Below are 66,867 nucleotides of genomic sequence, written 5' to 3'. Positions count from 1 at the left end.
ATCTTGCACCTTCATTTCTGCAATCTTCTTGTTTGGCCAATTGAGGCCTAGAGCACATGCCTTCCATCAGTAAATCACTTTTGCTGGCCAGAGCTGTCCAGAGCTGTCCAGCACTGGACAGATTCTCTAGGACTACCAGCTCACAAAGTGGTCTACTGATGCTCTCACACTCTCTCCTGACCTATATCCATACTAGCCTTCAAAACAGCACATTGACTTATCGGTCATGCTACTCCAAGAACTCTTCTCAGGCCAGTGAACTGCAAGGTACTGGTGACTCTGCCAACCATCAGCCCAATGAAAATGATAGCAAGTCAGCAGGTGACTCACTTGAGTTGCATCATTCAAAGCTAGTCCTCCCATCAGTAAATCACTTTTGCTGGCCAGAGCTGTCCAGAGCTGTCCAGCACTGGACAGATTCCCTAGGACTGCCAGCACACAAAGTGGTTTACTGATGCCAGGTGCAAAATCCAGATGGCAAGTTGTTGGCACACACTGTTATGATGGACTCATGTGCCATTGTGGTGACATCTGGTTTGCATTGGTACCCACGAACAGTGAAGCACAGGGAGAACTTGAAACAATGTCAGAATGAGTATGTACATTCCCATAAACAGCTAATTGTGGCCATCTAGCCTGCAATTTTGTTCTGGTGTTATATGCTAACAAGGATTACTGGCCTGGCTCTAAAAAACTAGCTGATCCGACGGAGAGTTCTGCAGGTGACACTGATGTAATGGAATTTGGATAGACAGAGGCAATACATACTGTATGCTCGTGTGACAGTACCATGCTGGGGAATGGACCCCGATGGCCGTCGACGGGCTGCGGGGTTGGGAAAATGCGGAGAGACACCCCATGGTGTTTCACCGAGGAACGATGGTAGCTGACAAGACAAAGCAAAGTCCATGGGGGATTCACCTCGAGAGGACTCTGTGAACGGCTTGTCCGGTGGGTGTCTGTGCGTTGAATACCAGGTAAATTCTTTCCTAAACTTACCGTTGAGACAAGGCGCTCAATGATGTAAAACCTGCAGTTGATGGGTGTCTCTGATGGCCGCGAGCCCCGAGAGCTACACCTGATCCTTGATGCTGACGTCCAAAAGAACGGAATTTCGCATCGACCGAAGAGCAGCGTTCCCCCGGCAATGACACTAATTCGAATATACTATAATGGTTCGAGATCTTCAGGCAAGAGATTCTGAAATACAACGTCCGAAAAGCAGTCCTGTGTCTTGCATGTAATCCCGAGAAGTACGTGGTGACCAACATTATGGACTGTCGGATGAAACATTGTAGACATGAATGTCAAGACCTGGCAAACCGAGAAGTCTACTGCTGACCTTTCTCGTGAGGGAGGGACGCGTGCGGCCGGCTGTAGGGATTGAGCCATTACTTTGTGCTGAACCAGGTAGCGGCGGTGGTTCTGAGCTGATGCATAACAGAAAGCCATGCCCTGGAACGTCAGGCATGATTATGCATTTTCGGTGTCCTACGTCTTTCCTGAACCCTCGGGACCGGTCAAGTTGTTGGAGTAGCCTGAAGACGTTCTTTCAGCTCGGCCCTGGCGGCCTGGCTGTAATGTGACCCTTACGGATGAGTAGATACTCGTAGATACTCGTAGATACTCCATGCAAATAATACTTACGGAGTTGTTGGGATGGTGCTCGAGGACGACGCGACACAAGCACGGGACTGGCTTTCTGATAAGCTGAGTTTCTAATAATCCCAGCTCAAAGCCTAAAGGTCAGACTCGCTCGCTCCTTCACCAAGATACTCCTCGGCCAACGATGTCCAGCGCCCCCCAAATCAACGATCCTGATGCACTCGTCCTCTCTCCCGATCCTTCACACGTAAGTACAAAGTAAACTCGGAGATAAGATACTTAGTACCGTGATTGTAATATCGACTAGCCTGCAAACCTCATCCCCGAGCTATGCGCTGCATTTTATAAACTAGGATGGGTCACTGGAACGGGTGGCGGAATCTGCATCCGCACGGGGTACCGTATATTACCTGCTGTCGAGCCCCATACTCATGGATTATCACAGCGACAAAGTCTACATTGCTCCCTCAGGCGTTCAAAAAGAACGCATCGAACCATCTCACATGTTCGTCCTTCCTTACCCGCAACCCACAACGGACCGCATCTTCCTCCGCCGTCCAACGCTCAATCTCAAAGAATCTGCCTGTACCCCCCTCTTTTGGAATGCTTTCGAGCAACGAAACGCAGGCAGTTGCATCCATACCCATTCCCAGAATGCGGTCATGGCGACGTTGCTGTGGCCTGGTGGTATGTTCGAGATTTCACACCAGGTGTGTATCTACACACATGTATCTGATTGCCAATTCTCGCTCACTGCGGAATGTATTGGGCGAATAGGAGGTACGTAAAAAATCACTAATAATATGACTGTGTGATATATATGCATCTCTACAGATGATCAAAGGCGTCCGCAGAGGTGGCAACGGACCTGCATTATCCTACCTCGATACTCTTAGAGTTCCCATCATCGAGAATACCCCAAACGAGGAGGATCTCAAGGACAGCATGGCAGAAGCGATGGAGAGACATCCTGAAGCGGCAGCCATCCTTGTGAGAAGGCACGGTATCTACGTATGGGGTACGTCCAGCTATCCCTCTGCCGCTCTGTGGATGCAATGCTGTGGATAAAAACGGTACTTATGAATACGCCCTTCAGGTGATGATTGGCAAAAGGCCAAAACTCAGACCGAGGTTCGGTGCCCTTTCTTGATGTGACTGTATCTGATATGCGTTTGACACGTTACTATAGTGCCTTGACTACCTATTCGAAATCGGTGTCAGAATGAAGTTGGCTGGTTTGCCCACCGTGTTGAATTAAACTGTCCACGCATTAGACCTTTTTTCACTTGCTGTACATCCAATCAAGACTTGATTTCCGGAGAATTCATGTCTTCAATGCTGTAAACATTGCAACCCACGTTGGTAAGCACAAGGCTGTACCAGTTTCTCCTGTGATCGGAAACAGGGAGATAAACGATCTTCCACTATGTGCGATCACAATACGTGTCGCTCGTATAATACTCTTCACGCAACCTTTCGCCAATCTGTGGCGGCCCTGTTCCGCCGATGCATACCTACGTGTGTACTATTTAACCGGTCCCCTGTGTGATCAAACCGGTGAGCGGACGGTAACAATCGTAGCTGCGGGCCGGGGTCACCGGCCACCCTTCGCTCTCTGCAGGGTTGCGGGGGCATCTCAGAAGTGCTAGTCCTGATAGAACCCTCATTGTCAGCGCAGCACATCCCCTCGCGCAGGTTTATTTCTTACCACCGATGCTCCAAATTCAGGCTCCCTCAGCACGCAACACTCATCATACTTCTGCCCAATCAACCGCCCTAGCCTCATCTCCAACAATACGCGCCCAAACCCGCACACCTACTATACATCTCCGTAGTTGGGAGAACCGACTCGACAAACTATATAGCAATTTCGAGACATCCAACTCGTCATTGCATGCACCGACGAAGGGAAACTTCGAAGCGACTAGACTTTTCGTCGGAGGAAAGTGATCTGAAAGCTGGATGTCTAATTCTTCGAGGAAGGGCGGAAGAACGATGTGCCCGAGGGCCATCCAGACCAGCACGGTCTAGAATGTTACCAAACCCACCCGTCATAACACAGGAGGTAAAACAAGAAGCGCCCATGGAGGTCAGGAATTAGCTAGTTAGACTAGAGTAAGGTGGGCAGGTGCTGACCTCCACTGGCGGATACTTCTCGGTTGGGAACCCCGTCAAACGGTCCACCGCTATACCGGCATGTTCTGCGACACGCAAAACGCCTTCTAGGTCAGAAGCCTATTCACAAAAGTTAGCATCGACAGACACGTGGAGATGATCGTAGATACGAACCGATATGGATGTAGCAGACTGGGAAGCTAATTCGGACGCCTCTTCAGGCTGCAAGTTTGTACCCCCGGCATCGCTGGTTAGACGTAGTTCCAACGTCCTGAGCTCTCGCACGTAGCTTGTAACGAGCCGCAACAAAGCAAGATCGGGGCACACTTCGCATAATCTGAGTGTCCGAACCTGTGATGCGGCCGGCAACGTCATTTCGAGTGCAGCGACAACAGATTTTGTCTCCATAGGTGTAAGACTACCACTTCGATCGTCGACGCATACAGCGTCGAGTCGTGCAGAGGTGACGTTTCGATCCGTAATGAACGCGTGTGCAAGGTGCAGAGGACCCTCGTATACTCTCAGGTTGGGGATCGTGGTCGGTGAGAAAGTGCCTTCGGGATAGTCGAGCGTCGAATCAGGGGCGAGGAAAAGTGAGTCCAGCCGTGGACACTGACGCAGGAAACCCAGGAACCGAACCGACTGATCACGTCTGACGCGTATTGTCAGGCGCGTGAGGAACGACATCAGCACGGTTCCCCATGCAGCAAATAGGGCAGACGTCCATCGGTCATCTGCAATGACTGCCCATTCCAAATGTTCGGGAGCAACCAAACATAGTGCGTCCCTAGTCACTTTCGCGTCTTGGTAATCCCAAGCACTTACTACCATGAAATTGCGCAGGGGCAACTGAACAGGGACGGTAGAGGTTATCTCGCAGTCGCTAAGTTCCAACGTACACAGGAAGGAAAGATTCTGTAGACACATAGCCATCCTACCGTCGATGGTGACTGCATTTAAATTAAGGGCGCAGAGGGCAGTGAACATACCAAGTGCTTGACGGAATAGCGCGAGGTAAGAGCTATACGTCGCACTGATGCGTGGACTGCGCAGACAAGTGCGATATCCGCGTTCGATGCCCCTAAAGTTGAGTCGACGCACAGTGCGGTGGACATCGGATGCAGAGTCGTCGGTGATGAAAGAGCGTAGGACCCTGAGTGCATCTTCTAATTCGACCGGAGGCCCCCACTGGAAATCTGGATTGGGGACCGACCAAGAGAGCGTCTCAAACAACGGGTTGAAGCAGATTCGAGCGAAGAATCTACAGACGAGGCGGAGCTGTTGTAGATCCCTTTTGGATACGTAAGACAGACATTCCCACCACGTCTCGAGAGGGGGGGAAAGGTATGCGACTGGCATTGAAATAGTGGATGAAACCAAAGTGCAAGTAGCGGGCGGGTCTCTGGAGGTGTGGGGCACGTGTTACCCTCAGATGTGACTGCGGGGTGAATCTGGGGATCGCAAAAAGACGGGCGTAAATGTCAGCCCTTTATCCAGCGGAACGAGGGAAAAGAAGATGGAGACAATAGGTAATATACAGGGGGGACAAGTGGGGTTGGCCGCCCATCCAGGGCATCACTGATATCAAAGAAGGGAAGACTCAAGCTCAAGGACCGGCCAATATTGATGTGACAAAGATCATGGGGTCTTCTGGGCCAGTACTTGGGACAACGGGGGTTATTGACTTAGTAATGTCACGATTACATAATAGACGATACTAGAGGATTAGAATTCTCCTGTGGCGCAAGGTTCCAATGCGTCGCAGCCCCTCCCTATTAGTTTCCTCGCATGGTGCGTCCTGTAGGCTCAGAAGAATCTGCGCGAACTCCCGAGTCCAGCATCCCGTATTTGTGACAATCGCCGCCAAGGGTACTGGTTGGCCGCGGCCCTCGTCGGCGTTGCATGTTACATACGTGGTTGGAACCTATCAAAGCCCTACTATTGCCACAAGAACCTGTGGTTGTTTGTACTTAGGACAGGGACGACTTGCTGGAGCACGGTGGTAGCGGATTTTCAGTGGCTGGCTGCTCAAGACAATTCAGAAGAGGTAGAACAGTATTTACATACTATCATATGCACCCCTGCAACATATCTGATGATTTGCATTGGGTGCGGTTAATCAGTTAAAGCTGTAATATGTCGAAAACGAGTGAGTGGATGCCACTTGTACGTAACAGAGAATGACGTGTGGTGGTGAGAAATGGGACAGCACATGAAACACTCAGCAGTTGTCTCAGTTGCGGCCGCCAGCTGGAGGGGAAATACATTCGTAATGGGGAATGCCTTGCGACCTGCATCTTGTAGATTGACATCAGTTTTAGTGGAGCCACCAATGCATCGTCGTGGCTGCTCGTAAGAGGACAAAAAATGACTTTGTTATTTTTCTCGGAAATATTGCTTCGTTCGCAACCACCACTAAGTCCCCAAGCTCGTTCGCTAGGAACCTGTTGTCATAGAATTCACCAGAAAGCCTTGCATAGTCGTAAGCTATTTCATTTTTCTGAGATACTGCGCATGCCGCACCGGAGTGAATCACCGCCCAGGGTAGCCACGGGCTCCAGTTGGTGTTAAATTTTGCCTAGCAGAAGTTGCCGTTTTGACGAAACGACTGATGTCGATCTACGAAAACTGCAAGCAGTCGCGCACGTTGGTACACAAAAGCGATCGATGTGCCATTTCAGTAGGGCTGCGCATGATCCTCGACCGGCGGATGTGTTGAACTCGCTCGTAAAGAATCACTGTGGCGGGGGGGCTGAACACAGGGGTCACTAAGCCCCATTTAGACATGCCAACAAAGAGTCGTACGATTACGGGACCAATATTAATGGTGGAAACGTTGGAAGCGTCACCGCGAACTCCACACCTCTTGTTCACCAACAACGGCAGACGACTAGCGACTACAAACAGGCTATTAAGGCTTGAGAATGCCCCAAGTACCATTGACATGCACACAGACGGGCCAACCCGTGCCAGACTGCCTCGTTCACACCCTCGACGGTAACTTCGTCGACGGCTCAGGCAGAACGCTCCTTCTTCGAGGTGTAAACCTGTCAGGATCGTCGAAAGCACCCGTCGGTCACCCTTCGTATGCACTGAAAGACTTTTGGGAGGCGGGCGAAGCTGGCAGCGAAAGTTTTGTCGGTCAACCCCTCAATCTCGACGACGGTTCAGCGGACGAGCACCTCAGACGACTCAGAGGATGGGGATTCAACATGCTCAGATACCCAATTACTTGGGAGGCACTCGAACACGAGGGACCGTGAGCAAACGTTTCTCTCTCTCTTCCTCGTGACGATGCCACTAACACCACCACCCACAGTGGAAAGTATGACTATGAATTTATGGACTATACCATTCGAGTACTGCGAAAGTGCAAGGAGTACGGGTTCAAAGTTTACGTGGACCCTCACCAAGACGCGGTACGTTTGTGATTTTCTCTCTCCTCTCCCACACGGCACCGACGTTCCCCCACTTAGTGGTCGCGCTTCTCAGGAGGGTCTGGTGCACCATATTGGACACTCCCAGCGTGTGGTATAAATCCTCGCGCATTTACAGCGACCCAAGCAGCCATCCTACATTGCGAATACCCATCACCTCTACCAGATTTGCGCGACCCTGCATCTCTCCCCCCCATGATCTGGTCGACAAACTACGGCAGGCTAGCTTCACAAACCCTCTTCGCTCTCTTCTTCGGCGGCCGGACCTTTGCACCCAAATGTATTATCGATGGCGTCAACATTCAGGACTACCTCCAGTCCCACTTTACACGCGCATTCGCTATCCTTGCTGAGCGCATACGCGACGCAGGTGGGCTGCTAGATGAGGTCGTCATCGGATGGGACGGCATGAACGAACCTGCCGAAGGTTTCATCGCCTACCCCGACCTAAACGTATACCCTACGGTCCAAGGCTCCACACTCAAGAAGGGAAGCGTACCTACTCCAGCTCAATCGTTCCGCCTTGGTATGGGTCAGGCGCAAACAGTTGACAATTATACATTTGGCGCGTTTGGCCCCAGACGTGATGGTACTGTCACCATCGACCCTAACGGTGTTAGTATATGGGCAGACCCCGCGGACGAACCGGGAGGCGTACACCCGCAGTGGAAGTGGCATCGGGACCCCCAGTGGAGGCTTGGTATTTGCGTGTGGGCGTTACACGGCGTATGGGATGTTGAGACCGGTTATATTCTCCAGCCCGATTACTTCCGCCATCTCCCCTGGTCTAGCTTGGCCACTTCCTGTTCTGCAGAGCCACAACCGCGTGTCGAAGTCGATTTCCTTCAAGATTTCTTCCTTCCACAAATCACTTCTTACTTCTCTGCCATCCGCGCTGCACACCCAAATGCAATCGCGTTTGTGCAAGCCCCCGTATTCGCTGTTCCACCGGAAGTCCCCGAAACGCTTCTCCAGGGACGTGCATGCGCTGCCCCTCATTACTACGACGGCCTGACCCTTCTCTCTCGTCACTGGAGTTGGTATAACGCCGACGCTCTGGGAATGATCCGTGGAAAATACTCTAATCCTCTCTTCGCAGTTCGAGTCGGCGAAAAGGCGATACGGGCTTGTATCAGGAACCAGCTTGGCGTGCTCAAAGAGGACGCCGTGCAGTTGGGCACGCCCCCTCTTTCGGCAGTTTCTTCGCCAGGCGCCGCGTTCGCCTTCGCCCGCGGTGCGAACGCGATATCCAACCATCATCGGCGAGATCGGCACGCCATTCGATATGGACGGTAGAGCATCGTATGAACCCTCAAATCCTAGATACGGCGACTACCGCTCTCAAGAACGCGCGCTGGACGCGAGCCTATCCGCTGCCGACGGTGTGAATGCGCTCAATTACACCGTGTGGACCTACTGCACGGATAGCACGCATCAGTGGGGTGACGGATGGAATATGGAAGATTTGAGTCTGTGGTCCAGTGATGACCTGAAACGTCGCACCGAGTCTACGACCAGCATGGGCATGACCATGAATGGAGGGGTGGGTCTGATGATCCCTGCTCACGTATCGAGCGCGACTCTTGCCACGCTACGTTTCCCCATTGCTGCCTTACACATCGGTTTCTGAACCGGCACACGTGCGTCTTGCGTTCTTGAGGGACGGTGCACGTGCAGTGAGGGCCTTCTGTAGGCCGTGGCCCATCAGCACTGTCGGGGTACCAGCCAATATCGAGTTTGATATTGGTAAAGCGACGGTAAAGATCGTGGTGAGTGTTAGAGCGGTGGATATGCCGCGTGTATATGAGCAGTTGGGTGATGGCGAGGAAGTCGAGGACATAGGAGGTGCCGAGGAGGATAGCAAGAAAATGAAGGGTAGCGGGACGACCTCCGTTTATTTCCTAGAGAGCGAAAAGACATTTGAAGAGAAGCCGAGTCCACTCCCGACTGAGATTTTCCTCCCACTCGTCCATTTCGCCTCGGAGACCTGCGTGTCACGCTCACTTGTGATCCGGGAACAGACCTTACCCGATGGAGATGTCGATCCCGATATGCATGGGATTGGATGTGTGACGACGGGGACAGCAACGCCCAACGCGTATACGGCATCCACGGCGACCCTCCCATTGTCCCCGTCGTCATCGGATCTGGTGTCTCCCTCCGAGATACGTATTGTGAACGAGGCGTATGATGTGACTGTGAAGATGTCCGAAGGCCGTGTCGAGCTGTGTGAACGCACGCAGATGCTACGCTGGTTCCACGCCGTTCCAACGACACCGGGGGCACAGAAAGAGGTGTGGATAGAAGTGAGGAGGACAGGATGGTGCGATCAAGTACCCTCATGGCGCAGGTGCATGTTCGAGGTTGGTTGGATGGATGGAGAAACTTTGTGGTGGTGATCTGAACCCGTGTCCCGAATCATGCATTGTCATGTAGGGATCCTACAGCTGATAACGCATGCGTGCATGGTCGATGAGGGGAGGCGTGCGCTATTGTATTATGCTAATGTCTTCGGGACGGACGGTTCACACAGATTCCCCTGTAGCATTAGAGCTGGGCTCATGGATATAATGGTGTACCGTCTAGATAGATGAATGATAACCATGGTATGGACCTACGATATTGGTATCACGAGGGACCCGCCCCTGGCGACGAGGCAGAGTTCACATCTGAAGAGGAAAACGGTGTTGACCCGACAGCGGGCACGTTCGTGCTTTCCGATCGGGCGGGCTGCGGAGTGAGGTTGACTCTCGGTACCTTGAATGGTGTGTCCTCAAACTCAACCCAACCACCCTCTCAGCCCAATCTCGACGACGCGTTCCATGATCCTCTGCAGCTCGTCGTTCCGTTCCCGTTCCCCCTCGAGCTCCTTCTGGGACTGCCTGAGCTGTTCCCACTGCATCGCGTAACGAAGAGACGGAGGTGGCGAGTTCGTCGAGCCGGATCGTCCACGTCGTCTCGTCGTCTGGATTGTGCTCGAGAAGTGCGAAATGATTCTCCAACGATGAGTGCTGCGGCTACGGCGAAGAGGAAACCTTCTGCAAGTGCATTTGCACCGGTTTCGATTGCACTGGACGTACAGAGTTGCACGAGCAATATGAGATGGTCATGTCCGTAAACAAGTCAAGGTAAAAACTAGTGAGACGAACCGGGCTTCGGATAGTGGACGAACATGTGCTCGTGCAGGTTCACCAAGGATGTTCGTACGGAGGGACACTTCAGCAGTATGCATTCCCTGTGCCAACGAAACACACAGGTTCCGAAATGCCGGATGTCTGGACACGTAGGTGATGACATGACGGTAGATGATTAGACTACGACTAGTAAGATAAACGAGTTTGTTACTCACTGTTTCGCCTGGTTTTTGAGCTGCGAGGATATAGGTTTCGCGATCGTCTGCGTGGGGGGACTGGTGTGTACTGGTTAACTCTTTGTCCAGTTCAAAACTTACCCGAATGGCCAGCGTTGCAAGCTTCACGGTCGCCATCGTAGTCACAGATGCTCTAGACTGTTCGGATTGGTGGGCCTCTGTCAAAACTCCGGGTTGTAAGTGGCAAAACTCGGACCGAAGCGTCAGCACTGTGTAAGGATTCGGCCCGGCACCGACGGGCCTCTGTCTCCAACCAGCCTCTGAGACTGTGACAGCTCCACTTACTTCTCTCATCGATTTTGATCCTGTTTATCCCGAATGCTGACGCTGTCATCCGACCCCGTCCTCTACAGTATAAAGGGCCTATGTATGGTAGGGCACGGCAATTCCTTTTCCTACCTCGAACAATACAGACCTCTTAGTCTGGAAACTGAGCAGCCCAGAAAAAGATCCTTTGGTGCGGTGCCGCCGTTACAAGTCGAGTGTCCTTGCATTGGCGTTCACTGCCAGCACTCTCGGGTCTACTTGAACTGGAAACGCGACTAAACGTTCATCAGCGACTCGTTGGCGCAATTCTGTAGCGGAGTCCAGATATCTTTCTTGCCCATCGAAGAGCTGCAAGTGACTTTTCCAGCACCCAAATATCCAGTGCACGACGCTGAATATGTATGTGCTATGAATATCCTTCCACAGCAATTCGAACGGCGTTGCAATGAGCGAACTCGCGGCAGCGCGAGCTGAACTGGTACGGTTAAACGAACGCGAGCAGGAGCTACTAGAAGAACTTGGCAGGGTGTGCGCCACTGACCAGGCGCAGGGGAATAAGGCTCAACGGTCCCTTCAAGCAGCAGAGGCTCCTACCACCCATTATCCGTCTTCCGTCCACGCCATTTTTTGATATCATATATCGCGTTATTTGCGATACCGGTCCCGAACCCAATCCGCGCATCGTTGTACCAAGAGGCAGTTAGCCAGCGTATTTCGTCGCTGGAGAGATACCATCCTGACCTTCGCCAATCTCTGGAACAACCGTCGTGGTACACCCTTTTTGGTCGACTTCTCTCGTCATGGCTTATGTTGGTAGAAGCAGAGATTTCCCTCTCGATATTATCAAAAGCATTTGGTCTTCTGTTGATAGCTTCAGTTTATTCAAAACTTCCTTGGCCTCGTTCTCACTTGTGGGTCTCAGTGGCGCAACCTCACTATTTGGGAGAATGATGAAAAATGCGACATTCGTGTTATCGATATCTTGTAGTCCATGAGGTTTCCTGCTCTGAAACGCGCGGAAATCTCTGGGAAAACAGTCTCTCAATATCCGCCATTTCTCACTTCCAAGTATACTCCTACTCTCGAACGTCTGGCACTCCTGGAAGGTAACAGAACAAACCAAGTTACGGTTGCCACCAACCTCAGAGCTTCTATTTTCACTTAACCGGGTGCATATGGGTGTCACAACTATTGTCATCCTTGCTTCTATTTCAGTGGTTGAGGGAACTCGTCCTCTCCGGATCCGGTCAGGAGTGGCCCAAACCCGAAAGTGTTGACTTTCCCATTCTTGCATCTCTGACACCCACACTCCTTGAGCCGGCACCAGCATTGGCGGCTATGGTAGTTCCCAACCTTGATCACCTCAAATGTTCCTTCCCAGACTCCCGTAGCTGGGCACACGTTGTGGACGCTTCCAGGCCGTTTACAAATGTTCGATGTCTTTGCCTTTAGGGTGTAAATGACAGGTCCCCCTCTCCAACGACACGAGTAGTCGACACTAAGGCTGTTTGCTTGGCTTTTCCTAGTGTTCGACATGTAGAACTGCCCGCCGGTGAACTCCTTGCGTTTTTTTAACAAGGATACTTCTGCTGACTATCGGCCACGTCTTGAAGTGCTGACTTTTAAAGGTCTGCAAGCAGGAACAATGCCTCAAGGCCTCGTACTTTGGCTTTGCAAACGAAAGCCTGGGCAGCGCCCTTCATTACATGTGACATTCTTTGAATTTCGTATGCCTAAAGGTGCATCTGACGGTCTTTGGCTGGCTTCTCTGTACAAATACGTTCGTGGTCGTTGTATGCTGGAACTGAAGGACGTTCCTCCGAACACTGCTCTGAAGGCACTTCTCACATCACAAAAAGATGGCTTTGCAGTCATTTCACGGGCAGAACGCATCGAACTCGTTTGGAAACCGTGGTGCTACGGGAGTCTTCCTTGATGAAGGGTTCGAAGGATGAGCGCTCGTTGTTCACCCACCGTTGGAAGTCCGCCGGGCACTGATAACAAGATGTCCACGACCATTACGGTCAAAAAATCGGAAGTATGAGCTGTGGGTGTGGTTCGGTGTAGCGCTCCAGGATGCTATCAAGGAACACTAAACACGTTTGGGTTGGCATGATCACCTTTCCTTCCGATGATAGTTTTACTCCAAAACCTGGTTCAGTACTCCCTACAATCAATGAGTTCAATATGTTATTTGACATGTATCTTCCAGGATAAGTAACTACCATGTATTGCTAGTCAAGCAGTGCTACAGGGCCTGGCATGTCGGAGTCAAATTTTATAGCAGCAACAGTCAGCCAGAGTGCGATTCCAGAGCACTTCCAAAGCCACCTTGAGCACCACTAATGTAGTGAAAGTACTCGCCCTCCAATATAGCAAACCAAAGCCGTCAGAACACGCTACCAATCAATAACCCATTGCAGCAGCACTGCATGAAGCCCAAAACGGCGTGATATTTCCAATGATATTAGTGGCTGCCATTCATCGATAATCACATCTGTACTGCTTACTTCGGCGACGTTTCCCCAGCGACGATGGAAAGCAGCACTGAAGTTCAGAGACATACGTGTTTCTACATGAGCTTCAATCACTTTCCTCGTGGGCTTTGCTAGCTATCTAACCAAGCACTGTTCTCATCGCGAGTTTGTAGGTGGAAAATTGTCTATTCAAAGTCCCTAAGGAACCATTTGAACGAGAGTCGACGGTCTTCTGTGACATGTTTGCTTTGCCTCAAGGCGACGGCAATAGCATCGAAGGGCTGAGCGATGAAATGCCCATCCGACTGTTTGGAGTCAGCAAGGAGGAATTCGAGGAGCTGTTGAAAGTGCTGTTCAACAGGTCAGTAAGCGACGTCCCGCGAATGATAAGTCTGAAGTGTAACAAGGCATCCTCTTTTGCAGACGACATGGCCGGCCGCCTTGCTTGCCAGACACCATCGAGCAGTGGACGTCTGTCCTCAAGTTGTCGACAGCATGGGGCTTCCAGGAAATACGCGCGGCAGCTATCGATGCCCTGATGGTTTTGGACGTCAGCGCCATCGACAAACTTGTGCTAGGCCGGAAATACGACATTGAATCGCGGGAATGGCTTTTGCCTGCTCTGAACGAACTAGCGCAGCGGGCTGAACCAATTGGGTTTGAAGAAGCAAACCAGATGGGCTTCGAAACTGCACTGAAGTTGGCTTCTGTACGGGAGAGACTCACACTGTCAAGGGTAACACAACACAACTACTATCGCAATCAGGACTTGCTAGTTGTCGGGGTCTCCAGAGATCACGCTGCCCAAAGTCTCGATTTCTCTGACCAGATAATCAGTACATTCGGTTTGTACACACCAGCGACGTGTGCAGTTGTTGAATGGGATGGCATAGAGGAAATCTTGAAGGGGCTGTAGGCAACTACAGGGTGTAAGTAAGTCTGTAGTAGACTAGGTAACAACTTGTGTGTACTCACCCACAGTGGCACCCTGGCAAGCTACTAACGAGGCCGGGTAAATTTTACTACTGAGTACTGCGCTCCACCTGAGCGAAGCGCTCACGATGTCCGTCGGCACTGCCACTCTTGTGTCGACTTCGAACGCGACTTTTCATCAATCATATAATTTGTCTGTAGCATAGGCAAAGCACAGGTCAGATGTCCTCCTCGCCCACCATCCCAGGGGAAAGCCGCAGGTGATTTTTCCGGCACTCAAACGTTCAGTGCACAACGCTGAGTATGTCGCAAATTTTCGAGGCACCTGCCACCGGCTGACAATGCTCGCGAGTTTCCTTATTAGGGTCATTAAAATGGTCTGGTAATGATATGTCAATGGCTTGGGGGCAGTGCCAAGGGAAGGAGTTTCATTGGACGGGAGTTACCCGAGTTACTGAGTGATAACAATCTGATAATGACTGATATTATGATATTATGGTGTTCCTGGATGCCATCAGGCCAGGTCTGCAAACTCTTTGTCCTCAATGATCATACTGGACTGTTAAGTCTGATCACATGTGATTTCCTTTCAGGGGGGGGACTGGTTGCATTGGGGTTCCTGCATTTTGTTGTACATGTCATGTCAGATAACATCATGCAGATGACAATGGACAGTAGTGTGTGCCACTTGTGTATTGATGTGGCTGGTGCCAGTGTTGTTGCTGCTATCAGCTACAAGTTTATTTGACAAGAATATATGCTAAACTGTGTTATGTCTTACATCAGCTGAACACAGCATATGCAGCATGTCTGACAACTATCAGTCAGCTATGAGACATCTTCTTATCAAAAAAGGGTGCTGTAGGCAACCTCAGTAGTGAACAATCTACTGAGGGAACAGTGTATTGACTGTGTAGTAAGTGCGCTCTAATGGCTTATGTAAGCAGCCAAACATCGCACCAAAAGAAGTGAGAAGACAGGGGAGAATATATCTCCAACACTTCTCTCATGGCTCCCTCCCATACCACCTGTTTGGCTTTGACCAATCAAAATGCTGAACAGAATCATGCCATTTTCCATCAATGCCCATGCTGCAACAGGAAATTTCAGAAAACTGGTTTCAAGCAGCACAAGGCAAGTTGCAGGAAGTGCAAAGAAGATGAGAGGGAGCATGTAGCTTTTGAATGTCAGTATGAAGAGAAACAACAAGGTATGTGAATTGGTGTGTAGTGCAGGCAGACTTAATCTAATGGTTTCTGGCTTTAATTATTAACTCAGCTGCCCACCATTGAGCTGTGAGAGCATCAGTACTCAAATTGCAGCCTCGAGTGCTCAAAGCTCACTGTACAGATACAGGATATTTTTTTGTTGATGAACCCAGTGAGTCTGACTTTCATTTATGTTGTGGTCCTAGTCTCAGATAAGCTGCAGCTGCAGTTGAGGTGACTATGGGACAAGATTACAATGAGACAAGTGACATGCTCTACACCTCAGGTATGTATTCACTTTGATGTGCATTCTCACAGTGCTCATAATTCCCTCAGACATGTTGATGCCAACTTCCACAAGTTCTAATGTGGCAAAACTTCCTGAATTCAAGATCCAATTTCATCCAAGAAGCAATCAACCACTGATTTATCAGTCTTATGAAGAGTTCCGTGTTCACAGTGAGAAATCTGCATCCCTGGTTGACAAGACACCTTGGTCCCCATTTTGCATGTTGGGTGACTTTGAGTCTGTGGAAATCACACTCACTTCACTGCTCAACCAGCAACAGGTCAATGCCCTGCTGGATCTCTTTGCTCATGTCACACAGGGAGCTGTCCAAGTCATGCTCAAGAATGATGCTGAACTTTGCAAAGCATGTGATGCAGCTGCAATGGAACTCACTCTGGTAAGATTTTCAAATGTCCATTTGTCACCATCTATCCTACCTTTCTAAATAGTTCTCCAGGGTCAAAGTTAAGGTACCATACAAAAAGGAAGAATGTATGTTCAAAGTGCATATTTGCCCACTGTGGGAGTGGGCACTCAATATCTTAAAAAATCCATTCCTCAGTCCACACTTCACTTGGGATGCACAGTGACTCTACAGGCACAATGGCATTGAGTATGAATGTTTTTATGATGAGCCCTGGACCAGAGATTATTGGTGGGATATTCAAGTATGTGCCTGGTTGATATGTCATTCATTACCTGTACATAACATGTTGTATTTGTGCCAGTCAAGTCTACCAGATATCAAGAATGCCATGCCATTTGGCCTGATCCTTTATGCTGACAAATCCAACCTATTGTCTTTTGGCACTGCCAAGAGTTACCCTGTCATTGTATGCTGTGCAAACTTACTGGTTGAGATTTGGAATAGCAATGTCATTGGTGGGGGTACCATTGTTGGCTGGCTGCCTATTGTGCATGGCATTCACTGTTTAGATATTCATATAGACTAGGAACATTTCAGGTCCCTGAAGGTGCTGAAGAAGAGGGAAAGCTAGGTTACACAACCCTCAAGCATGTCATTTGGCATGAATCTTTCAGAAAGTTACTTCTGGAGATTGAGCAGTACTTGAAGACTGGGTATGCACATACACCTTCACATGACAACATTACCTGTTGGCTCTTTCCAAGTCTTATGATACTGTCTGCTGATTTTGAAGAGATGTAATATACTTTCTTCTTGCTCAAACTGGCAATACTAACTCAATGGCCTACTACAGATGCATGATGGTGTTGGAGATATATTCTCCCCTGTCTTCTCACTTCTTTTGGTGCGATGTTTGGCTGCTTACATAAGCCATTAGAGCGCACTGACTACACAGTCATTACACTGTTCCCTCAGTAGATTGTTCACTACTGAGGGTAAGATCACCATTCATTACCAGTATTCTACTTACTGACTCCCTGTAGTTGCCTACAGGTATATCTAATATATTGGTAGATTGTTCACTACTGAGGGTAAGATCACCATTCATTACCAGTATTCTACTTACTGACTCCCTGTAGTTGCCTACAGGTATATCTAATATATTGGTAGATTGTTCACTACTGAGGGTAAGATCACCATTCATTACCAGTATTCTACTTACTGACTCCCTGTAGTTGCCTACAGGTATATCTAATATATTGGTAGATTGTTCACTACTGAGGGTAAGATCACCATTCATTACTAGTATTCTACTTACTGACTCCCTGTAGTTGCCTACAGGTATATCTAATATATCAGTAGATTGTTCACTGCTGAGGTTGCCTACAGCACCCTTTTTCTATAGATGGCACTCACTTGTGGTTGCAGTGGCAAATGCCCTTTCCCTGTATGTCTTGTACCATCAGAGCTACTCCATGATCTCTCCAGGACTTTTGAACCTTGTATGCATGCCCAGGGCATTGATGCATTATGTGTTCATGCAACAAATCAAGCTGAAGGCAATGAATTGCTAAAGTGGTTGGGTTTATGACTGATTGAAGTAAGTTTCCACTGACAAATCACCATCAATGAACTAATATTTAATGGGATGCAGAATGTGTTCTGGATGATTGGGTTCTCTGATCTCCACCTCACCTGCAGCTTTGACCAACTGCATTATGGGCATGGTTTTTGGGGCAAGCACATCTTTGGGGACCTAAAGGTGATTGTAAAGGTGCTTGGGTGACAGATTGAAGCCAATGTTGAGAAGTAGTGAGTCACTGTTTGACAAACAATTGCTGTGAATGTTGTCACTTCTCACCTTTGACAATGACAGTGATGCAAGTTTTCCTCACTGGCAAAACCTCACACACTTCAACCAAGTTATTCATGACACCTTTTCAGATGGTAACAAGCTGGCTGATATCTCCAAGGTGCATGTGTCCAATACTGGATGGCTGTCAATGAACTGTTTCCCTAGCAAATCTTCTGCACAGTGATCAATGTTTTGAAGAAGAGTATAACCCCTGGAGGGTACCAGCTCCTCTGAGTCATCTGAAGCTACCTACAGCTTGATAGCCTTGTCAGCTTAGATGTCCAGACTGAACATATGATTAACATTCTCAATGACAAGATTGTTATGCCCCCTACCACCTTCTTTCCATTCATGGTTACATGATGCCTGCATTGTCACATGCATCATGTTCCAGGTCATCACATTGGTTTCCATCATGATCTGGGCTGGGATCTGGATCTCAGAACATCTGTTCAAGGGGAGGTTGGCTGGTGGGCTAGAAGGGCTGCACATTACTGTGCCTTGATCATCACTTTGTGTGTTTCCCTTGTCTTGTTTCTCATTTATCCCTGTACAGTATGTCTGCTATGTTTCACCTGTCCATCACTCCACTGCCCCCTTGCTGCACTCTGGTTGTGTAGATGGTTTGGGCCTTGCTGACTCTTCCTTGGTCATTCTTATTTCATTGCTTACTGTCTGCAGCAGTTTACTATTTATGGGTCTATTGTATGCCCTTCTCTGGAGGGTATATAGGTAGACAGTATGATACCCTGTACTCTAGTTTTTTTGCTACCTTGCAAATCCCCAACTTTCTTGTCTCTTTCTTGTCTCCTCAGTGTCAGGCATGCCCCCTCCAGAAGGAAACTGTCAAAGTTGACTGTACTTAGGGATCCATAGGGGTTACAACAAGTTCAGCCCATAGTGTGTCCCTCCTTTGCTTCATGCCTAGTCCATTTGATGAAGTCATTATGTTGGAGCATAACAGAGATATTGACATCTGATCAGACACTGAAGGTAGTTATATGCTTTGTGCTCATGCCAATTTGTTGTAATGTGTCATGAAGTCCAACATTGATGGTCTGCAAAGGACTGGAATTTCCCAAAAGTCCACCTTTGGAAGCATGTCATTTGAGATATCCACCTAAAGGGTGCTGCACACAACTATAGCACTTGGCCCAACAAAAGTATGCATAAGCCAATCAAAGACACATATGAACACCATTCAAATGGTAGAGACTGGTCCTGTTCAGGTATGACAACTGTGTGTGCTGACATTCCTACTCACTAAAATGCATGTTAGGTCTTGTGGGTAGATCATCAAGTTCTTGCTACAAAGCTTCTCAGATTGCATGTTGATTACCTCAAGAAATCTGTCTCTGGGGAATCAGATCCAGAAGCTGATGTGGTCAGTGAGCATATCTCACTTGATCATATTAAGCTTGGTGCACATGTCATCACAACCCAAACCCTGAAAGAATTAGAGGAAAATGGTCAGCCAGATATGGCATTCCATCAGTTCTGTCAAAGGTTCTGTGAGTTCCTTAATGACACCCTTCCAGCATATGGATATCAAGTCAAGTCATGGATCTCCCTCCCTGCTGACTTTGTGGTATGTATCTACACTCTCATTATGTATTCATCTAGTTGAAACTGTGCTTGTGCTAAGGTTAAAGAATACCATTATATGCTGGTCAACTATGAGTTGACTGTCCCCTGGAACCAGTGCACAGATTGTCTCTGCTGCAACCTGTCATTTTTTGGTGTGCCCTGCTACAACTGTGTACTTATTCAATACACTGAGACAGAAACTGCCTTCATTTGTCTCATCTACATGTTTTCCTGTGTCATTCCAGACATAGGAAACATGGAATTTATCTTGGCACAACCCTTCATGACAAGGATCAGACTGGCCCACACTATTGATTGTGATCTCAGGCTCAAATGTGTCAAGACAGTTCTGCAGGCTGCATCCATCTTCATACTGTTGTGCTTGATCATCTGAGGGGCCATTCTAGCATCTGACACTGAACATGATGACAAATGTTTTGTTGTTGAGCAGCTTGATAGTGATATGTTCCTACAGACACAGGTGATGTAGGTTACTTACCATCTCTAGTGGCCTTCCAACCAGAGAATTTTGAGTGCATTGCAGATGTCTGTTCTGACCCATCACCATCTTGTCCTTTGCAAGCCATCAACCATCCTAGCAAGGAATCTGAAGACTTGCAACATGCTCAGTAGCAGATCAAAGGTACTTGGGTGACAGATTGAAGCTGACATCAAGAAATAGTAAGTCATGATTAATACTGTTAGCAGCCACTCTGGAACAGATCACATCAGATGCATACCCAACTCTTTTCCCCCCTGCTGTGGAGCAAAGTGGTAAGTAGTAGGTGCACTGACACAGGGACATTGGGGGAATATTGTGCAGTCTGTTTCACTTATTGTTATGCCCACCACAAAAAACTCAATCTACTGGATGCTGGACAGCAGGCTGCCAGAGTGGACAATGATCTCATTCCTTTTATGTATGATGACAGAGATATGCTCTGACCAATGAAGTGTTGAAACTACAGAGCAAAGGGATGTATATAGGTCTACAAGGCTGTTGAAGCCTTGAAGGTGAAGAAACCACATTTCAGTTCCTCTTCCCTTCCCTAGTCCCCCCTTTTCTGTTTTCCAAGGACCTTCTCAGACACAACTTGTTTGGCGATGAAACAGTCCAGCACATGGACAATGACTTTTAGGGTGTTGTGGAAAGTCAGAATTGAGTGGAAGTTGACATCTGTGTCATGCCCAGTCATTTCAGTGACAGGAATGTCATTGGCTGGGATGTCAGGAGGGGGATAAGCATTGAGGGAGAGTAAAGCAGGGTCTATGGTGGAAGGTGTAGTGACTGCAGCAGGAGCAGCCCATTTGGGGGGCAAACTGTTGGGAGAAAAATTCTAGTGGTGAGTCAATATCAATGGACTAGTACACAAGTGGAATGGAAGACATACCACCAAGCTATACAAGTTGCTGAACATGTCTGTAGCTGCTTCAGCAGTCTTGGGTGCATCAATGGGAGTCAAAGCACTGTTGGGAATTTTGAACACATTGGGGGACATGGGTGGGGCAGGGAAGGGGCAGACTTGAAGTCACTGAGTGTGGAAGAAGAGATTTTGAGTTGATGTTGCCAAGAGTGGAGGGGGAATCAAAAGTCATGCCTCACAAGAGACCAACAGTCAACTGTCAGCAAGGGGAATTGGTGAATGAGGCACAAGGTAAATTTCATATGATGTGAGAACAGAAGCTACTAATTGAAACAGGTACTGGACAAATGGAGACCATGAGGATGCAAGAGTGCTGAAGGAGGTGTCAACAAACAGAACAAGCATTGGCAATGCTTTGCACCTGTGGATACAACAGATGCATCACTGGCCAGTCAAGGTTGTGATGGAATGCATTCAAGTCAGACAAGTGTTGGGAAGCTGAGCATATGCTTTCACCTTTGTATCCAATTCATCATGCACTTACTCACTGACTTTTTTCCTTGATGATGTCAGATCTTTGTACAGAACACAGCATCTGGTCTTGCTTTTTTTCACATTTGCATGCACATATACAACACTCACAATACACATTATGAGCAAGATGAAGTCTTTGTGTACTTGACCAGTCCCTCTTTGCAACATTCCATCCTGCCCATGGTTTGACCCACTATACATGCTTTTTCACACACCATCTTCCTGTTCCATCATGTTGAGTAGCATGGCATGGATGTCTGTGAAGGTAGCACAAGCCATTGCTGCTGTATCTCCCACTAAGACCATCCACATGCCAGAGTAAGTGGTACAACCTAAACCAATTCCAACATGCTAAATGTGCAAGACCATTTGATCTTCATTTGCCAAGGGGAACCTGCTTAGCCTTCCACTCATGCATGAAGTCATATCCTCACAGTGAGTACCTGCTTCTTGGGAGTATGTGTGGTATTATTTCTGGTATAAAGCAGAGATGACACAGAGTTCTGCAGCTGTTCATCATGTGGCTGCTGCTGCCCATGAAGGATTCATATTTATCCTGGTGGGTTTGCAGTTCCCCATTGTTCCTATCCCAACCCATCTCAAACCACTTACAGTGCCAAAGTATTCTGCTTTCAATTCTGCTAGTTTTTCTCATGTATTCTGTGGCTGGGTTCATGTGACACCAGTGTCAAATTGTCTACACTAGACTATGAAAAGTACTGCTACAACACTCCTTATCATTGGCCTTTGGTCTCTCATATGGCACTGCATCTGTAACATTACACAAAAAAATTTAATAAAACAGGTGTAGTATTATAACCAGAAAGAAAGCAAGAAAAAAGCTCCCAAAAGGTATTCAAGTCATGTTGATTGACATGTGACAATGCCATGATTCCTTGTGTCATTGCATATTACACTCATGATTCATACTGCATCAACATTGATCCCTGGAACACATGTTTGATTACATATCAAAAGGGACTAAGGTGAGCAAATTTCATACTGTAGTCACCTACTGCTGATGGCATTGTCAAATTGTGCTTTATTATGTCCTCAGACCAGCTCAATAGCTGGTTATGTGCAACCACTGACATCCAACCTGCTGATGGTCTGCCATGTGGATTCCCTGAGGCTACTACTATGTATGTATTGCTTTTTGTTGTACTATTCAAAATTTCCATATCTATCTAAGAGCACCCAACTGACAGGTGTCAACCTCCATCAGGATTCATGATGTCTGTGGCCCTTAATAAGGAGAATAAAGGGAGGCTTGCAAAGGTTCACAACCATCTGTGTGTGGCCTTACCATTTCCTCTGGTCCTTGACATCCATTTCCTTCACTGATATGGCACCCAGCACTGCTTATGACACCTTCAACTCTGATGCCAAGGATGGAGGTCCTGAAGACTTCAACCTTGACAAAAGGATGGACAATACTGACTTGGAAGACCTGGACAGTGATGCTGAACAGCACAGGTGACTTACCCATGTTCCCAGACCTCAAGCTGACATTGCTGAGCTGTGAGTAGTATGTATACATTCTTGTTCATGATGAGTCACTAGGCATTAGTACTGACATGACACTAGGCTCTCAGTGTTGTGCAGAAAGCATACACTGAATGCTGCAAGGAACTGTGCCAGACAAGGAAGGCTCTCTTCAATGCCAATAGCCAGCATTCCAAGTGGTCCAGGAACACTCCTAGCAAGCCAAATAGCCTCATGACTTGTGTTGAGCAAGAAGCAAAGAAATACCTCCTACTGTACCATTTTTTCATTATTCAAAGCCTTTTCCCAGCAGCTCTGAATCCCAATACTGATCAACATGATCCAGCATGGTGGAAATCACAGGATGGGAAGCTCAAGGGCACTCTGACTGAGCTTTACAAGATGATTCCTGCAGATTTACATGAGTCGATGGTAACCTACAAGCAATTTGGCTCTGTGGTACATGTAATTCCAACCTTGGTGGCCACTAATGTATTAATTTGTTTGAAGTTCATACAGGCACACAGTCAGGAGAGATCCAATGTCCTCAAAGTCATCAAGGACTGTGCTGGTGCTGTAGGGAATGTAATTTCCCTACCAGGGGAATTGCCTTATTTTGCTTGTTTTACTTCATTTTCATCCTAGATACTTTTTTCTATGAGTTGTACTTAGATTTCGCTTTTTTGGTTGCTTAGTCAGCAGTAGTTCTACTTGTGTACAGCTTTTTTCTTTAAAAATAATAGATGAGTTACCACAGACAAGAGACAAGTTCAAGCAGGTCATTTCCCTGCACCCAGACAGCCATAGAAGCCCTCAGACATCCCCTCCATCCAGTCCCAGGCTATAGAAGCCCCTTTTGGCCTATTCTCTCCCCTCAGATCACATCATTCTCCCAGTCCTCTCTCCTTGTTAAATCCTAACTTACAGTGCATTATTCACTCCATATAACATTTCACTGGATCTATTTACTGGAAAGCCTGCTTGTAAGAAGGACAACAAGGCATGCCTGGAGCTCTTGAAGAGTCCCATCCTAGTTAAGGTAAGCATGTGCAGTTCAATGCTGCTCTTATTCAAAAATTGATTTCAGCCCATAGGTTATCCATGTCCTGATGTTTGGAAAATTAATCCTTGCAGAAAACAAATGTGGATGGCCCCCAGCCAGGGGACAGAAGGTAGGCATGCTGAGTGTCACTGAGGGCCTGATTGCTGGTGCCTGCATCTTGGTGAGAGTGTCTGGTTGTCAAGTCTGGGCCTACTCTGATCAACTCTGATGCTAGACAAAGTCTGGGGAGTGGTTTGGAAGCAAGTCTGACACAGAGGAATAGAACTCTGACTGGCAGAGGGTCAGCAGGGATGAAGTCTGCTGAGACAGAAGTGGAGCAGAGTGAGGGCATTGGGTTTAGCTCATGTGCTACCCCCTTGCACAATCTCAGCCCTCATATTTAAGAGAGAGAGAACAGATGGATAGTCAGAGGTAACTCTGACAGGCAGAAGACAGAGACAGAGGGAGTAGGAACTAAGTTGATATTTGTACTGAAGAACAGCAAAGTATGGTACATGCTTTTATACTCACTACAGAGGTACAGTAATCAGAATCAGAACTGACATACAGGGACTCATAAATTTTCAAGTAAAACTTCCTAGATGGCAAATGAAGGGAAGGCAGAGGACATTTGAACAAGTAACATAGAACATCCCAAAAAGGGAACAGTCCAGGTGCTGGACCATGTGGTATGTGCACTGCAGAGTACCTGACTGCATGCTGTCAGAGAGAAGTTCAAAAGGAAGTCACATGACCACTCAGGGAATGGTCTGCTCAGTCTGACAGTAGAGCAACACAAGTCTGACAGCAGTCAGAGCAGAGAAGGTTCATAACCAACAGAGGACAGGCAGAGTTGGTGCAGAATGAGTGGATGACCTGCAGAGAGGGATGTGGAGTAAGTGGGGACCTAGGACAAATGCATGGTTGTGACAGTGCTCCCCCCCTAGGGCCTGAACCCCTGAAGGCCACTTGTTCAGAATGAGATCAACATGAGTCAATCATTTGAAATTGTTGATGCCTTGAGGACAATGGGTCCAGCTGCAGTGGAGCTCCATTGGAGTTCAAAGACCTGCTTGAAAACACATGTTAGGGTACTGAACCTTCATATCCCATCCCCCCATTATCATGTCCTCTCAGTGCCAGACCAACACCCCCCAGCCCACCCCTGGTCACTCTTGTGACTACTCCCAGGTTGCTGATGATGACCTAGTCATCCTTACAGATGACTCAATGGACACAGAACATGAGAAGGCAATGGAAAAAGCACATCAGTGAGAAGAGGTGGAGAAGAAGGAGTGAGAGCACAAGGCAGAGCACAAGGCCAAATGAGAGGAGGACAAGTGATGAAAGGCAGAGGAGGCTTGACTAGAGGCAGAGCAGGGGCAGAGAGAGGAAGAGGAAGCATGGAGGAGGAAGGCAGCCAAGGAAGAGGAGGTGCAGAGGGTGAAAGTGGCAGTGGTGGAGGCTGAGAGACAGCAGCAGAGGGCATCAGAGGAGAGGGCCCAGGCCAAGCAGAGAGAGGCCACACAAAGGTGAGTGATGAAGTGCTGTGAGTCAGGTGGAGCTGACTTGTACTCTTTCCTTTTCAGACCAAGCAGCATGGTGTACAATGTCAACACCACTCAGGGGGTCCCTGGGACCTCTGTAGTGGTCACTGTGACCAGGAGGCCCCCCTGCACTCACTGTATAGTGAGTCTGATGGTGGGGCAGTGTGAGCCAGGGCAGGGAAAGACCAGGGCCTGCATGCCCTGTCACAACAAGAAAAAGACATGTAGCTGGATGTGGGAGGAGGCAGTGGCAGGACCCTCACAGAAGAGGGCAGGGATGGGAAGCTCCCAAAGGGAGAAAAAGAAGAGACCACAAGGAAAGGGAAAGGCAAGAGCAACAGAGACAGAAGAGGCAGATGACAAGTGGGAGGCAGGTGGAGAGGAAGACAAACCAGCAACTCCACTTGAGGGTCCCTCAGGTGTGGGAGTCCACACACAGTGGGTGGAGTGGGAGCAGCAGTGGCAGCTGCAGGCTGAAGTGCATGAGATTGCTGTGCTGGCCTTTGAGAGGATGGCAGAGGCAGTGGAGTGGACAGCCAATGAGTGGGGGCTGTACCATACCTGGGCAGAGTGGGCAGAGACAAGAAGGGAGGATGTGCATTGTAGGAATAGGTAATAGATAGTACCTAGAATTAGTAATTGTCAGTGATGGGTGAGTATTGTGCTCAACCCAAAAGGGAGGTTCTCACTGGAGAAAAGGAGTGTAGTAAAAAGTGTAAAAATGCGAAAATGAACAGAATACTTAGCTCTACTTGCTGTCTGCTATACTAAACCTCTTGCCAGTCCTCCTGGCCCTTTGGGTACTCCCCACAGTAATAAAACTGTCCTTGAAAACTTGCCAAAATGCAAGGCTAATTCACCCTGCTACTGAGGGCCTCTTACATGGATTGCTTGTATGGTAAACTGAACTTGTGTGAACACAGTGCATGTGCTTAGTCAGCAACATGGCTGCTCGCCACTAAGTCCAGTGATACAAACACAAAAAACAAAAGAAATAAATAAAACAAAAAGAAATCTCTCCACCCCTAAACCCCTGACCAAGACAGCTTCTCGTAGGGAATTTGATCTTGTTCCCTACATCTGAGGGGTGGTTTAGAACTCAACCATCCTTGGTCACTCTCCTCCTTGCCCAAATGTCCTCATCCTCACTTCTACTTCCCTTGACACTGCCACTGCACCTCTTGCCTGCTCACCCTCGACTTCACTACATATCCTTTGCTCTCCAACCTCGCACCCTTCAAACACAGCTCCCTCCTTTCCCAAGACATGCTCCTGACCTCACAGATCAACCCTCTCATTCCTCAAAACTCCTTGCCCTCGAATGTGACTCTTTCTGCTTGCCAAATGCCACCTGGCCTCTAACACACACTCTGCCTCTCTAACACTCCCCTTGCAACCCAGACCTTGAACCAAATGATGATGGAGATAAACTCTGGGAAAATGAACAAGTGAGTGATAAATCGAGTGCAGAACAAGTTGATGACTGCTCTTTGAGGCACAGTCTCTGTGTGAATGGTAATGCAGTGTGATGCAGTGCTGCAGCTGGTACAGTGGACATTTGCCCTTTACAAGGCAGTTCAAAGACATATATGTACCAGGACTTTCACTATACTGTCCTCTTCATTCTCATACCCTCAACTCTCTGCATGTGCACATGCTTGACTCCTCATACTTTGTCTGGCACTTCATTTGGGGGCCAAAGCCCTTGCACTAAGTATCGCTGAGCAACCTCAAGTTGCCCATCTTGGTTCATTACTTTCTCAGTCCTAGAACCACAGTACTTCAATGTAGTATATGCTCATGTCCAAGTAAAACACATCACCTTCAGCCTGTAGACTCTCGAACCTGTTTTGAAGATAGGTCTTCGACCCCAATGGGTACTGGCACTAACTTTGTTTGACTTCCACTGTTGACCTCCTTGCTCACCATTGGGTGGACAAAGTCTTGGTACTAAGTGCTGATGAACAGCTTTGAACTGTCTGTCCCTGTTGATCCTTTTTGCCTTTGCACTAGGGACTCTGTACTTCGCAGTAGAATATACTTGAATCAAAACTGAAAAGGGCACCTTGGCTTCGAATTTCCCCTTCTTGAGTTTTGTCATTAGCTCTTCATGCTCTACTTGCAAACCCACACCATCTTCTTTTCCTTTGGATACCAGTGACTGTGCATTGACTTTGCTGTATACCTTAGACCTGTAGGTTTGTGAGTAGAATGTCATAAAAACAAAAGACAAAAATGAGCACTTGGGCTCAGTGTGTGAACCCCTGTCACTTGGTGTGTGTCTCTTCATGCTGAGAGTGGGTACTACTGTGTTGTCATCGCTTGGCACTCCATTCAAGCTTCATAGGGCTTTGAACTTTCTAGAGTAAGGTAGTCATAAGTAATAATCCTTGGAGGAAATGCAAAACCTAGAGCTTTTGAGCTCATCTAGTATGCCCCCAATGCCTCCCATATGTTGTAGTTCTCTTTCTACTGTTGAAGATCATCATTGTGGTTTGAACAGTGTTCCACATACTTGTCTCTCTGTATGTCCATGTGTCCCTTGCTCATAGTCTGTTGTGGACTCTTGTATGGCAATCACCATTCATTGTAGATAACTGTTTCCCCTATAATAATGAAGATGTGAGTATGGCATCCTAAAATCAAAATGAAAGCTAGAGCTGTTGGGCTCAGGGTCCATGTCCATTGTGCTTTGCCTCTGTTGCCTGGCACTTCCTATCTCTCATGGCTGTTGGTCCATGCTAAGTCTTGTCATTGTCACAAGTATCCACCATGCAGCCTCTCAACCTTACCATTGAGCAGTCTGTTCTCCTCAATATTGTGCTGTAATGTTAGTGATCTTTCTCTTGGATACTGTACCCATTCTCCCCACTCATAGTAGAACTGTTGTACTGCACTGCATAGTTCTGTGTTGACAGTCCTCTGTCCTGTCTCATATGTTCTCATACTCTGTTGTATGTACTGGGTTTTCCTATAGAAATGTGGCTGTAAGTGATATGACACAAAATAAAAGAGAAAGATTGAGCTGTGGAGCTTAGTGCATGAATCTCCTATGCCTCTCCTCCATCGAATGACTTCTGTTGCTTCAAACAACCATCAATCACTGGCAAACCACTCCACCATCCTTTGTACTCTTGTTCCCTCCCCTAGTTGCTCATATGTACTTTGTACCTTTGGGCTTGATAGTCCTCACTCGTGCTCATTGTATAGTCCTGTAATGTCCCAGAAATAAATCAGTTCTCCATTTGTGATGAAGAATGCTTGTCTGTCAGCTCAAGGATGGACAGTGAGGTGTTCAAGTTCATGTGAGTCAAATGGGGTGTTGAATGCAGATAGGATGGATTCAGTGTTGGATGTGGATGTGACATAGGGACTGAGTAGCTGCAGAGAGCTGTGCACTGTGTGGTGATATTCAGTTATGGCACACATGGGAGGGAGAGCATGGTGTAGAAGTTCATTGAGCATTGCTGCCACACTCTTGGGGTCTAGCCTGAGTTTGCTTGGTGTGGTAGAAGAGTAAGAGGGATGAGGGGTGAGCCTGTCCCTTCTGAGTATGTGTGCATTCACAATGCTCTCTAAACAGGTGCCATGCCAATATGCTTGAAATGCTCCATCCTCCATCTGGTATTCTCTGGGCCTGAATATCTCATGGGCATTGTTACATGCATTGAACAGCTTCTCTGGAGAAGGTACTTGTCCATTGATATTCATGACACAGGTGCCATTAAATACAACACTTGCAGAACTCATGTAGATGAGTCTATGGTCACCAGCTGTGATAGCTGTGTCAATGATGGCTCCAGTGCCTTTGATGTTGATCTTGATGTAGATGGAGAGGTCCTTCATGCCTTGCTGTAGCAAGGTGTTCTGTATGATACATGTAACACCCAAATTTTTTAATACATCCAACACATCCCACTCATCTGTGATGTTTTCCATATGACCTGGGGCATCATGATGTCTCTGCATGATATCCAACACAGAGACAGTGTCTCCCTTCATTATCTGTCCAATGATACATCGCCTTATGAAACCAATTTAGTTGTTGATAAGGTTGGCATCTTCTTCTTGAAGGGAGTCAGTTGCAGGTCATCCCAATCTGGACCTTTGTACTGTAGGTGCACCAATGCCTGAAGATTTGTTGCTACTCTGCAAAAATTCATGTTCCCTGAAACAATACAGCTTTAAGTAAAATACTTGAAAGAAAAAACTAGAACTTGGGCCTTCAGGTCCACTCAGCACAATCTCGAAGCTGCTTGCATGTCGTGCATCTTGTTGTGACTCTGCATTCCACTGTTGCACTGCCATTTGTAGCAGTTCTTGTGTATGAGTCTGCAGAGTTGCTCTGAACATTCCTCTTGTGACTCCTCTTGGTTTCACTTGTTGCTCTGTAAGTCAATGCATCCTTTCTTCTGATTTGTTGTCTATTCTAGAATAATGTACCTGTAAGTAAAAAGCCATGAAACAAAAATAAAAACTTGAGCTGTTGGGCTCCATTTCCACATTCATTGGATGTCATATCCTCAATGATCACCATTGTAGTTCGAGCTGTAGTTGTCACACCAGCCTTGCTGTACTTCCACATGACCTTTGATCACAAACCATCATAGTTTTCTCTATCACAATTGTAGTTCATTGTAGGTATTTGCCTTTGCTAGAATAATGAAGATGTGAGTAGCATATCCTGAAATAAACTCAGGACCTTGAGCTATCAAGCTTGTCATTTGTCTCCACCATGCCTCATATCCATCGTATGGCCACTCTTGCATTGCACGACCATTGATCTGTGGTAAGTCTAGTTGTCATCATAGTTGTTGCTGTAGTCATCATTGTAGTTGTTGCTGTAGTTGTTGTCATTGTCACCATTGCTCATCTGTATACAATCTCCTCAGGTGTAGTTTCCATACTGAATGAAAAGAACAAAACCACTGTTGTGCCTTCAGCTTGCTCTGACTGCTTGCCCCATTCATAGTAGTGCCATTGTATCTTGTTGTGTAGCTTCTCCTTGACAGTCCACTGTCTTTCCTGGTAGATCATCATAGATCCTTGAATCACTGCTGCTCAGACATCATTTGAGCATCATCTCACACATCCACTTTTCCTAGAATAAGGTAGTTGTAAGTAAAATGTTCTGAAATCAAAACAAACCAATGAGCTGTTGGGCTCAGTGTCTGCACTCCTCATGCCCCCATCTCCATCAAATGGCACTTCCACTCTCATGTAGCCATTGGTCTGTGCCAAGCATCATCGTCATTGTTCTTCTTTGTACTGCAGTCGCTGTTCATTGTAGATAGCTACCTTCCCTAGAATAGCATAGATGTAAGTAAAGTGTCTTGAAATCAAAATGAACCTCTGAGCCATTGAGCTTGGTACCTGTGCTCCTCATGCCCCATTCCCATCAAATGGCATCTCCTATCTTGCCCAGCTGTTGATCTGCACTAAGTAAAGTCATCATTGTCATCATTGCTATTGCACTATCCACTGCCATTGTTGCCCTTGTCCTTGTCGCCATCACTCATGGTACCTTGCACACAGTGCATTGGTTGCCCTGTTTTTCATATCCTGTGATCACAGCAATCTTGTGTAGTTGGCCTGTAACACTAGAGTTGTCAGTATGTGGTACTTGAGTGCATGTGGCCTTGATGTGCAGAGTGATCACATGACTTTGCTTAGTCAACATCGCAGCACTTTCTGCACAAGTCCTAATACTGAGTGTGTGTCAATACTCTTGATGAATTCCTAATAAAATATATATCACTGGCATCACATGGTTGTGGAACATTTCAAGTGCGAGGTCATCCACCCTCACCATGTGCTTCAACATTTCGACTTGCAGAATTTCTTCCAGCAGCTTCCTTTGTGTGACAAGCCTTGATGGCTCCTCAATCCTTATTCTTCTTGCAATAACCCTTGACTTGGTGTGATTTGTGTGCTGTGGTGCCCTGTGTGAGTCAACAATCTCTTCATCTGCCAACCTTTTTGCTTTGGGGCTGCCTGTGAGCATTTTGAGCTCTTCAACTTCAACTCTTGTGGGCTTCATGTGTTCTTTGAGCCTCCCTGCTTCAAACTTGAGTGGAATCTTTGATACAAGTGGCTCATTTGCTGAACCTCTTTGCTGACTGCAGGGACCTCAATGGTGTTTTCTTTGAGACTTTGACATCTTAAGCTGAAAGTATCAGTAGCTAGTTGAGAAACTTGGTGAGAACAAAATGAAAAACCCCCTTGAGCATGCTCACTTGCCTTGAATTCAATTGGCACCTTTGTCATGAGTAGTCCTTCCACTACTACAGGTTCAACTTGCTCCAGCTTTGCTGCTCCCTGTAACTTGGCAGTCAGTAGTTCATTCCCAATTGAAGAAAACTCCTTTGTCTTGAAATGGGTCACTGTCACTGCTTTGATGAGCCTGCCAGGGCTTTGGTCTTCATTCTTTGCCTTCTTGGGTGGACTGCATGGCTGCACATGACTTGTCAAAACTGGTTTTGGCACTTTCTTGCATTCTATGTATCCTGACAACTCTGTAGATCCCTGCATATTGGTCATCAGTGAGTCATGTGTAGGCATAGTTGGAAAACACTTCATAGATAGTCATTGCTTGTCCAAACTCAATTCTGGGTCACTTCATGGTCAAATGTAACATTCTGTGCCTGTCCAAGGTTGCTCTGAGTGAAATCCTTTCTGTAGCAATTTTGTAGCCACAGCTGTTACTTGTTCCATGGGCCATGGGTCATTGGAATGTCGCTGTCAATTGTTGCATCGCATTTTCTGCAAGATTTCATGATGAAATTCTTTATCAAAGCCATGTAAATAAAGGTCTCTGAGTTCATCAGCCTTGAGTTGCCTTGAAACCTGTAGATACATTGCTAAATCTAGAAAATAAAGCCTGTAGATTGTCAGTTCTTCCTCTGTACAAACTTCTCTCCTTGCTCAGCTGTCAATGAGGCTGTAAAGATCATCCTTTGAGTGCTGCTGGCCCAACCTCTGTGACCCAGGATACAAATGTGCAATGGCCACCACAAATTTGGGCCAATTCAACTGATCTTTGATGAATTCATACCATGAGTTGGAGACTTCACTGCCTGCATACCAGCAAGCCCATTTTGCCCATTCTTGGTCATTGAAGCAATTCTCACGCTTGCAAAGACTTTGAACCCCTGCAAAATACCTAAAAAGGTCAGATGCCCATCCCAAGAACCATGGTGCATCCCTTGAATGCCTTGATGGCATTCCCTTGAGTTCTTCTGGCGCATTCTCATGGATTCTTCGCAAAAATTTGACTATTAATTTCCCTTCAAATTTGCTTCTTGACTTGAGGGATCTTTGACTTCATTGCCTGCTCAACATTTGCTGCTTGAAAAATAGTTCTGAAAATTTCCTAGATTCCTGAGTGTAGACTGTAACTAGAATGGAGACTCTAAACACTTAGCTTGTCCAAACTGAATCCTGAACAAATTTTGTGCAATGATAAAGAGGTGGCTTCTTTCCCCAAAATGAACAGAACCCCCCTCACAGTGGGCTCCAGATGTAGGAATAGGTAATAGATAGTACCTAGAATTAGTAATTGTCAGTGATGGGCAAGTATTGTGCTCAACCCAAAAGGGAGGTTCTTGCTGGAGAAAAGAAGTGTAGTAAAAAGTGTAAAAATGCAAAAAAGAACAGAATACTTAGCTCTGCTTGCTGTCTGCTATACTACAGTGGCTCACAAAATTGTCCCAATGTTTGCATGTTTTTCATTAATCATGGTGTAGTGAGTGAACTATCATTATTGAGTCCAAGGTGTTGGTGGATGGATCAAAGTGGCTGGTCATGGCTCTCTGATGAGCAATATTACACAATATTTGGATAGAAACTGATGACAGAATACCCAAATGAAAATGAGAGCTCATTGGGACAATTATGGAATTTTGTGATATGCTGGGGATGTAGTCCTTGGGAACACATATAAAACATGGTGAGATGCTCACCAATACTTACATAATGTATCACATGGTCTACTGAATGATCTGTCAACAAACAAACAATGCCAAACAGTGATTTTACAACACTAAGCCTCCTTGCTGTAACACAAGTCAAGGAATCACCACTCTGGCTTGTTAGGGACATTCTCTCAGGACAACTTCAGCAAATTCTGGTGTACACTATAGTATAATCAATAAAATATGATATCAGCACCATTGGTTGATTCAGAAACCCACTGGCAGTTATCTCCTGCACTGTTTCCCCACCAATGCCCCATGTGTCCTGGAACTAATCAGTACTGTGAGAGCTGAGAATGATGTGGAGGGTCAATCTGGCATTAATCCTATCATAAACAAACCAATCACCCACTAACTACTACATCACAGCTGAAGAGAAGCCTGCCTGAAGGCTCAGGTGAAGCACAACCCTCCTGGGCACTCCCAGTATCATGGGAGGGTTGGCCAGACTGTGCTCTGAGCTGAACTGGGGATCACTGGGAAGGAGTTACTTGGTCATATAAGACTAAAGGAGATATGCAGTGCCAGATAGAAGGCCAGGAATGTGCAACCTGGTGGCTCAGTAGCATATCCCTCCCAATGGTACCTGGAGTGAGAGAGGGTTTACCTTCACCCTGACCTCCATACCAGTTTCCCCTTCACAGAAATGCACTAGTTAATGGGTGATTGGTTTGTTTATGATAGGATGAATGCCAGATTGACCTGAGAGGCTGCACCATACTGGTCCCTTGCAGCTGTGCCCAATTCTCTCACAATGGCATTTGCAGCCCACACAAGGTGCCTATTGAGGGTGGGATTGAATGGCATGTCACTGGGAGTGGTGTTTCTGTGGTAGCAAGATACTGTGGCATGTAAGGTGTGCAGGACTAAAATTATCAATGTCAATGGTGTATCAGATTAAGCTCATGCCCATACCTTGATTGCAATGCAGAACAGGTGCCAATCCCCATTGATCCACTTGAAGAGATTGCTGTGTGGATGGAAGTTCACCTACATAATTGATGGATATCACTGATTACATGAATAGAACCAAATAAATTCTCACTGTTGCATATTTCTTCAAAAAGATCCCTCATCTCTGATCATTCAGGCATGCCAAAAGTCAAACAGTTTGTGCCATTGTCCTCATCCACTGCCAAGTCAAAAGATTCAATGGGTACATTTGAAACAAGCAAGAGAGGCATTGGTTCCCTCATATCCTCAATTGAGCAAGCAGGTTATTCAGAGAATTGGATCAAGAAAATTGGTCCTTCAGATTTGATGATTCATGGGTGATGGGCAGAGGAGACAGTTCCTGCACATTCTGCAAGTCTGCCAGAAAATCGACTTGCATAGTAATGTCTTGTGCAGGTGTTGAAGACCCATCCATCCTGTTTAATTTCTCATCCATGACTGGTGGTGCCAATGGTTCCTGTGCATTCAGCAATTGCTTGAGTAGATCCATGTTCATACCATCTGCTGGGGGAGCAGTTGGTTCCCATTCATTCAGGAACCAATTCATCAAGTTCTCTTGTGGATCTATTACTAGAAAATTAGTTTGTTCATTAGCTTGAAGGGCAATCATGCCAACTCACTGGCCACAATTCCACCTGCTGCCAGAGTGGTTGGCTCTCTTTCCTGCAGGAACTGATCCAGCAAGTTTTTGCATTAATTTATAGCAAAAGAACATTTGTTGTTGAGCTTGGAGAGGAATCATGTTCACTCACTGGCTGCAATATCCATGTTTGACCCCACCATATCTGCCCTTCCACTTGAGACAATTGGTGGAGGGGTTGTCTCTGTCAACTCACACAGTTGTACTAGCATCTCCTCCAGATTTTTGGAATGCTTCACACAGGAGCTTGATTGCCTTGGCTTGATTGGTCTTACATTAGCTGTGGATGGCTTAGGTCACTGGATCCAACAATGAAGACAACCTCACCTTGATGATGGAAACAAACTTGGCAGGACTGTTCAGTGGACATATTCAATGACAATGGGTTTACTGATAGCTCAATGATCAATCAAGATTTAAACTTGTAGGAACAATGGCAAGAATATCATTCACACCATGGGAAGTAAGGTTGGACAATGGCAGACAGAGCCAAATTTTGGGTAACAGCAATACATGGGAGATGAGCAGCAATATCTCCCTACATAGATAGCTACCAATCGCTTCCACATGGCCAATACATAGACCTGTCCTGCTCAGCTCTCCACTCAATTGTCCTGCTCAGCTGTCCCACTTAACTATCCCTCTCTCTGATATCAAAGACACCTCTCACAACCACCATGGTGTCATGAGCTACCATACATTCCATACACTTGTATTCTAATGTGTAAAACTAGGCTAAGCCCTCTATAGACTGTACATGAGTTCCAAAAAAGGTTTCCACCCTGACTGTTTGAGGGATTTGACAACTACTTCCACTTCTGATTGCTGCCTGTTTGCTTGCATGATCTCTTTGCATCAAGAGATGGAACATCTGCATCTGGCCTTGCAGGGGCCTTTCTGACATGAGGTGACTTCCAGGTGCTCCCAGGGACACCCTGTTTCACATTTGCAGATGCTGCATTGGTGGTCACAGATCCATTATTGTTGGACTTGGATGAGTATTTGGCCCCAGGTGGACATTGATTCATGTCTGGCTCACTCAATTCTGACAGAGCCTGCTTAACACACAGCACAAACTTGTTTGCCATAACAGCTGATTCAACATGACCAAACTTGCCTTGTGTGTGTGCTTCAGGGTGGATTTCAGCTTTCCACCATTTTTTCTGCCTGTTGACCCCTCCTCAGTTGGGTGGTCAGTGAAAGGAATGCTCTCCAATCCATCTTCATCTGCATATTCTGAGTGGTCCTGTAGTTCAGTTATGTACTTGCTCCCTGAGTGCAGATCAGGGTTTGCTGTGAATACAAGTTACAGTGGGAAGCTCACTATTCAGGGATGTTGCCAATTTCTTTGAATTGGATAGGGTGGGCAAATAAGTGTCTTCATCAGCTTCATCATTGGAATCATGGCCATTGCTTTCCCTCCCATTATTGTCAGTTAGCACTTTATTTCATGGATGATGCACTGGGGTCTTTGCATGGGCTGGAGGTGCAGAGAGCCACTCACTATGGGAACCATCAGCTGGTGGGGTATTTGAGTGGGAACAAGAAGGGAATGGTGTCTTGGCATGGTTTTGCCTCCCACCAGATACCTGAAGACCAGAATCACATTAGTGCTGATCTGTCATGCATGAAAATCACACATGGCACACCTTTTTAGGGGAGGGATCATCTGTTCCAACATTGCTCACCTCAGCCTTGCCATGATCATCCAAACTGTCATCTGTGTTGTCATCTGCACTATCATCCACACTATCATCTGCACTATCATCTGCCACTCCCTCTTCCTGTGCTTTACCCTTGCCCTTGACATTTTTCCTTCCAGGATTCTTTTTGCATTTTGGGGCAGGTGTCTTTGGGTATTTCTGCTGCCTCACAACCTGGAGGGGTACCAAAGTTCTATCCACTGGTGGCTGCAGCTCACCAGATTGATTGATCCACTTCTGAAATCCAAACACATCATTTGGATGGGATTCCTGTCACTTGTGCCAAAAGGACAGCAGCTGGGTAGCTGTTGTCATCCACATGTGACTTGGGTCATGGTTGAAGGTAAATCCTTCAGGAAGATGGTGGGCTGCTATCATTTCTGCTTGATGATGATTGAAATTCTTGAATGGCACTGCTGACAAGGGATTTCTGCATGCTAATCCTGATAGCACTTGTCAGAGATTGAGGACACTAAATACTCTGGCCACTCACAGTAGTGAGCAGTCACAAATCCACAAACCATTTTTTGTAGTTGGTCCCAGCTAAGGCCTGCAATTTCTCCTATCCAAATCTCTCCATCAGCATTTTTCACCAATTTCATGGAGTCAACCTTGCCTGTCCTTGTTGCTTTGGCTGCTGTCTTTTTCTGAGCATGTTCAGGACCTGACTCACCATCATGCTCAGGCAGTGTTCCTGGTTCCTCAAATGTTTCCCCAAGGTACTCATGCTGGCTTCCTTCCAGTGTGCAGACATCATTGAAGGGGATCCCATCTGCAATTTCATTATTGAAGTCCATACTGTCATTGCATGAGTCTTACCTAAGCCTAGAGGAGAATATGGTGGACTCACATGCATGCCGGTATAGTTCCCTCCTCATTTTTCCACCCAGCCATACACACTATGTGCATTCTGCAATACCTCCACATCTCCATTGCAAAGTTTCAGACATACTTGTACCCATACTTGGCTGCATTCCTGGGAACCAGGGTAAATTGAAGACTGGAAAGTTGACTTCATACAATCACACCTTGCTTTTGTCTCTGGCATGGGGCCTTCCCACCCATTCCACCTTTCTGCTATATCTTCAGCTGCAGCCAATTTCCTCCATCAGGTCATCCTGAATAAAAGCCATCAATGCATTCTGATACTGTTAGATCTGCTTGCTTCCATGGGTATTGCCTTCTTCTACTTTCATTTTTGCAAGCTTCTCCTGTATTTGCTCTTGGTACAATTCATGGACCACTGCCTGCACAGAGTATTTGTAACCAGATCTAAGGGTAATGTGGGGCTTCTTTAAATGGAGGGGCTTTTTCAACCAATCTTGCATTAGCTACAAGGGTGCTTTGAATTGTGAGCATCCAAATCAGAACTTTTAGAGCATACCTTGCACTTGGTCTGGACTTTTCTCCCTCTCAACTCCTTGTTCCTGTACAATTGCTGCATCTCCTCCCATATGGATAGCAGAACTGCAGGCTTCTTCTTCTTCCCTGCTTGCCTCCATTCCTGGCATTGGCACCCAAGGATCTCCAACTCTTCCACTTCAACTGTTTCTTCCTCCCTTTCCCCCACATCTGATGGTTCTATATCTTGCTCACCATCAGCATCATCTCTTTCTGTCTGATCCAAGGCATCTGATTCATACTGGGACTCCATGGAGTATGATGTGGTATGATGTATAATGGTTTATAATAGATGGTTGGCTACTAAGTTTTTTCATGCCCTTGTTTGGTCTCAATGCATTTCAGTACTAGTGTGGTCATGCCAAGGAATTTGTTCAGACCTCTGTGAAGCCACCAAAATATCCAATCAGGCTGATATCTTTGACAGGAATTCTGTGAAGTGACCAAAATATTGAATCATGCTGATCTCTTTGACAGGATCCTGCCCAAAGGCAGATTAGCTCCCAGTTTGCATCTGGGCTGTCAGTTGGCTTGCCCAATCATATCCATACTTATATTGATACTGAACATCTCATTTCACCTTCATCAGCTAATATAGCATCCAAATTCACCATCATAATCCAGGCAAAACACCCAGGTAATGTTGCAGCAGGAAGGGAATGTGTGGGCAGGGATTGAGTAGTAATAAGAAGGCAGCACCATGCATTGTGCAAGGCCAGTGTAGTTGCATTTGTATTTATGCCCTGACATGTGTTAAGGTACTGATGTTGATAGAGCTAAATGATAAAGTGACTTGCACTGGCAGTAGCATGTCTAACAACTGACCTCATACTGTAAAATCAGCAACCTCCAGATGGCCAAGGGAAGCACTCAAAAGGGCATGAGAATGATTGGTCCTACCCCAGGCCATCAGGTGAAGTAGCTGGAAGTCAAGACTCAGAGAACTGGAGGTAGATATAGATCACAATTGGTAGAAGTCACAATCAAACAGCCAGATCCAACAACCCCTGTCCATTCTCCCTGATCCTCACCATCCAAGCATTCAAGGTCTTGCTCCCACAAGTACTTTGATGCATGGGCAGATTCAGCCTTCAATGGACATGAAAGCATGAGCCCACTGGTCCAGCAACTGACATTACCACAGAAAAAAGGTATGCAGCAGTTCACCAACCCAAAAGCAGACTTCACATAGCAGGTCAGATGCAGAATGATTACATCCACATATGGGTTCCATGGATGGGGGAGTTCTTGAAGATACTCCTGGAGCTGGAAGCCTCCCCAGAACCAAGGAACTGCACCTGGTGTGGCAACAATGGCGTATACACATGTCTGGATTGCTTGCATCAGCCCCTATTCTGCACAGAATGTTGCCAGAAGAGTCATGAGAGCCTGCCCTTCCACAGGATCCAACAGTGGACAGGGGACTTCTATGAGGAATCCACCCTCCACATGGTGAGAGATCAGTTGGTTGCCCAGAATTACATTCACATCAAGACCCACAGACTGGCATTCAGTTGCACCTGGGACATGGCAGAGAACCCTGTCCCCATGCAATCACACAAGCCCAGCAAGCAGCAGGTGAACCTCTGCCCATGGATGATCAAGAGTGGGAAGATGTGGAAGATATAGAAGAAAACCCAAAGCACCTCTGTCCTCCAGTGGGGTCAAGATATCTCACTGTTGTGGATGTCACAGGTGTTCATTTCATTGTAGTGAATTGGTGTGAATGCGAGACTGCAGAAACCCAATACATACAGTTACTCAGAGCCAAACTATTTCCCTCAACATTCAAGAAGCCAAGCACTGCATTCACATTTGCAGTTCTGGATGACTTCCTGACAGACAACCTGGAATGTGGAACATCTGGTATGAACTATTACAGCAAGTTGAATTGGATCAAATCCAGTGTGTTTCCACACCTCATTCCAGTAATATTTGGTATTTTGGTTCCAAGTGTTGGAATGTCTGAAGGGTCAATCAGGATAGATACCATGAGCTTCTATGGGTTGTGCAGAAATGGTGATACCTCAAGCTACTTAAATGGAATGGATTCCACAGAACAACCAGGTCAGCAGAGAAAGGCAGACTAGCATTATTTTGTGCAGCATGCCCCCAGCCTGGAATAAATGTTGATACCAATGAGGATTTGGACCAGTAAGCAGCTCCAATAATGCAATCCTCATGTGCTGACCTTCTCCAGCTGGCAGTTCACCTGCACAGTAGTAATGGACAGAAACTTTAAAGCAGAACACATGCGTGAGTGGAAATCTGAAGATCAAGTGTGGTTGATGGACAGACTAGGTTGTATGGTGACCAATCTGCACTATGTGGACTATTTGAAGGCCACTCCACATATCATGGAGGTATGAATTCATTCAACCCATGCAAAACATGATCTGAGCTCAGGCACAGAAATCCACCTGCAACAACCACAGAGCTATCAGTCAGGCAAACACAGCCTGGGGAAAGCTTCATGCAACCGGAATTGGGGCAACTGCATGCACATGGCACAGATGCTTTTATCCACATTGGGTTGTTGACTTCCAAAAAGGAGAAAGGTATGAGGTTGAATCATTGATTTTGACACCTGCTGATGGTGCTGCAGACAGTTGAACATGGACTACTCTTTGGCAAATGTGTTGGGATACAATATGGAAGGGATCAAACAAGTGGTTTGCTTCTATGACATTAACTGCTCCTACATGATGAATCTGCAGAAGTGTGTGGGTCAAAGTGAGATGATTGATATCCTGTCATCACTTTGGATTATCCCTGGAATCAGCATATGGCATGTGCATGGGCACAAGGAGGAATGTTATGCATGGTATGCCCTGCTGTTCATCAAGGGGGCTGGATGGGTAGATGGAGAAATCATTGAAACATTGTGGTCTGTCCTTAACATGGCATCTGCATCTGCATGCAGGATGACCTCACCACATTGCCAAGAACTGCTGAATTTCCAGATGAATGATTCCAACTTCATGAAGATGATTTGGATTGGTTAGTCTGAGGATCCACTCACAGTGCACTCTCTGACATCCAAGATTAAGTGGATAGCCTATCACAGAAGCTCAAAGCAGCTCAAGCAGCAGTGCCATTGGCAAGGCAGGCATATATAAAGCTAGATGAAGCCTTGACTGCAGAGCAGTGAAACAGCTGGCAAATGCAAGAGATTTGTGCACTGCACAATAATGTTGATGACCCATCTGCCATGGACATCTTCAAAGTTCAATTAAGGGTGGGTATGGCATCTGCCTTTTTGGATAAATGCAAAATACTGACATATCATGAGAAGCACCAACAGTGCATGCCATGGAACTAGTGTTATTGGAGGAACCAAGACCCAGTGGAAGCCTACATGGAGCAGCTAGTTGGCTAGCGCATGGTTTATGCTTAGAAGAGGCCATAACCTCACTTCACATGGACAGAAAGGATGTCAGGGAATGGGCATCAGAATTGAAAAAATTGGCTATGGCATGCCATGCTGATCACATTGCATCTGAACAATTGGGTTTTATCATGGATGCCATGATTTACTTGAAGCTGCACCTTGAAGCAGGCTCCAACACTTCTGCCAGTGAATCAATACAGCAGACTGCATTTCTTGATGCAAATTCAGAGCAGGATGATGCTTTGGATGATGGTTGGCTGGATGATGTGGGGGATGAGTTGCCTGCTTCAGATGGAACCCTGGCAGGACTGCAGGACAAATTGCCACTTCCATCTGCTCTTGGCATTGACACATGTTGAGCTTGAGGGCTTCAAAATCTTGCAGAAATGGAGCTGAAGCTTCACACAGGTCAAGCTAATGATGCACTACATGGCCTCCATCTTATGTTGGCAGACAAGGTGGCTGTCTTTTGGGGGGTGGTGTGCACAGCTAAGAGCTATTCTATGAAAACTCAGGCCTGGGATATGATCCATGCTATCAATGTCTCAGTAAAAAAACAGGCCACAATTTATAATCAATGCAGAGATGCCATGGTTGCACTTGGTGCAGGTGCAGATATCTTAGGATGTTATCAAGAGCTTCATAAAGAAGACCTGGCTGTGCAGACAGTGGCCTTCTCCCAAAATGCACAGGAGCACTGCAGAACCCATCTTCCATGATTTTGGTCAATTGACATCCCATGGGACACAGAATAAAAGAGTTGGATGTCTGAATGTATGTTGACCTTACTGTTCAACAGTGCTTTAAGGTTGATGAACTTTCTTCAATTAGTTTATCACATTCATTGGCTGCAAGCAAAATCTGTCAAAGATTGTTGGGAAGAAGAGGAAGAGCTTGTAATATCAGAATTTCAATGGGCTATAAGTTTCTTCAGATTTCAAGCAAACAAATGGCATAAGATACAGATGGGAAGCAGTGCTATTGGAGCTCCTGGGGTGTGGTGTTATGCAGTGAGGCAGAGGATGATGTATTTGAGGTTGGCTGAGCATGCCAAATGCAAATGGCAGGCCATGAATGTGACTGATATTCAGTTTGTCCTGGAGAAAGATTTGTAGTTAAATGTTAGTTCAATGTGAACCTGCAGTTTCCATCCCCTGCCCTTGCATTCCACCCTGTAGCTGATGGGCAGGTCAGCAGGTACTTTACAGGAGATGTCCAGTGGAAAGCTAGCCCATTCATTCACCTTTCACATATTTTATTTCCATTGTGGATATGTCTGGTATGACATGAGAGTATGTATATCATCCCCCACCCTTGCATTCTGCCCTGTAACTGATGGGTGGGTCAGTGGGTACTTTGCAGGATATGTCCAGTGGCAAGCTAGCCCATTCATTCACCTTTTGCATGTTTTATTTCCATTGTGGATATGTCTGGTATGACATGAGTATGTATCTCATTTGTCTTGAAAGGCCCAGGCATCTGCAGGCTGAGATGAACAGCAACAAACCATTGTTGGGAAACAGAATATTTATTGCTCACTGCAGAGGGTGAATTGGGCACTAGTGACTGGCTGAATGCCCTTGGTTGTATTTCTGTCTGCTGAGAAATATTTATCTGCTCATTTGCCAAGCTTCCACCTATCGAAATACATTGGCTCCTGCAATAGCAGAATGCAACATTTTCCCTGAATTGAACCTTGCAAATCTCACACTCTGCTCACTTGCACATGTCCCACCTGTGGGCATACCTTGGATCCTATGTTAGCACAATGAGAATATTGCTTTGCATTTGCATCTGATGACCAATTGCTCTCAGCCTTGCATCTCACACAGTCCACTCATTTTGCAGGGTTCCATCTATCAGGATCCATCAAATGCCATGTTAGCAGGTCAAGACAGTCCATATCAACCTTGCATATTGTGCAGGCTGCTCATTTGGAAGGGTTCCATCTATCAGGATCCATGGAATGCTGTTTTTGCAGGCTGACATCTTTCTTTGCATTGTTATCCTATTATTAGCCATTATCATGTTTTGTAACTCCCAAGTGAATGCTGTAAATAGCATAGCCCACTCATTTGGGTTCCATCTATCAGGTTCCATCAACTCTGGTTTTAGCAGAATGAGACCATCCTGCTATCTCATTTTTTAAGTTTCAAGTTAACTATTCTATATTGCAAAGCCATGCATTTGCTAAGCTTCTGACTATCAGGATACATCAGTGGTTGTTTTAGTAGAATGAGATTATCCTTCACAATTCTGTTGGCTTTCTAGCCATTGTCTTTTTCTCACTCTAAGTAAATGTTGAGTATACAATGTGGCTGCAGTGGTCAATTAAAGGGTCAAGTATAAAAAGACATTGTATATACCATGGCAGAGTAAAATTATAGATGGCCTCATTCACCCTGCTGTCCTATCTGCCCTTGTCTCATCTGCCAGAGGCCCAAAGAGATCAATGAGGTCATCACCCAATGCTTGTCCATATACCTGAATATGCAGAGCCTCCAGCTTACAAGCCATCCTGTCCAGTGTCTGCATGGTCTCATCCTGTTGTATTTGGAAATCATACATTCAATCTTCATAGTATTGGCAGTGGGCCTCAGCATCACAGAGTCAACATTCCAAATCTTCAATTCACTGTTCAATTGTGTTGGATGTTTGTGACACCTTGGCAATTGGGGCACAGATGGGTGACAGTGTGCTGGGAGTTGCAGTGGTTATGAGTTGGATGGGTGCTGCTGTTGTCAATGGGTGGGTATCTGCTTTGAATACAAGGGTTAATGACAATACTTACCACAAATGTGGAGTGATTAAACATACCTGCTACCATAGATTCCTCTACCTCCTGTGCAATGGATGGGCCAACCTCGGTGATTGAATCCACTTGTACAGTGGCTGGGATTGGTTGGGAATCCCTGTGTTTGAATGCAGGAATATGAATCTCTGAATAAAATTTGAGTCAGCAGTAAATACATGAAATCGAGAATGTACTGAGTGAAGATCCCTCAGGGATAGTCTTTCCTTGGTTGGAGGGCCCAACCCCAGCATTGATGGCTTTGGAAGCCATCGAAACATGTCACTTTGGGGGATGTTCCTTTGGGCTTTGGGATTCTTGGGCCTCCATCATTGGGGACAGACTTTGAGCTCACTTTTTTCCCCTGGCTTGCAATTGATTCCATCAAGTTGGAGCAGTAATGCTGCATTTGGCATGGCTGCATTGAATCTTGTGACCATTGCATGAGAAGCAGGATTTCCTGGGGTTCATGTAGCATCAGACCTTGTGTCTGTGGCATGACTTGCAGGAATGGGGGTCAGGGGAAGGCATCCTTCTGGCAGCTATGGTAGCATGACTGTATAGTCCATCCAATGGTGGATGAGGCTTGTGTTTCAATTGGCCTTGAGTGGGAATGTCATCTTCATTGTCAGTTTCCACTGTTGTCTTCCTAGAGTGGGATCAACATCTGGATTGATGGGACATCATTTTCGTGGCAGCTTGGCACTTCTGCCTGCCTTGTGCTGGTTCTTCCTCATTGTCCTCCTGTTCTGGCACCTCATCTTCACCCTCATTGTCCACCTCCATCCTGTGTGAGCTCTCTGCTATCATTTGCTCCACCTCTGCCTTGGTTGCTTTCTGTTTTCTTTTGTTGCTCATAGGCATTTCAGTCTCTTGAGCAGGTGGTGTTGGTGTTGGCACAACATGGGGCATAAGGAGGCCCAAACAGTGGTAGTCATATCAACACTTGACAATGTCAAGCCACTTGTGGTTGGCAATGTTAGTTTTGGAAGGGGATAGGGCAGTCTTCCACTCAGGCCACAGGTGGTCAATCAAACTGAGGCCTTCATGACACTTTCAAAACATGTCAACACTGATGAGGGTCATTGGAATCTCATCCATCCTAGTGATGAGGTTGTGTACAGTGTCCTGAATACATCAGTTAGTGAAAAAGTGTGATGATGCTATGACACACTAGTTCATCATTTATTACCTTGATGGCACCTCTCCACTTCACAATCTTGTCTGCCTTTCCCAGCTTGCTGCTTTCTGCAATATCCTTGAAGTAAATTTGAAGTATGTGGTTGGCTGCAGCATTGAGCTCAGGTGATTTCTTGAAGAGCTTGTGAGAAGATGATGACAACATGTTTCTGATGATGAGACAATGGAGTAATTTGACAGTGAGAGTGGTGATGGTGATTGGAGAGTGGAAGAGTCAGAGGTTAAAGACAGACAATGAGATGCATGGATGTCACATTGTTTATCCTGCCTATGAATGATTCGCACAGCATGATGGCAATACTGGTACAAGTCCATAATCCTGAATGCATATATGAAGCAGAGACTCAGATAAAAATATTATGCATTGTTCTGGAATAGCACTGCCATTTTTTTTGTGTGTTTCCTGTCTGCTCCAATGGCAGAGCCCTGGCTCACAGCTACATAGACCAGCACCTGAGATTCCAACTGAATAGGCAAATTGTCCAACATGAAACACAGTTTATAGTGGGAAATTCAGATACTTTATAGTGCAAGAGGTGCCACTTTCTTCATTTCTTGTCTTCCTGGGCCCATCTTATATTGTGACAGGGGGATAACCCAATATGGATAGGCCCATCCATTTGTGGTGAGCTATCTATGATATGACAGATCGGCCTGCCTTATGCAGTGCCAAGGGTTTGTAATCCTGTGATGGATGGATTGGCCCATCTTATGTTGTAACACTGGTTTTTGTTTTCCCTTATCTGCTGCCTGAGAATACCATGGATGGGCCTGTCCTTATGTAGATTCTGTTGATCCTGTATGAAGGAAGAAGTGAATGGTTTTTGAACACTTGTGTGACAAGCCAATATCTCAAAGTCCCCCACATAGAACATGGGGTTGGTCACCTTTGCAACACCATCTGCAGAGGGCAGAATGTCCCAGATGAGCCTCTGGGGTCATCATGGGGCATTGTGCTGGTCTGCAAAGATAACTTAGGAGGATGTGCCATCATAGCCTGCTGAGGCTGGGATGGGACATCCCACCCTCCCCTTTGCCAAGCAGTGGGATGTCCCACAACAGCCTCTAAGGCTACATTGGGACATCCCACTGTTCCCTCTGCCAAGCAGTGGGATGTCCCACAACAACCTCTAAGGCTATGTTGGGATGTCCCACCCTCCCCTTTGCCAAGCAGTGGGATGTCCTACAACAGCCTCCAAGCCTACATTGGGACATCCCACCCTCCCCACTGCCAACCAGTGGGATGTCCCCCAACAGCCTCTAAGCCTACATTGGGACATCCCACCCTCCCCTTTGCCAACCAGTGGGATGTCCCACAACAGCCTCTAAGGCTATATTGGGACATCCCACCCTCCCCTCTGGCAACCAGAGGGATGTCCCAACACAGCCTCTAAGGTGTTGAAGTAGTAATCTGCACTAATCCTACAAGCACCGTAGAGAATCCAATGCAAGGTAGCTCCATGGTCAGAGAAGCTGCTTGACACTGAGAGGGTCCTGGCTCAATGCCAGCTCTGGTCACATTTTCATCAGGTTATGAGCTGCATCTGGAACCCATGCATGCTTAGTACAATGGGTCATGCAGCATCCTTAGCAAGTCCAGATCATGTGAGTTACATGGACACAAGGTGGCTGATAGTAAGGCCTCCTGGAAACACAGCAGTAAATCCTGATCCATCACATGACACAAGGTCAAAAGGCAATCAGACCATTTGCATGACCCTAGGGGGTGTGCACTGTTTTTACACTCCAAAAGTGGCCAGATGAAGGGACTACATTGGAGATGGTGCATTCTGTGCATTAACTTCATGGAGATATGTTCCCACAGTGCTAGTCTAAGCCCCCAAGCTACTGACACTAGTACCCAGACCATATGGCTCAGTGGTTGCAGCACCTGGTAAACACCTAGGAGGTCACTGGTTCAATCTTAGGACTGGTCACATTTTCCTCATAAGGCTACTTTGGGACATCCCTCCCCCCCTCTGGCAAGCAGTGGGATGTCCCACAATTGCCTCTAAGGCTACATTGGGACATCCCTCCCCCCCTCTGGCAAGTAGTGGGATGTCCCACAATTGCCTCTAAGGCTACATTGGGACATCCCTCCCCCCCTCTGGCAAGCAGTGGGATGTCCCATGACAGCCTCTAAAGTTACATTGGGACATCCCTCCCCCCCCTCTGGCAAGCAGTGGGATGGCCCATGACAGCCTCTAAGGCTACATTGGGACATCCCTCCCCCCCTTCTGGCAAGCAGTGGGATGTCCCACAACAGCCTCTAAGGCTACATTGGGACATCCCTCCCCCCCTCTGGCAACCAGTGGGATGTCCCACAGCAGCCTCTGAGCAAGTGGGGAATGGTGCATTGCTCTTCACATAGTCTTGTTCCCATGTCACTGGTTTACCCCCATGCTACTGATATTAGTACCTGGACAATATATATTTGCTCAACTGTTAGAGCACTGTTTATCACCTAAGAGGTTGCTTCAATCCCAGCTCTGGTCACATTTCCATCATAAGGCTACATTGGGACATCCCACTTCCCCCTCTGGCAGCTGGGGGTAGTGTTGCTGTGGCTCAGGGAGCTGTCCTCAGCCAGGGGTCATACCACATCTATATTATTGAGTATTAAAATAATTATTGTGGATTTAGTATGTGGTGACACAAGGCTACATTTGGTAATAGTTGTCATAGTGACTAAGCTGCTTGTTGTTGAGCAGGTCAGCCTTTGGAGCTGAGCCACAGCAACACTAGCTGAGGCTATGTCCCAGAACACCCTCTTGGGTTATATTGACATTCCACCCCACTCTCCAGCAGCCAGTGGGATATCCCACAACAGCCTCTTAGGCTAAGTTGGGACATCCCACTGTCCCCCTTCTGAGACTGGTGTGGGGCATCCCACCCTCCCCTTTGTCACCCAGTGGGATGTCCCACAATACCCTCTAAGGCTACATTGGGATGTCCCACCCTCCCCTTAGGCAAGCAGTGGGATGTCCCACAACAGCCTCTAAGGTTACATTGGGACATCCCTCCCCCATTCTGGCAAGCAGTGGGATGTCCCACAGCAGCCTCTAAGGCTACATTGGGATGTCCCACAACAGCCTCTAAGGCTACATTGGGACATCCCACCTACCCCTCTGCCAACCAGTGGGATTATTCTACATTTTACCCATGCATATGTCTTGCAAACATGATGCTCAAAAAAAATTCTATTTAAACACACCAAATAGATTATAATATGTCTCTATCACCCTTATCTGTATCAAACTCTTTTACTTGGAGATGATGGTGGATCCATATCCAGTAGGTCATTCTCCCATTCTTCTCCCCAACAGAATTCTTCCAATGGCATATCACTTTGTTGGTGATATTCATCTGCCAGGGCAAATTCTTCAGCAACACTTAGCAATTAATCATCCATCACTTCATCCTCATCCTCTTCACCCTCTGACTCCAATCCATCAAACCTCTCCTCATTATCACCATCAATATATATAACATGACCACCCTGCACCATGCTGTGCAGTTCTTCATCACTTGCACCCCAGTTCTCATTAGGTGTTCCAGGATAGCCTCTAGTTGCCTCTTCCACAAGATGTACAGACCTGCTAGTCTCAATGCTCTGCAGTCAAGTTCATATGCAAGATCAACATCTGCAATGTGTGTTAGTCATGGTAATGCAATGACACATGTCTCTTACCAGCACTCTGTCTGGTTTTCTGCACATGACCCCACTCTTCAGAAAACCACTCTGTCAAAGCTCTTCTTTCCTGCAACAGGTGCCTTTCCTCTTCTTCACAATGCCTCAGCTCAAGGAGTGATCTGATCCTTGAGTGCACTTTTTCATCAGCTAACCATGGGGGTAGTAACCCATCTGAATCATCCCCAAGGCCAATATCCTGCCAAATATCATCATCCACATCCAGTTGAACAAAGAGTCCCTTGGGATCAGGAGTGGGGCTATTGACCCCTGAGGAGCTTTTCCCTTGTGTATGAGGCCTACAATTTGCAGACACAGATTATTGTAGCTACTGGAAAGCTTGGCTATTCCTGGTTCTTGTCACTTCACAGATGCTTCTGTGTGGTTTTGAAGTCTTTGTTCTTCAAGGTAAGTCAAATACAAGGGTATTCATGAATGATGACCTCTTACCACTGAGAGTCTGCTGATATGAGCATTCCAGTCTTTCCAACTCAAACTTTTGTTGGTGCAGAAAATCTCTGATATGTTTCTTGATTGCTAATGCATGCATGTGAAGCTATGGAACATGGTCTCAATTAGATGAAACTGTGTAGAAAATACACTGCCACTAACTTGAAGATAAGCACTCTTTTGGATTCTAGCAAGATTTGAATGCTCATTTATGCCTAGGGTTGCCCTCTGGTTCTGCAAAGCTTCTTTAAAACACTTAACCTTTTGATGACACTCTGCAATTTGGATATTCAAGCTTGTCATGTCAGCAACCCCATGGAGAAGATCTTTCTACAGCACTTCCGCCTTGGCCTCATAATTTCCCAATGATTTCTGAGTTGCCATGATTTGCAATATCATATTCTCAGCAGCTTTAGAGCTGTGACCTAATTTGATGGTGAGCAGGAGTCATTATTTATCTCAGCAGCTTACAAGGAGCTGGCTTTTTCTGTGCAGAGACTTGAGCAACCCATTCAGCTTGAAGAGTTGGGATATCAACTCCACATCTCCTTAGGCCTCTGTTTGCAGTAGCTGTCTTTTCTTGGCAATGATTCCAGTGACACAAAAGCCACTGGCCCAAACCAGTGAGACTCTTCATGTCCAGGTGGCACACCTGGAAGTCAATAACAAAGAGGCATTGATGATACTGAATAATATGTTAGCTTGAAACAGATGTGGCATACTGCACACATACCCCAGAAACATGAAGAGATGGTATCAGCCCTTTGATTGAACTCCAAAAACACTCACATCCCTCTCCATCAGATAGCCCAAATCCTTCACATTTTCAGGGGTGATAGATAAGCTGACATGCCCGTTGATGACCAAAGGCATGAAATACTGAGATGGCAAAAGAAATATGTGGCAGAAATGACTTGAGAAAACACCACTTCCTGCAGCTCTGTTCCAGTTGACAACCTATGTCATATAACAGCCCAATATGAAAATTATCTGGGAGATGGCCAAAAAGAGATTTGATGAGGGCAAGTGCATAATGTTGCCTCTCCCCAGCTGAAGTCATATTTGCAAGGTAAATGACACAATCATGATGACAGAGTAGGGCCATGACACCAGTATCTGAAAAGAACTGGGTACTTGCCTACACTGCCATCAGACCAATGGAGTCTGAATAAATGATTAAGACTCACTTTCTGGTGCCTCTCATCAGCTGCAGTAAAGGACTCATTACAACCCTTCAGCACTGACATTGTTATCCTCATTCCCTCTTCAAACTCATCCTCCCCATCACCAAGATAATTCTTTTTCAAAGGCTGTCCACTCCTCCTTTGGGTTGAAGACTTTGACTTTTGCAACTCATTAACCTCATGCTCCATAGCACAAATATCTTCTTGTGAAAGAAAGACTGTAGCTGTAGGGTTTACTGGATCATCTGGATGCCCACTTCTGCACTTCTGAGTAAAACAAGCATCAATGCAAACAATTGCATCAACATCAGAAAAGCTAGAACAAAGGAAATTTTAGCAGTTGACAAAACTATATCCACCAAGTGACATACCCATGTTCACTATTATTGCTCTGCCAGCTCTGGCCACCAAAGCATAGAGGACAACACTGTCATAGGTATTCTGATGGCCTCATCTTTGAACTGAGGACATCATTGTCTGGGGAACTTGGCAATGGGATTGCAGAGGGGATGTTTGATGGTGGACTAGCAGATTCTTGCAGTTGTTGTTGGACATATTCATCAAGGGATGTTTCCAGAATACAATACCAGTGATATGCATTACTGAACCTCTGGCATATACCCTCCTGCAAGTATCATCAGCAATGACCCATGACTGAGAAGAACAACCAAAGTATGCATTAATAATATAGCAACATCACCACAAACAATACCAACAAACATCCTACCCTATCAATATAACACTACAGCAGTCCCAAGAAACAGAACATGTCACACATGCATGCACTTATAACCATGAAATAGTCATGCATCAGATTAAGATATACTACCTACATAGCAGAGTCATCTGTACTACAGTCACTAGGGCAGTAATGTATGTTTTACAAAGTGGAAAAAATGGGGTAATGATACAAAACATGACAATTCCATACCTTTGTGTCCACCTCATAACCCATAGCTGCAAGGTATGCCTCAAGGGACTCACACCATGCTGAAGTGTTTGGAGGTATGCACATGAAGAGTTGTTGGACAAAGCTGAGAAGCTGTAGGCTAACAGCAAGTGTTGGCCCCAGTGGGGCACAGGGGAAGTAGCCCATCCAAAGGAGTTGGAGGGCTGCAGGTGCACAAGGACAGACAGCCAGATCAACTGATTGCAGAGCTGCCATGAATGCATCTAAGCAGAGGAAAATGATGAAGAACACAGAAATCTCACCATTGAAATCAATGCAAATGACTCTCAGTTTTTGAGTCTGGTGACAACCACACGTCGGCAGTTCATAGTCAACAGGATTCCAGAAGTGGTTGGATAGTCATTGATATGCAAGGTATGGCTGAAGGAGGGAAGGGATGACAGTGTGCAACCACTGCTGCCACTGCTTCATTTTTTTTTGGGCATTCCTAGATGGTGACAAGAGCAGGTCTTGGCTAATATGTAGCCCATTGGTTAAGCAGTTGAAAGCAGCATCATGGGAGAGGTCACATTCACTACCCACAGAAGGCTCTAATGGGTGAGCAGCACTTAAAGCAGAGCAGCATTGGATGTGTGGGTTGGAGGAATCACTGGGGTGTTGTGTGAAAGTGCAACAGCCAGGTAAGGTGAGCAAGTGCTCAACAGGAAGGTAAAGCCCCACAGTTCCAGGAACACAGTGCGAAGGTTCAGCAGTCTGATGGTCAACAAGGACCACAAGATCATCTGCACAGAGCAAGTCAGGAATCTGGTTTGTTGGGGTGGTAACTCGTACAGAGGGACCACGCCTAGTAAGCTGTTTCAGTCGACAAAAAGACATCTATGAAATTCGGTCAGACACATAAACTGTCTAGGCAAGTTAGTGGTAGACGACGATCCTGCAACACCAAGTTACAGGACTGTGACCAGGACACTGAATCCTGGTTGCTGGAAGGCAACCCCAAGATGCTACTAGCACATCTCCAATAGTTAGCCTCCAGCATAGAAAAGTGAACTGACCTTTGCACATGACTAGTGAGGGTGATGGGGAAAGAGACAGAGCAAGTGTGTGATGAACAAAATGAGATTGCAATTGTGGTGTATTATGAATATCATTCGGGAAACATACAGAGTAAAAATGGTATCAGGGGATGATGAAGGAGGTTACTGACTATTTGAACCATAACCACGCAGTGCAGTTGGAATAAGGTGGGGAAGAAGGGACGGACAACCAAAAGTATCAAAGAACGACTGTACATAAAATATAGCCAACTTCTTTTCCATTGCCCAGACATGTGACGATGATGCTAATGGCATAATTGGCTCTGCCAAGTCTGAGGGGCATCCTGGCCATACAGCAAGTAACACCCAGAGCTTCTCTACATACTCCCATTTCGATTGAAAGTCAGACAAGCCAAGGCCTTGATTTTGCTGAGGGAAAGGCTCAGCACACATGGTGAGTTCCAAATCACCAGGGAAAATCTGCATAGAGTTCAGAAACAGTGCATTCCTGGTGAGGTAAAATTGTACTTACCTGCCAGACATGATCGAGCCACTCTGAATCCTGATTTGACCACAAGCTAGGCATCATTGCATGGTCAAGAGCAACCAACTCAAACTGCAAGTTGTGTTCATATAAATCCCATAAAATCTTGCTTTTCATCATCTGATCAATGGTAGTGAGGTCTGCAAGGGAAATTGAAATATCCCAGAATTATACATGGCTAGGTATGTCGTGTTGGAGGCTGATGAGCTTGGGACTGAAGAGGGCAGCAGATTCATGTAGTCAGTTGCTGGAAAATGTGGATGAAATCTGCTTGGGAATTGTGTTCAGGAAATCCCACCAGGACCAAGGGATAACAGGAGATGCATCCAAGGCAGAAAGATGAGTGATCCAACCTGCTCAAGAGACTAGCCAATTCCTCAGGTACCTCTGCTGGCAATTGGAGGACTTGCCCCTCACAAACAGACTTGGGCTGGGAAAGAAGTAAGCTACCTTGGGTGCATTGGGACTAACCCTTTTTGCATCCTTATTCATGTCCTTCAGGGCAGCATGCCATGCAGACATAGTAGGGGGAATAGCTGGATCATGAAGGTCTTCCCACAGTTCAGGATTCAGAACAACCAATTGCTTGGCTCCTCTCAAGCCCACAGGGGGATCTGAGCAAAATGTTAAACACACTGAGACAAAATGAATAGGTTACATACATGGCTGATTACATTGTTGAGCCCTGCCCATCCTAACAGCTCCTGTACTTGAACTTGCACTGCTGGAACTTGCAGCATTGGAAGCTGTGGGACCCATGCTTGTGGGAGTGGAGGCCACACCACTGCTGGTGCGCAGTGGTTCCAGCCAGGGAGCTGCAAATTGCTCAAGCCCAATTGCTGGGCCTTGTCAAGTGTGCCTGTGGCATGATTTACCAGGGTGGTACCAGGCACTGTGCCATTTCAGCATCTGCCCAACCTCAAAAACCTCAGGATCTGTGACTATGTCATGAGGGCATGTAATCTCGACAGTTTTCAACACTTGCATGTCTGGGGGTACATGATCAGGTTTCCAGACCATCCAGACAGGCACACATATTTCGAAAAGGCACTGGCAAATGTTGGGGTCTGTCATGAATGCCCTGATCCAGCAGTCAAATGAATCAACAAAAGTGCCCATAGCAGGGTCAAGGTCTGTGTCCAGATATTCTAGCATGCCAAAGATGTCTAGGAGGAGGCATTGACAAAAAGCAACCAATATGACTGTGTCTTGAAATGTAAATGGGAGTTGCTAGAGAAAATTTTAATTAACGAAATCTGAACCAGAAAAAAATCATGCCTTCAGATGCAGGAGACATCACCAACATGACCCCAGCCACAAATTGGGTCTCAGAGGACCTTTGTAGTGGGGGTGCTTCTTTAGCAATCTTGCAAATGTTCATCTAGTTGATTATAAACAGTCTCCATTGACTTCCACTTGTCAGCATGAATCCTTCCAACTTTGAAGGCAGACCCTCTTTCCAGCACAAAATCCTCTGCTGACTGGGTAATGTTCCACCACAGCCACTTCCATGTTGGGTTGTCTCCATAGGCCACTTTCCAGGGGACACATGGACTCCATGTGTAGTGTTCTGCAAACAGCTGTGGCCATTGAAAACAGTCTATATGGCTGAACCATCCATCATGTAGGGGTGTGATTGTTTCTCCATCAAAGATGAAGGGTTGGGGAACATAGTCAGTGTTTGGCGACATGATCCAGTGGTCATCACACTTCACTAGGAGGTGTGCATCAAATGCACCCCATCTCCCTGAAAATAACAATAATCAATTTGAGCTGAGTTAGGGACAGCAAGAACACACCATTGCCAGGGTGGTTGTGCAATGATAATTCATAAGGGCAAATGCTAGCTACATTCATCCTGGAAACAAAAGAAGTCAGTCAGTACTTACTTAAATTGACAGAGATGACGACAAGGGGAGAAAAAAATGAATCATGCAGCATTAAGGCCAGTTCTCCCCTCACCTTTTAGTCCTGAAGATTTGAGTTAGCACACATCCATTCATATCTATCCCTGCCAATCAAATACATGGTGTGTTCCTCTATGGTATCAGAGACTTGGTGCGATGTTACCTTCAAGGGCAGTGATTCTGATTGTTGATCTCAAGTTCTCCTTTCTACTATGAATTTTCTCCAGGTTGCCTCATGATCAACCATGCAAAGTTCTAACATGGGTACATGGTTAGCTTTTCAGTGTATCTTATCCATCACTTTCTGCTACTTCCTCCAGGGTATTATGAAGAGTTACATCACATCTAAGTGCACGATTTGTTGTGGTTGAACTTCCAGTTTTCCTGCAATGGCTTCTGACAAATGGGGAAAGGGAACAAGGTAGCCTTCTGCTGGAGATCTGCTGTCATACTTACAATTCTCTGCACATTCACTCTCCAGCCTTTCCTTCCCATTCCCTGACCCACCATGTCCAAAATACCTTTGCCCAGTACTGGATTGGATATAAGCTCTAGCAACCTTAGTACGTGTTTTTCTGACTAACTCCTGACAACTAATGCATTTTGGCACAGGTGCTCTAATTACTCTGATCAGAAACCTCGAATTGAATGCAGCAGATGCTGAAATGCTAGCAAGCACTTTGTTACTAAGATCTCGTGCTGAAGGTGAGTATGTTCTTAAGTGACATTTCTGGACTGATCATATTGCAGCCTTCATAGGGTCATCTGGCTCACAACCCACATACCCCATGGCAGCATTATGCCCATCAAGATTGGGGGTTTCAGGATTGTTGTCCTGCAAAGAGTGTACACCTGCCACCTTATCCCCCTTGATCCCCATTTATGCAGAATTTCTCACACTGCCAGTATCAATACATTTAATGCCATCTAACTCAACTGATCCCTCCACTATTCTTGTCTGCAGCCACCCAGATCATGAAGCAAGGGTTCCATATCTAGTGGATGACTGTGTGCATACTCCCACTGGAATTTTTTTTACCATATCCATGTAAAGACTAACAGCTATTGTATTATCTGTTGGCAAGTATTTCTCGCAGCAGTCTCCAATTAATTACTATGAAGTATAAATCCTGAGGCCATGTATTGCATATGGCAGCCTGACTGTGAAGCAAGTTGCAACTCAGCACTTTCCATCCTTCATAAGAGCTAGTTCAGAAACCTTGGGTAAGTCGCAATTAGTTCCTTCAATGCTTGTACATGTTTTTCCACTGGGGCAGTTCACATAGTGAGTTTGAATTGAGTTTGAAACATGTCCTGTGATGCATTATGATGATCTGGATCAGCTTAGGCTTGCCTGGCTATCGGCTGCCACCATTGTTGCCCTTGTATCCCAGTACACTCTGGATTCACTAACTCACTCAATGCCTAATAAGACTAGTGCTCCCACTCCACAAGTTCATTGGAACCATGAAGAAACTGCTGCTCTTGTAAGGTTCCTGCATGACAATTGGCATGGAGCAGGCAATAATGGGAACTTCAAGATGGCTACATATCAAGCCACTGCCCTGCATATCGCCAACTATCACACAGATGGACCTCCTAAGACCTATCAAGCAGTGAGAAACAAGTGGACTGGCTATGTAAGTCAGCATTGTAAACTGCTTGTGATTTTTACTGATCTTCTGTCATAGATTTGAAAGATATATTGCAATATCAAGTACTATTGAGCACAACCATCTGGAGCCCACTGGGACAATGAGAAGGGGGCTAATATTCAGGGTCAGCATGCTGAGCAGGTGTTCGAGGATTTTGTGAAGGTATTTTTATTTTTATTTTTTACCCTGTGGCTTGATGAACTGACAATTACTCTTAGAGTCACCCCCTCATTTGCCAGTTCAAAATGAGTGGATGGGATTTATATCCCTACAATGCAGATATCATACCCCATGGTGGTGCCTGTGGGGCCAATGCCTTTAGTCCAGATAGTTCCAATGCCACTGCCAACAGCCTAGACAATGGAGATGGTGGAGTGCCAACCATTCAACTAACCACTTCCACTTCAGTGCCTTCTGAATCCGCACCCTCCTCCACTCCCACACCCATTGAACCCATATCCACTTCAGTGCCTGCTGATTCTGTGCCAGCACTTCCCCTAGTCCTGCCTGGGTCAGATGATGACCATTTCCCATTTTTCAATGATCTGCTGTCTACCATCAACCCATCCAACATTTCTATCCCTCCATTCAGTGCTCTGTTGTCTAGTGGGAAGCGGTCTCACACTGACATGCTTGGTGATGATGAGGTTTTGACTACCATGTCCATTTTCCCATATGCCAATGCAAGTGACATTTCTGCTACTGCTCCTGCCTCCAACAAACATGCCAACCTCTCTGGCACTTTGGACTATGCAAAAAGCTCCCATTCCTGTCGTTCTCGCAATCCTCCGCCTCTGCCTTCACTTGTGATATCAAACCCTATCATGGTAGGCCTACAAGGCTCGATCAACTTCCTCACTTCATCGATCAACACACCAATGACATCTGCCATTGATAAAGCATCAACAATGAGGGCACAAGTGATTCATTTACTGGACAATTAAGACCAAGATTTCCCCAGTCCCATCAAAGTGTTCATCTGATCATTGATTGTGCAGAATCTTGGCTTTGCTGATGTATACTTGAGGACAGCAAAGAAGGAAGATTGTTTGGCACTTGCTGAACTGGAGTATCAGATAAAACTCAGGATTGGTAGTTCTCAGACTGGTACACAGTAAAAAATACTATAGGTAGATTGATGTTTGCTGTACCTCCATACCTGCTATCATTGTATTGCAATCTTTTTTTTTCTTTATTGCGATCTATCTTTTTTTTCTTCATCACACATGAGAGATCCAAAAGTGTATGTATATTGCATGGAATGGGAACAAATGAACTATGCATCTACAACATTGATATATCGCTCATACTGCTACTGGTGTTAGTGGAGTCATCAGAGCTATAGTCATTGCTACCTGAGGGCAATTGCCCGAGATCCTGCAATCAAATAATTTCCTGATAATTGTCCCACATATGTTGAGCAATCTGGTCATGGAAAGTGCATGCCACTTCAAGCTGACCTACATTGGGATTATCTTTGTCAGCTCCACCCTCATCTGCTGATCCCCCAGGCCCTCCTGCACCTCACTCATCCACATGGATATCCTGCCCTGGCATTGGACCTTCTTTGGCATCATGAGTACAGATGAAGTTGTGCAGTGCACAGAGTGCTGAGGGGATTCAGCCTTGGACATCGATGTTGTACTCAGGGCTTAGTAGTAAGATGCGAAAACAATGCTTGAGGACACCAAATATTCACTCAATGACATTGCACACAGATGAGTGCCAGAGGTTGAACAATTCTTCTTTGTTCCTGGGTCTTGTCAGTTCAACAGGATGATAAGATGGATAATTCAAAGAAAATTACCTTAAATGTGCTTGGTGCTACTCTGCAAGGTGGTAGTGAGTCACCCAGTATGGGGCTAGAATTTCTGGGTGCAGGGGGAATCTGGCTGAATATCATCAGCACCAGGCATCTTGACATATGTGGAATAGAAGGGTGATGATGATAGGATGAAGAGTATCTTGCAAAAGTACCTGATCAAGGAGGTTAGAAAAGTATTAGAAAACTAAGGGTGATGACATACCAAGATATAGTCTCATTTGACTGTTGAAAATGTTCACCAATGTGCCTGATAGTCAGACCCATCACACTCATATAGAGGAAAATAGCTAGTTGTTCTTCAAGCGAAACAAATCGAGAGTTGCCATGACCAATCTGGCGAAGCTCCTCCACAAGTTGTGCAAAGACATCAGTGTGAACACCAAGTTCACATTGGATTCATTCTGGATGACCTGCAAGGAGCTTGATAAGCCATTCCTCACCAGTTAGTGCTGACGTGTGGTAAGGCTCTGGAATCCTTCAGATTGTGCTTCAGTACAACTGATCATGCAGAGGATGATATTGATGACAAGAGCAATATGGCACAGCAAGTGTTGGTGGTGAATCTCCTCATGATCACCACCAATATTGACATCATCCATCTTGCATACAGGAGGAAATGTTTCAAACTCAATTCAAACTCACTACATGAACTGCCCTGGTGGAAAAACATGTACAAGCATTGAAGGAACTAATTGCAACTTACCCAAGGTTTCTGAACTAGCTCTAAATTTCTACCATTCAAGCTCTACCACTTAGCAGTGGAACACTTGGACCATCTCTCTGCTAAATGTCATGGGCTTGGTGCCCTTGACAGCCCCTGAAGGCTTGGGGCCTTCAAGGGTGGTCCTGGTGTCAATCCAGTGATCAATTGCACAGATGACAATGACCCTTGTCACTCAGTACCAGAGATTCATTTCAGCAACAACTTTGCCCAAAGGTCATCATACCTCTGACATTTGGTCTACATTATGTGCTCAATTTGGCTATCAATTGCATGAAAGGGACTGCATCTATTGGACTGTGTCAACCCTGCTCTCATCAGTGACCGCCCTTAGGGGCTTGAATGATTCATTTTCCATCTAGTAAGCCCACTCCTTTCTCTATTGCTGGATACTGATGAACTCTTGTGGTTTTTCAGTCCTGAGGAAACCCACTTTCTGGGTCATGCAGACGGAATACCACTGTTCTGGATTTCGATTGGAATTCCACCCATATGTTTCCATTTTAATAGGTGTGTCATCCTTGCTATGCATTACAACCACTTCTTTCCTGCATGCTTTTCCTTCATCCCCCTTACATCATGTCCTCTTTTGTGGTTTCATATGTCCTTGCTGATGCTATATCCAGAACTTTGCATGCTGAGACAACATGTTCTAGACAGATTTTTTTTCCCATGTGGTTCATCTTGGCTTGATGTGCTCTGACCTTAAATACTCACCTTGCCACCCCCTGTTTCTCAACACCCCCATACAACCATGCCCCACTCTGCTGATATCCCAGAGCCTTTGAGGGACTCCATTGCCGACTTGAACACTCGCATTCTTCACAACCAAAGGATTCTGTCCTCACAAAATTCCCTGGTTTCCAAACAAGTAAAAAAAGGTGGTGCTGTTGTCTCTAATGATGGAGTGCAACACTCAGAGGTATGTCTTGTAGTATATTTCTCATCCATTACTCTGATGTCATTTTCTGCTCACAGCAATCTACTCTGAAGGATATGATTAGCAAACTGAAACTGCAGCATGCAGTCCAGCCTCCTGAAGGCTGGGAAGAGCACATGTTTGGCCTGAGAGATAGAAGATGCTCCTTGACACCTTGTCCTTCCATTGCAAACACCCCAATGCTCCCTTCCCCTTGCCTGTGCCTGGATGACCAAATCCATGATGAGGACTCTGCAATGGAGGAGATGGAGGAGAATCCCAACAACAATGAAAATGAGGATGACCAGCCTTCCAGTAGCAAGAACAAGGATGATCAGCCATCCAGTAGTGAGAATGAGGATGACCTGCTGTCTGGTAGTGAGAAAGAGGATGACCAGCTGCCTGGTAGTGATGATGATGACAAGGGTTCTGATTACAATGAGAATGAGAATGACGATGAGATGGAGAGCTTGAGTGACTCCTGTGGTAGGTTTTTCTGTTTCATATCCCTCATTCTCTCATGTTTTTTTCAGATAATTCTCATTTCTTTTGATTTTGGGGTTTGGTGCCTCTCTGGTCATGCGATGGTGGGCTTGGTGCCCACTTGTGTTTCAAAGCTTGGTGCTTTGGATACTCATGACCATTTCCTGCTGCCCATCATTCCCTTGGTTGTTATATAGATAAAGAATTGTTGTGATCCTGTTCTGTTACCATCTATATTCATCTGCCTCGTGTTGACATGTTGACTCCTAGATGATGATGATGCATGCACTTGCAATGCTCAGACTGTTTCTTGTGCCCAGTCCCCACTTCCCCTGTCCTTACCACCCACATACAAGTCTGATGACTCCGCCCATCCTGTAGGGGACATTGTCCATCCTCACCAAGAAGGTGGCCTGATCTATACTAGACTTCAGAAGAAGGGCAAAGGTAGGGCTATAGATGCTGAGGACATTGATGCTGCAAACCACAGTGACCATGACACCCAACTCCTGAACCTCAAGAAGCCAGGGAATCTGCCCACAGCAGCATTAGACAAAATATGTGCTTTTGCGAAGGACATCAAGACAACAGCAGAAGAACTTGGCCAATGGCACAGGTGGTCTACATGTGACATACTTGTCACTGCAGGATTTAGTGTTAAGGCTTCTCATACCAAAATTAATGAGGCCAACCTCTTCTGCTCATGGTATTGGGCCACACAGCCCAAACCAGATGGTGGTATGGCTTGCCTCCCTCTCACATCTACCATTCTAGCATCCTGACCAGCCAATTGAAATTCAATCAACAATTTGATTACAAAGGAGTACAACACCCTCATGATAGGCATCCCCAAGGATGACTTCATGGCAAGGAGGGAAAAGTTAAAAGCCATCTATGAGTGGAGTGAGAGCTCCTCTGCCATACTGACTAATTGATCTGTCAAATCTATTGCAGCTAGAGTGGACAATGCAAAGACACAATTTTCTGGATTGGTATGTGGTTGCAACTGTGCAGCCATCGATTCTGATTGTTCCACAGGCAGAGGTGTGGTCCAATCTCAAGGATATTGAGATAGTTGGAGCAGTAATGTATGTTGGACAGGACCCTGCAGGACATCAAACTTCTGGCATATTTGGAGGCTCTGAGATGATAAGAAACTTCATCAATGAAAATGGCATTGATGTCTGGTCACTCATGGATAAGTATACCACAATTTTCAAGTAAGTTTATTTCTTGCATGTTTCATTCAACCTCATTGGATTGTTGTAGGTGTCTCAGGAACAGTGATGGTGTGGATGCCAGGGTGGCTGGCACCAGTTCCATTGGAGATGTGGGTTCTGTGCTGGAACTATGTTGCCATACAAAGGAGACTCCAAGAGACCACAACTGCAGAGTATTTGGAAGCATGATGAAGGAGAAGATGTTGGCCGCATTGAGAGATCTGTGTGGTAAGTTATTCTTGTGCTGTACATGCATTTATCTTGATCCTTTGCTCAGTCACACATAGCATTAAAGTCAGTGATCCCCAGAAAGTTTCCTGGTACCAGCTTCTCCAGTTTTTGTGGAGGAGCCACCTCACTATTGTCAACTGGCCCCATGGTGTATCTCCACCAGGCCCTGGTTTCAAGTACAAGAAACTTAAGGCTGGCCCTCTTTGTCAACTTGTAGTACCTTGCCTTCAGAGAAAGCTGAGTCTTTTGTATGATGGGCAAACTGATGATGAGGAAGAACAAGATAGTCTGGATGATGTGCTGGAAATTGGGATTAAGTGCTGGAATGAAGGTATTCCCTATTTTATTCATCTAGTGGGATGCTGAAGTTCTGTGTAGAGGTCATCAATATTTTGGATGCTGACCCTTTGAAGGGTGAGATCACACTCATCAAAGCTACCAATGGTACTGTTTTGCAGCAGATCTCAGATGATCCAGAGTGGCAGAAGTCCCTCAAGGAAATGGATCACCAGCAGCAAGGCATGGAGGTCCTTCGACAGCCACAACCCTGACTGCAGCAACAACTCCCTTTTCCCTCTTGGAAGTGACCCCATGTGGAGGCATCAAATCACGATACTATTGGTCCCCAGGTAAGTTCTGCTCTTTACTTGATATCTGGTATCTGCTGATGTTTGTAAGGCTTTACAGTCTGACCATCAAACTGTGCCACACAATCAACACTGGGATGCATGCCCCATTGCACCAGATTCACATTGTGACCCATCCACAATTCCAAGCAATGTGCACACTCACGAGCCTGGCCCATCTGAGCCTCCCATGCCAGCTCTGCAATATGGGGTAGGGTTTGGTTCCTATGGTCTGATAACAAGATTAATGAAGCATCATATAGGATCTACATTGGGATAATCTTCCAAGCCATCCTCACATGCAAGAGGCTGGCCCAGCCCAGCAGTCTTTTCCCAGATGACAAGTGAGTATCCAGGTCTCTGACTTTTGGTAACAAAACTAAGGAAAAATTATGTAGGATTCTTGGGGTGACCATATGAACTATCGTGATCCTGGTGCATCTAATATCCCATATCATGTGAGTAATTTGATTTTGCAGAGGTTTCACCATTGACTTGCATTCTCTCTAGGCATTACCTTCTGGCCACCACACTCAATTTCCTCTGTCTTGCCAAGGATTCCATTGCATTCTGTCTCGAACCAACCATCCTTACTACAATGGTCCATATACCAATGACTACTACCCTCCAACCCAGTTGGGTGAACCTCATTGGGTTAACAGGGGTAATGCTGCACAATATGAGGATGATTTTGCTGAGGAATATATAAATGAAGATTACTACTAGTGTAGTTTTTGCTTCCCCTACAACATATTTGTCATGCACTGCTTGTATATTGATGTCACTGGTGTCAGCAATGATGTTACCATCAGATTTGGGGGACAAGTCTGTGGCTCTCCACTCAGTCCTGTGCCGTTCCTATCACTTTTCACACCACTTGTTTCCCTTGCCAAGGCCTCTCTGGGGGGGCCTCTTTTGTCTAATTGCATGGAGCCACTATTGAGATATCACCATTTTTGTGTTTGGAGGGCAGTGAGACAGTTTTGCACATAGCTCAAGATCCAATGGTCTGATCATGGTGGCTCCTTTTTTTCTGTGTTTATCTATGAGTACCTGACTGCCTTCCTGAGGCCCATGTTGATCACCCCAGCTGTTGTCCTGAGGTCATCACCTGCTTGTTCACTTGCCTAGAGTTACCCCTATCATCTTGGGGCTGTATCTCAGTGGTTTCTCTGACATGTCTCTCACTTTTTTGCAGACTCGCACTACTAGATGATGACTCCCTGGAGATGTCTAGATCATTGTGATTGGTGCAGTAGTTATGGAGATGTTCACATTTTTGTGGCAAGGTCCACCCCTTAAGGTCCTCTCATTGTACCTCATGCATATCTGCACCACTTCTCTCACTTTTCGAGCCACAAATCCCTCTCACTGACCCATTTCTGGGGTGCCCTTGTTTACCCAATTCTGCTTGCTCATTGTTGAGATATTCCCACTGTTGTGTTTGAAGGGTTTTGAGGCAGTTTAGTGTATACCTCAAGATCGGGTGACCCAATCAGCATTTTCCCTCTTTCTCCCTGATTGCCTGGGAGTCCTCTACCACATCCCATAGTTTTGTGTCAGTTGCCCCAGCCATTACTGTTACATTTCAGTACTGGCCACTTATCAACTCTTTGTTAGGGGCAGTCCAGGGTCAAATCACATATGGTACCAATGTCCATCACATGTCCATTGCTGTTAGGCACTGTACATGATGCCTCAATCTGTATATACAATTCCTGCAGTCCTAGCTACTGTGTTTGTGCCTTGTTGCTCCTCGTGTTACAGCTATTTTCAAAACTGAGAGCAAGGCCAAATAAACAAAATCACACACATATAGTAGCTAAATGTTATAACTTTGATATCTCAATCAATTCAAGTCGGATCACTGCAATTTTTGCAGATTCAGAATCAGGGAAATTAGATGTAGGTCCTGGTGTAAAAATTAGACTAGTTCTAGCACTATATAAGTCTGAAAAATCATAGGCTGAGTTCACATATACAATCAAAATCGCAAGTGATCTAGGCATCTGTACACCTTAGCAAACTAATAGTGGTCTTCTATACATCAATTGTCCAGCAGGCTTTCAATGATTTTTGGGCAGTAGAGAGCCCTCTGCTTCCAGATGTTCATTGCACATATAAGTAAGATTGGAAGCCTATTATTGCATATTTCTTCACACAAGATTCATATCCTTGGAGCCCTGTGTATCATCTAGAGAACAGTAGCAAAAATTTATGCAATTATGCATTGTGTTGTTGTGATCTGAACTTCTACACCTAGTATTGTCATATCTACACTTGGTGGCTGCTTGCCAATCATGTGCTACCCCCTACCTGTGTCCCCTTGCTTCAAATAAAATCATAGTAGAAGGACATGAGATTGAGAAATAATACAACACTTGAGACCTGCAGAGTATGATTGCTGGATACAATTTGAATAGCATTCTTTGGGTGCCATGACTATTTCAAGCAATGATATGTATAGGACATTTGGAGCCATTGAGTGAACCTGATCATGTCAGCAACTACTCATGCATATGGCTACACCCACTCAAATGCAGTTATTCACTGCTCACTGCTCATCTGGTCACTGACTTTTCATCTCTGCACATATTTTTTGGTACTGTTCTCTAGAAATTACACAGGGCTAAAAGGATATGAATCTTGTGTGAAGAATTATGCAATAATGGGCTCACAATCTTGGTTATATGTGAAATGGACATCTGCAAGGCAAACCTGTGTCTCATTGCCCTGATTCTGAATCTCCAAAAATCATGGTGATCTGACTTGAACTGATTGGTGCCATTGATTGAGACTGTTACAATGTGACAATATATATCCCAATTGTGGGCAGAGGGCAATGTGGATGTCAGAGATACAGGGTAGGATGTCCAACATTTTCCCCAGAGGGGGGGAGGGATGTCCCAATGTAGCCTTAGAGGCAATTGTGGGACATCCCACTGGTTGGCAAAGGGGAGGGTGGGATGTCCCAAAGTAGCCTTGTGAGGAAAATGAGACCAGTCCTAAGATTGAACCAGTGACCTCCTAGGTGTTTACCAGGTGCTGCAACCACTGAGCCATATGGTCTGGATACTAGTGTCAGTAGCTTGGGGGCTTAGACTAGCACTGTGGGAACATATCTCCATGAAGTTAATGCACAGAATGCACCATCTCCAATGTGGTCCCTTCATCTGGCCACTTTTGGGGTGTAAAAACAGTGCACACCCCCTAGGGTCATGCAAATGGTCTGATTGCCTTTTGACCTTGTGTCATGTGATGGATCAGGATTTACTGCTGTGTTTCCAGGAGGCCTTACTATCAGCCACCTTGTGTCCATGTAACTCACATGATCTGGACTTGCTAAGGATGCTGCATGACCCATTGTACTAAGCATGCATGGGTTCCAGATGCAGCTCATAACCTGATGAAAATGTGACCAGAGCTGGCATTGAGCCAGGACCCTCTCAGTGTCAAGCAGCTTCTCTGACCATGGAGCTACCTTGCATTGGATTCTCTATGGTGCTTGTAGGATTAGTGCAGATTACTACTTCAACACCTTAGAGGCTGTGTTGGGACATCCCTCTGGTTGCCAGAGGGGAGGGTGGGATGTCCCAATATAGCCTTAGAGGCTGTTGTGGGACATCCCACTGGTTGGCAAAGGGGAGGGTGGGATGTCCCAATGTAGGCTTAGAGGCTGTTGGGGGACATCCCACTGGTTGGCAGTGGGGAGGGTGGGATCTCCCAATGTAGGCTTGGAGGCTGTTGTAGGACATCCCACTGCTTGGCAAAGGGGAGGGTGGGACATCCCAACATAGCCTTAGAGGCTGTTGTGGGACATCCCACTGCTTGGCAGAGGGAACAGTGGGATGTCCCAATGTAGCCTTAGAGGCTGTTGTGGGACATCCCACTGCTTGGCAAAGGGGAGGTTGGGATGTCCCAAGGCAGCC

General features: G+C 46.2%; 14 protein-coding genes and 2 pseudogenes across 16 annotated transcripts; 7 read left to right on the top strand and 9 right to left on the bottom strand.

The window, feature by feature from the left end:
* Window positions 1-360: 360 nt before the first annotated feature.
* F5J12DRAFT_858853 (uncharacterized protein) lies at window positions 361-1,680 on the bottom strand. Its single transcript, XM_051746788.1, has 4 exons — window positions 1,648-1,680; window positions 1,343-1,588; window positions 1,000-1,277; window positions 361-943 (listed from the first exon to the last, which is right to left on the bottom strand). The coding sequence occupies exons 2-4, from the start codon at window positions 1,469-1,471 to the stop codon at window positions 673-675; spliced, it is 678 nt and encodes a 225-aa protein (XP_051595848.1). The 5' UTR covers window positions 1,472-1,588; window positions 1,648-1,680; the 3' UTR covers window positions 361-672.
* A 109-nt stretch (window positions 1,681-1,789) lies between these two features.
* On the top strand, window positions 1,790-2,863 carry F5J12DRAFT_726753 (class II aldolase/adducin N-terminal; the record flags this gene model as incomplete). The annotated part of the gene is made up of 6 exons (XM_051741746.1): window positions 1,790-1,852; window positions 1,913-2,001; window positions 2,051-2,315; window positions 2,440-2,623; window positions 2,702-2,736; window positions 2,795-2,863. 6 exons carry the CDS (start codon window positions 1,790-1,792, stop codon window positions 2,861-2,863), a joined length of 705 nt encoding a protein of 234 aa, XP_051595847.1.
* A 633-nt stretch (window positions 2,864-3,496) lies between these two features.
* On the bottom strand, window positions 3,497-5,387 carry F5J12DRAFT_858846 (uncharacterized protein). The gene is made up of 2 exons (XM_051746787.1): window positions 3,895-5,387; window positions 3,497-3,840 (listed from the first exon to the last, which is right to left on the bottom strand). The coding sequence occupies exons 1-2, from the start codon at window positions 5,077-5,079 to the stop codon at window positions 3,703-3,705; spliced, it is 1,323 nt and encodes a 440-aa protein (XP_051595846.1). The 5' UTR covers window positions 5,080-5,387; the 3' UTR covers window positions 3,497-3,702.
* Window positions 5,388-6,509: 1,122 nt separating this feature from the next.
* Window positions 6,510-9,736, top strand: F5J12DRAFT_858843 (glycoside hydrolase family 5 protein). The gene is made up of 6 exons (XM_051746786.1): window positions 6,510-6,979; window positions 7,040-7,139; window positions 7,197-8,324; window positions 8,368-8,704; window positions 8,733-9,451; window positions 9,477-9,736. Exons 1-6 carry the CDS (start codon window positions 6,645-6,647, stop codon window positions 9,591-9,593), a joined length of 2,736 nt encoding a protein of 911 aa, XP_051595845.1. The 5' UTR covers window positions 6,510-6,644; the 3' UTR covers window positions 9,594-9,736.
* On the bottom strand, window positions 9,737-10,699 carry F5J12DRAFT_858841 (OPA3-domain-containing protein). Its single transcript, XM_051746785.1, is given in 6 exon segments — window positions 9,737-9,950; window positions 9,970-10,044; window positions 10,110-10,227; window positions 10,307-10,432; window positions 10,507-10,553; window positions 10,609-10,699. 6 exon segments carry the CDS (start codon window positions 10,642-10,644, stop codon window positions 9,786-9,788), a joined length of 567 nt encoding a protein of 188 aa, XP_051595844.1. The 5' UTR covers window positions 10,645-10,699; the 3' UTR covers window positions 9,737-9,785.
* Window positions 10,700-13,086: 2,387 nt separating this feature from the next.
* Window positions 13,087-14,588, top strand: F5J12DRAFT_858835 (uncharacterized protein). Its single transcript, XM_051746784.1, has 4 exons — window positions 13,087-13,392; window positions 13,467-13,632; window positions 13,695-14,505; window positions 14,557-14,588. Exons 1-3 carry the CDS (start codon window positions 13,329-13,331, stop codon window positions 14,185-14,187), a joined length of 723 nt encoding a protein of 240 aa, XP_051595843.1. The 5' UTR covers window positions 13,087-13,328; the 3' UTR covers window positions 14,188-14,505; window positions 14,557-14,588.
* Window positions 14,589-15,212: 624 nt separating this feature from the next.
* Window positions 15,213-19,567, top strand: F5J12DRAFT_786022 (uncharacterized protein; the record flags this gene model as incomplete). Its single annotated transcript, XM_051743356.1, has 25 exons — window positions 15,213-15,414; window positions 15,555-15,584; window positions 15,636-15,698; window positions 15,749-16,098; window positions 16,151-16,193; window positions 16,300-16,369; window positions 16,435-16,534; window positions 16,666-16,781; window positions 17,143-17,159; window positions 17,208-17,217; window positions 17,239-17,255; window positions 17,304-17,313; window positions 17,335-17,351; window positions 17,400-17,409; window positions 17,474-17,570; window positions 17,723-17,830; window positions 17,858-17,880; window positions 17,945-18,041; window positions 18,318-18,393; window positions 18,656-18,781; window positions 19,070-19,152; window positions 19,203-19,307; window positions 19,341-19,434; window positions 19,462-19,511; window positions 19,547-19,567. The coding sequence occupies 25 exons, from the start codon at window positions 15,213-15,215 to the stop codon at window positions 19,565-19,567; spliced, it is 1,935 nt and encodes a 644-aa protein (XP_051595842.1).
* A 162-nt stretch (window positions 19,568-19,729) lies between these two features.
* On the bottom strand, window positions 19,730-21,009 carry F5J12DRAFT_786021 (uncharacterized protein; the record flags this gene model as incomplete). The annotated part of the gene is made up of 6 exons (XM_051743355.1): window positions 19,730-19,926; window positions 20,010-20,124; window positions 20,158-20,175; window positions 20,251-20,334; window positions 20,590-20,847; window positions 20,902-21,009. 6 exons carry the CDS (start codon window positions 21,007-21,009, stop codon window positions 19,730-19,732), a joined length of 780 nt encoding a protein of 259 aa, XP_051595841.1.
* Window positions 21,010-22,455: 1,446 nt separating this feature from the next.
* Window positions 22,456-23,598, top strand: F5J12DRAFT_786020 (uncharacterized protein; the record flags this gene model as incomplete). The annotated part of the gene is made up of 7 exons (XM_051743354.1): window positions 22,456-22,550; window positions 22,617-22,700; window positions 22,765-22,884; window positions 22,906-22,929; window positions 23,004-23,358; window positions 23,413-23,478; window positions 23,566-23,598. The coding sequence occupies 7 exons, from the start codon at window positions 22,456-22,458 to the stop codon at window positions 23,596-23,598; spliced, it is 777 nt and encodes a 258-aa protein (XP_051595840.1).
* Window positions 23,599-28,797: 5,199 nt separating this feature from the next.
* Window positions 28,798-29,517, bottom strand: F5J12DRAFT_697466 (uncharacterized protein; the record flags this gene model as incomplete). Its single annotated transcript, XM_051740452.1, has 1 exon — window positions 28,798-29,517. A coding segment is annotated over one exon (720 nt), but the record flags the coding sequence as incomplete, so codon positions are not given.
* A 584-nt stretch (window positions 29,518-30,101) lies between these two features.
* On the bottom strand, window positions 30,102-32,043 carry F5J12DRAFT_786018 (uncharacterized protein; the record flags this gene model as incomplete). The annotated part of the gene is made up of 7 exons (XM_051743353.1): window positions 30,102-30,266; window positions 30,364-30,507; window positions 30,631-30,714; window positions 30,781-30,785; window positions 30,833-30,920; window positions 31,292-31,539; window positions 31,719-32,043. 7 exons carry the CDS (start codon window positions 32,041-32,043, stop codon window positions 30,102-30,104), a joined length of 1,059 nt encoding a protein of 352 aa, XP_051595838.1.
* A 15,356-nt stretch (window positions 32,044-47,399) lies between these two features.
* On the top strand, window positions 47,400-47,472 carry F5J12DRAFT_t189 (annotated as a pseudogene). The gene has a single exon. The product of its transcript is annotated as a tRNA-OTHER (tRNA).
* Window positions 47,473-48,935: 1,463 nt separating this feature from the next.
* Window positions 48,936-52,025, bottom strand: F5J12DRAFT_786017 (uncharacterized protein; the record flags this gene model as incomplete). The annotated part of the gene is made up of 12 exons (XM_051743352.1): window positions 48,936-49,111; window positions 49,132-49,179; window positions 49,227-49,525; window positions 49,938-49,951; window positions 50,016-50,101; window positions 50,148-50,307; window positions 50,329-50,361; window positions 50,466-50,555; window positions 50,864-51,176; window positions 51,232-51,260; window positions 51,482-51,514; window positions 51,792-52,025. 12 exons carry the CDS (start codon window positions 52,023-52,025, stop codon window positions 48,936-48,938), a joined length of 1,515 nt encoding a protein of 504 aa, XP_051595837.1.
* A 944-nt stretch (window positions 52,026-52,969) lies between these two features.
* Window positions 52,970-55,379, bottom strand: F5J12DRAFT_786016 (uncharacterized protein; the record flags this gene model as incomplete). Its single annotated transcript, XM_051743351.1, has 12 exons — window positions 52,970-53,287; window positions 53,340-53,471; window positions 53,526-53,565; window positions 53,705-53,781; window positions 53,823-53,965; window positions 54,014-54,190; window positions 54,227-54,581; window positions 54,652-54,717; window positions 54,749-55,098; window positions 55,151-55,209; window positions 55,314-55,322; window positions 55,345-55,379. 12 exons carry the CDS (start codon window positions 55,377-55,379, stop codon window positions 52,970-52,972), a joined length of 1,761 nt encoding a protein of 586 aa, XP_051595836.1.
* A 4,834-nt stretch (window positions 55,380-60,213) lies between these two features.
* On the top strand, window positions 60,214-63,664 carry F5J12DRAFT_786015 (uncharacterized protein; the record flags this gene model as incomplete). The annotated part of the gene is made up of 12 exons (XM_051743350.1): window positions 60,214-60,381; window positions 60,438-60,864; window positions 61,132-61,599; window positions 61,705-61,764; window positions 61,816-61,853; window positions 61,900-62,081; window positions 62,131-62,309; window positions 62,359-62,643; window positions 62,691-62,839; window positions 62,991-63,149; window positions 63,337-63,396; window positions 63,449-63,664. 12 exons carry the CDS (start codon window positions 60,214-60,216, stop codon window positions 63,662-63,664), a joined length of 2,391 nt encoding a protein of 796 aa, XP_051595835.1.
* A 2,270-nt stretch (window positions 63,665-65,934) lies between these two features.
* F5J12DRAFT_t188 lies at window positions 65,935-66,007 on the bottom strand (annotated as a pseudogene). Its single transcript has one exon. The product of its transcript is annotated as a tRNA-OTHER (tRNA).
* Between the last annotated feature and the right edge of the window lie 860 nt (window positions 66,008-66,867).

Source organism: Pisolithus orientalis (genome assembly GCF_024613125.1).
Source record: "Pisolithus orientalis strain OTSU chromosome Unknown F5J12scaffold_47, whole genome shotgun sequence".
NCBI lineage: Eukaryota > Fungi > Basidiomycota > Agaricomycetes > Boletales > Pisolithaceae > Pisolithus > Pisolithus orientalis.
Note: the sequence above shows the minus strand (reverse complement) of the source record. Positions and strands in the feature narration are given on the sequence as shown.

Bases quoted from the DNA above. Each gene is read 5' to 3' on its own strand.
- F5J12DRAFT_858853 (XM_051746788.1), bottom strand. From the start codon at position 1,471: ATGCCTGACGTTCCAGGGCATGGCTTTCTGTTATGCATCAGCTCAGAA. The intron at 1,278-1,342 runs GTCAGCAGTAGA...TTCATCCGACAG, and splicing joins GTCCCTCCCTCACGAGAAAG to TCCATAATGTTGGTCACCAC. The intron at 944-999 runs GTAAGTTTAGGA...CCACCGGACAAG, and splicing joins TTGAGCGCCTTGTCTCAACG to CCGTTCACAGAGTCCTCTCG.
- F5J12DRAFT_858846 (XM_051746787.1), bottom strand. From the start codon at position 5,079: ATGCCAGTCGCATACCTTTCCCCCCCTCTCGAGACGTGGTGGGAATGT. The intron at 3,841-3,894 runs GTTCGTATCTAC...TTTTGTGAATAG, and splicing joins AGTCTGCTACATCCATATCG to GCTTCTGACCTAGAAGGCGT.
- F5J12DRAFT_858843 (XM_051746786.1), top strand. From the start codon at position 6,645: ATGCCCCAAGTACCATTGACATGCACACAGACGGGCCAACCCGTGCCA. The intron at 8,705-8,732 runs GTCTGATGATCC...TCACGTATCGAG, and splicing joins GACCATGAATGGAGGGGTGG to CGCGACTCTTGCCACGCTAC. The intron at 9,452-9,476 runs GTGTGGATAGAA...TGAGGAGGACAG, and splicing joins CACCGGGGGCACAGAAAGAG to GATGGTGCGATCAAGTACCC.
- F5J12DRAFT_858841 (XM_051746785.1), bottom strand. From the start codon at position 10,644: ATGGCGACCGTGAAGCTTGCAACGCTGGCCATTCGG. The intron at 10,554-10,608 runs GTAAGTTTTGAA...CCCCCCACGCAG, and splicing joins TTGCAACGCTGGCCATTCGG to ACGATCGCGAAACCTATATC. The intron at 10,433-10,506 runs GTGAGTAACAAA...CTACGTGTCCAG, and splicing joins CTCAAAAACCAGGCGAAACA to ACATCCGGCATTTCGGAACC.
- F5J12DRAFT_858835 (XM_051746784.1), top strand. From the start codon at position 13,329: ATGGAAAGCAGCACTGAAGTTCAGAGACATACGTGTTTCTACATGAGC. The intron at 13,393-13,466 runs GTGGGCTTTGCT...GTCTATTCAAAG, and splicing joins GAGCTTCAATCACTTTCCTC to TCCCTAAGGAACCATTTGAA. The intron at 13,633-13,694 runs GTCAGTAAGCGA...CCTCTTTTGCAG, and splicing joins TTGAAAGTGCTGTTCAACAG to ACGACATGGCCGGCCGCCTT.